The sequence below is a fragment of the Callorhinchus milii genome, unplaced genomic scaffold, assembly GCF_018977255.1.
Source record: "Callorhinchus milii isolate IMCB2004 unplaced genomic scaffold, IMCB_Cmil_1.0 Scaffold7, whole genome shotgun sequence".
NCBI classification, from domain to species: domain Eukaryota; kingdom Metazoa; phylum Chordata; class Chondrichthyes; order Chimaeriformes; family Callorhinchidae; genus Callorhinchus; species Callorhinchus milii.
The window spans coordinates 3,457,064-3,518,011 of record NW_024704748.1 but is presented as its reverse complement, the minus strand read 5'-3'; the positions used below and the strand labels follow the sequence as shown (position 1 = coordinate 3,518,011).

Sequence of the window (60,948 nt, the reverse complement as noted above, 5' to 3'; positions counted from 1 at the left end):
AGACGTCTGAAAGGCGTGATAAGGGGCTGTATCAAATGCAAGAATTATTATTAGGATTATTATTATTTAATAATATTATTATTTAAGGTACATTATATTGTACTAAATAATATAATATGTTCAAATGATTAAATATTCCTAAATAAAATATATTTAATATATAATATACACTCTCTCTCCCCTTTCCCCCCCCCACCACCACCCTCCGCACCACCCATTTCCAGGGTTAATAATACCTTAAAAATAATAATAATAATAATAATTAAGTTAAGTCAATGCAATGGGGACGCAGCTGCCGAGTTTCGCCCACAAAATACACAGTCACTACACTTTACAGTATGTTGTGCGAAGCGCTTTGAGACGTCCCGAAGACGGGACGAGGCGCTGGTATCAAATGCGAGGATTATTATTATATTATTATAATGACTGATATATCTCTATATATATCTTATTCATTAGACATTGAGTTGGAGAGAGAGAGAGAGAGGGAGTGACGTAGAGCCTGGGGTCCAAGCCCCGCCCCTCTCGCCCCAGCCCCGCCCACCCCTCGCCCCAGCCCCGCCCACCCCTCGCCCCGCCCCCTCCCCCCGCACAATGGGCCGCCGTCTCCCTTGGTTACCGTTGCCGAGGGCACGCGGGAGCGCGCGGGGAAGGAGAGGGGGGGGCGTCGGCGCGCGGGAGCGGGAACTGACGCAAAGTGTCGCAAAGAGCGGCGGGGGCAGGGCGAGTGGCAGGGAAGCGGCGGGAGGAGGGGCTGCCGTCGCTCGACGGCCGCCGCCGTAAAGCGAAACTGAAAGCGGGCGCGACTGAGGCGATGGTGGTGTGAAGAGGAAGGTAATGGCTGTCATCCACCGGGATAGGACCTAAAGCCGCCGGGCGGCGGCGGTGGGGGTCGGCGGAGGCGGTGACCCCCCCCACCCCCCACCCCCTGTAATAATCTGTCCGCAAAATCAAATTTAGAGATTTTTTTAAAAAAAAGAAGTATTGATCGATAAGCGGCGGTTGGTGCGCGCGCGCGCGTGTGTGTGTGTGTGTGTGTGAGTGAGCGTGCGGCCCGCGGGCCTCCTTCCCTCTCTCCCTCCCTCCCGCCGCGACGCGAGCGCCACCCACCCATGGAGGAGAACATGGAGGAGGACTCGGAGGCCGTCAGCTACCAGCAGCTGATGGCGGACGATCACAACCACAACAACTGGGGGGAGGCCAACGCGGCAGCCTTCCCTCACCGCCCGCGCCCGCGCCCGCACCCGCTCGGCGCCGAGGAGCCGGGCCTACCCGAGGCCCCCGGGGGTGAGGACGGCGGAGGAAGAGGAGGAACAGTCCAGCGGCCGCAGCCGCCGCCCCCGCCCCCCCCGCCGCCCCCACCGCCGCTGCTCCACGACCCGAAGGAGTTCCTCCAGCACTTGGCCGTCAACGGAGACGGGGCGGCGCATCGAGAGCCCGAGCCCATCCTCGCCAACAAAGTGACCCTGAACATTAACAGCTCGGCTTCCAAGTTCTGTAAGTTCTCTACCTCCCCCCCTCACCCCTCCACCCCCACCCCTCCACCCCCACCCCCTCCCCCCTCACTCCTACCCATTCCGTCTATCTTCACCCACAAAACCTAATATCACCCCCTACGGTAACAATCCTCGCATTTGATAGAGCGTCTTATCACGTCTTCGAGACGTCTCAAAGCGCGTGGCAAGGATACACTGCGAGGCGAACGGGCTGTATATGTTGCGGCCGAACGACACTTCACGGTATATCGGGGCGAAACCTTAAGGCAGTTTCCTAACCGCACGCACCCACCCGCCTCTGTTTACCCAGCAGTAAGTAGGAACCCGGTTGTTAGTCGTTTGGAGGATCACGTTTCCGGGGGTAATAATCCTTTCCGGAAAAAAAAGGGGGGTCACTCAATCCACGACTGTTTGTGGGAGACTGCTACCGACAACAACACAGTTACATTGATAGAGCGCCTTTCACGTCAGGAGAACATCCCAAGGCCCTGGAATGTAAGGCCCTATGAGCAATCGTCTGTCGAGTTTCACCCACAAAATACACAGTCACTGCAGTTTACAATATATTCTGTGAAGTGCTTTGACACATCTTGAAGATGTGATCAGGCCTTTCATCAAATGCAAGAATTATTATTAGTATTATTATTAGTATATTCTGTGAAGAAACTCCTCAATCATCGAAGAGGTGGATTATCCGTTCCCTCCGCTTGGCGGGCACTGGTCTGCTCCATCATCAGCAATCTGGCCTTCTGCCTTTCGGCCTCCACCCACTAAAACTCCATCCCAGAGCCCCTTTCCCTCACCCCCTCCCTTGCTTCCTTCAAGGCCCATCTCAAGACCTTTCTATTTAACTGTGCCTTCGGTCATTCTCCCACTTCCACCCCTTCGCCCTCCACCCCTGGGCCCATGGTATCTGTGCTACTGTTATATGTGTTATCCATTCCCCCGATGTGGACCAGAGGTACTCATTCCACTGACAATAATAATAAGAATATTCATTGCAATTGATATAATGCTTTACACGTCTTCTAGACGTCTCAGAGTGCTTCACAGAAAATACTGTAAAGTGACTTGACTGTGTATTTGTGGGCGAAATGTGGCAGCCAAATTGCGCCTACAATATCCCACAAACAGTTGTAGATTGAAGTGACCAATTTATTACTGATTTTTTTCTTGAGGGATTATTATTAGGGTGTGGAGTAAGGAAACTTGCCCAAGGTTTCACCCTGCTGGGAATCAAACCCAGGTATTTTGCTTGAGAGACAAATAATGGCAAATCTGGGATAATAATCATTCATGATAATTGGGTCAGTCGTAGCACTCTTGCCTTTGAGTCAGAGGGGTGTGGGCTCATATGGTAGTGAAATGGGAGTGCATTGATAGGGTTAGATTGACTAATTTCAATAGGTTTAAAGATGCAGTGCCTGGTAGCTGCTCTGTTGTGACTCCTTTCCCACATAAATCTAGATGCTAATAATACCTGCCTCAGATTCTTTATCTACCCATGCTTATCTTGCCAAAATATCTTTTGCAGTTGAGAACGGGTCAGTACCATGTGATTATTATGCTTGTGCTTCTTCTAATCCTCCTCATCTCTGTATGGATATCCAGAGGTTAGGATACCCACATCTCATCACTGAATGCAATCTCCACTGGAAAACTTTTAAAGTGAACATGCTGCAGTGCACAATGATTTCAGTGGTAGCTGTGTTTATCTTGCACTTCTGTGCAAAGAAACATTGATAGCTGGTTTACAGGGAGAGGCAGGTTTTTGCTAATTTGAAGAATATAAGGTTTTTCAAGCTCAGCGCCTTGGGACGTCCTCCCGACGTGAAAGGCGCTATATAAATGTAATCTTGTTGTTGTTCTACTGGAAGGAAATATATGCTTTTTTTAATTTTATCTTTTTAGTTGAAGTTCCTGTGTAGGTTTTTACATTTTTCGCAAACTGGAAGCTGTGTGTAATGTTTCTAAAAAGTGATTGATCTTTTCATTTAGTGAAGGCTTGAAATGTAACTGAGTCAGGAAGGTTACATTTGTTTTCCTAAGTCTCTGAACAACAACAGCAACAACAAAATTACATTTTTATAGCGCCTTTCACGTTGGGAGGACATCCCAAGGCACTGGACAGACAGAGTTACGGACCCGAGCTGGGGGTCGGAGTGGGGGAGGGTGGAGGGCAGGGGGGGAAGCAGGGAGAAACTATGAAACTCTGTAGTGAAAGTTTCCATTATGTGCCATTTGAGATGAGGGTCCTGCGAGGGTTATTTGGTAGCTGGCCTCCAGTACAGATGCAGTGTGCTGGGAGAGTAACTGTGTTCACAAGAGTCAAGACAAGCAAGGCTTGGATGAAGAAACCTTTGAGTCTGTTTGATCTCATCCTTCCAGCATACCGACTGCAACATTTTCCCACTACATCTTCCACCTGTTTCTTCGGTGATTCCAGTATCCTGCCCCCTATCACCCTTCTTGGTAACTTGTTCCATCTGTCTGCTGTAAATAAATACTTCCAGGGGTTTGTCCTGAAATTGCCCATAACAATCCTGAACCTCTGAGATGCTGGGTTGACATTTCTGACATTGTTCTGGGTTTATGTTTTCTATGATATGTAGCATCTTGTGTACCTGTTAGAGCTTGTATAAACTCTTTACTTTTATCACTGTGGAGAATTACTGAGTAGCAGTGTCAAGATGAGAGTTGGCTGAAGGGGTATCTGGGTAAGACCTAAAATCTGTAGGCTAAAATTAGCAATATGAAGATTGCAGTACTATTGTTAGAGGCAGAAAATGTGGTTCACTGCCAAACAGACTGTAATATGCAGCTGAGAAACAGATGAATGAATGTGTTCCCCTCCCACCCCCACCTGGACTTTCTGAAATGTGGGAAAGGTAAAGGATCTGAGGTGTAAACAAGAATGAGTAGAAACAGAATAACCGCTGTACATTTCTAATGCCAATCTTTACTATTGCCTAATATTTGTCTTGTTTAGATATCAGAAATCACAATCTAGTTCTTTTTCTCTACCTCCGCCCCGAACTGCCCTAAGAATTGTAGAATTAGGACAACAGAAAATTGATTTCGCCAATCATGGCTGGGCCTGTTCTCTGGAAGAGCTATGTAGTTGCACTCTTCTATCCCTTCCCAACACTTTCTTATATATTTATCAAATATTTGTTATATTTAATGTTGTTCTGCTCACCAGGAAGCTCCTACGCAAGGAGTTCTGGTACCCACTATCCACCTTGTGAGGGCTCAAGCCTACGTTTGGAACGATGGCTCAGGACAGAGATTCGTTTTACTCCTTTAAATCCTGAAAGCCAAAGCTTGAGGGTTAATTGGCATTCAAAAGGCATAAACCAAGACTGTAGCCCCAGCTTCGTGGATATTGCCATTCGGATAATATCTGTCAGGGAGAGAGAGAGAGTCCATCACCAATGCATTCAGTTACATAATAATAAGAATACTTGCATTTGGTATAGCGCCTTATCATGACGTTGAGATTTCTCAAAGCGCTTCATGGAATATACTGTAAAGTGAATTGACTGTATTTTATGAGTGAAACATAGCAGCAAATTGCGCACAGTAGTATCCCACAAACGTCATGGATTGAGTAACCATGTTTTTAAAAAAAATTCTACAGAAGAAAAAAATGTTAGGCTAAATGAATCCCATTCTCATTATATGCTAAAAATCTGCCAGGTGGAAATATTTTTAAGAAAACAACTGCAACAAGAAAACTAAATGCACTCTTTTGCACTCTCTCTCTCCCCCCTCTCTCTCTCTCTCTCTCTCTCTCTCTCTATCTTTCTGTTTCTGATCTGTTGATTTGCTGCCTTTCCCCAGTGTCCTAGGCTTCTCTGAGTTAAATCCCTCTTGATTTAATTCCCATTTCCCCAGATTCCCTTCTCCGGTAGGTTAATAATGTTTCAGGTACTGTAGCTTTTACTTCTGAATGTAATGGATCAATTTAAGCTTTTTAGCACAGAACAATTTGGATTAAAACAATTCAGATGTCCCACATTATTACAGAAACGGCTTTGGGATGTTGAGTGAGGTGGGAAGAAATATTGTATCATTAGTACGCCATGTACAGTTGCAGCGGAGAGAAGGGCCGTGTCAGTGACTATGCAGATTTGTATAGATTCTTGTGCGCAGAGGAATCCTCTGAATGTTTTTTAAAATGAGTTATTATTCTCACTAATAAATGTTTGTCGGAGCTATAAGATATAGCCCTTGTATATAAATTGTATGATGCAATGCTAACTTTAAACTTGGGTCATTTCAAGTTGCACAATAATTTGAGGGCAAAAGTATTTCTCTGGATCCTTCAAAGGCTATCTGTCTCTTGATCCCATGTTAAATATGGGTTGTTGGGGAGTGAGTTACAAGACTGTATCTGAATAATGTGTTTCAGATTACTTTAAGATTTGAGACTGAAGCCCTTATGCCTTTTAAGGAGAAAGCTCTGCCCCAAGCAAGGCTTTAAAATACAGGAAGAATTTTAATTACAGGTTTGAACACCCTCTTCTGACATGGTTTCAAAAATATGCAGGGACACTGGTTTAAAGTTGCTGAATTAACAACTGGCATTAAAATGGCAAAGTGAACAATGGGTTTTATGTGGAGACTATAGCTGGAGCACTGTTCACTTTTTATGTGGCCCGTTGTAGAATGTATATCGGAGGCATGGCGAGAATGCAGTGTAGATTTAATAGGACAATGCATGTTTTGAGAGGATATAATTCGGGGTGAAAGCCTTGAAAAAAGAGATAGGGCTGGTCTTCGAGAACTTGGGGATATGATAAAGTGTTTAAGATTCTGAAAGGGTTTGTGTGGGTGAATAGGAAAATATTATTTCCGCTGTTTGTGAACAGATGACACGTGGCAGAAATTCAAGGCTAATACTTTGCTAAGCAAATGGTGAGTTTACAGAACAGTTGTTAGAACGTGAACCACAATGTATCAACAACAACAAGATTACATTTATAGAGTGCCTTTCACGTCGGGAGGGAGTCCCAAGGCACTGGACAGTGTACAGCATTTCAGACCCAAGCTGGGATTGGGGGGGAGAAGGGAGGGGAGGGGAAGTGGGGTGGCCGATGGCATCTTCGAAGAGGAGGGTCTTGAGGCGGGACTTGAAGGAGGCTATGGAGGGGGTGAGGCAGAATGATTGGGGGATAGAATTCCAGAGATTGGGGGCAGAGTGGCTGAAGGCTCTTCTGCCAATGGTGGGGCTATTGATGCTAATTAAAGGGAATTAGATAAACACTTGAGCAATAAGAGTACCGAACAGTAAGGAGAAACTCAGTTTTAGTCGATTGGCAGAATAATCCCTCCAACAAAACAAAAATGTGGTCACTCAATCCATCAATGTGTGTGGAACACTGCTGTGCGCAATTGGCTGTTGGTTCGCCTGCAAAATACACAAGTCACTACACTTTACAATATATTCTGTGAAGCACTTTGAGACGTCTCGACGACGTGATAAGACGCTATATCAAAGGCAAGGATTACTGTGAAAGGATTCAAGGAAATGGGATTAGAGTAGATGGCTCCATTGGGAACGAGCATGGCACAGACGCAATGGGCTGAATGGTTTCTTTCTGATTTGAAATTTCTTGAATTTATCACTGTGTGCTTGATCCTGGTTACACTCACAAGCTCAATTACTCTTCTGAGCTAGTTACCCATGCAGTTAAAATTACACTTGTGAAATGTTCTTTATGTATGAAAGAAAATGACTCAGATAGAGCTTTAATTGAGGTTAAATGAGTACGCCAGCAAAGGTCCATATATTGTTAATTATGAACCCTTGTGTATAAATTGTAAGATGCTAGCTTTCTACATCTGGAGTCATGCAAGCATTTCCCATTGTTTTTCCGAGGCATGGAAAAGCTTGTGTTTTTTAATGCAATTTCTCTCAGCAAAAACATTTCAGAATGTTTTTTTTTTGGTGAGCCGAGCGCTTGATGTATCCGGCACCATCACCCTACTTTAAGAATATCCAAACCAGGCTGAGAGAATCATGTACTTCCTCGTTTGTGTGTTTGGGGTTTCAGTGTGGTCTTTTGAATAGATTCACCAAGTGTTACCTTCTTTCTGTGTAATAATTCGCCTCCAAAGCCCTCTACGACCTTGCCCCTTCCTACCTCTGTGACGTGATAACCCCTTATCAATCTGTCTACTCCCTCCGCCCGGCAGGCTCAGGCCTGCTCCATGTCAACCGCCCGGCCCGCCCCACCAGTCGCTCCGCCCCCACATTTGGCACTCCATCCCACATTCCCTCTGTGTCGCTCCTTCCCTTGCCTTTTTCAAGGCACATCTCAAGACCCTCCTCTTTGACCGTGTCTTCACCTACCTTTACCCTTCCTGCCCTCCACGCGCCCCCTGATCCCAGCCCCCCTTCCCCACCCCCTGCTCTGGTCCAAATCCCTGACTGTGGAGAGCTTTGGGATGTCCTCCCGGCGTGAAATGTCATTTTGTATAATAAACAGCTGAGATAAGTATGAAGAAGTGGAGTTAAAGTTTGTGGGTTAAAGATTCTTTTTGGGGGATAGAATTCATAATCTAAATTATGAATTTAATCTGAATGCCATCTAGTATTATTATTGGGAAAAACTGGTATACCAAGAGTTTTTGTGGCAAACGATGTGTTTATATGATCATCTGTTTTGGTGATTTTTTTGTTTGGTTTATGTGTCGACTCTCAAGCCATATGCAATGTTTTATCAGTGATCAAAGGAAATCAGCATGTAGCATAATAGTGAATGACCTTGTGTAATTTGTCTTGCCCAACTGGAATAACCCTACTTATGAACAGTACTCTGCTTCACGCCTGGTGCTGACTCTGTTTATTGTAACTGTAAAATGGCTTACACAACAGGCTGTTTAATTTCCTATATTAGCTTTTTTTTCCTCTTTGTATAGTGATGAATGTTATAACGACAGAAGACTACCAGAATACATATTGGCCGAAGCTGAACAGTGCCATCGATCAGCTTCTGACGCAGACTCCTGGAGACTGCATCCCTATTTCCTATGAACAGATCTACAGGTGAGAACATTAAAATCAGGCCAGTCCAGGAGATGGATGACGGAAAGCTCCTCTTTTGGAAGTTCACATGGAAGTTTTAAACAAGTACTGTTTCAAAACATGGGGCAGAAGCGGTTCCCTGTTCTGGAAAAAGTAACACCCTAACACTGTAATGTGTCTTTTGCAAACCATGTTTGTCTCCACAGACTTGCTTCACTGGATTTACTATACATAACAAGTATAATAATTATATATTTTGAAACCTGCGATCATCCATTTAATATGCAGTAACTCGAGTCCCAGAGGATAACCCTCTAGGCCTAGGGGGATCCAGGAATTGTCCCCACACGCACTGCTGCTGTGTGTCACGAGGGGAGGGTGTCGCGCAGTAGGGGTGAGGGAGGGGGGTGTCGCACAGGTTGGGGGTGTCACGTTGGTGTTTGTGTGGGGGAGTGATATCTACCGCATCATCATTTCTTTAAGACTTATTAAACATTGTAATGGTATCACGACTTCTTGGTCATCCTGTAGTACTGTATTTCTGTGAAACATATTAAGCGCTCCGGGACTCTACCCCGTGTGAAGGGCGCTATATAAATGCAAGTTGTTGTCGAGGCAAACCGAATGAAAGTGTTGTAGATTTTGATGTGTTTTTCTTTCCTTTGTACTTTTAGCTGTGTTTACAAGTGTGTGTGCCAGCAACACTCAGAGCAGATGTACTGTGACCTTATCACAAAGATAACCAGTCATTTAAGGCGAGTCTCAGAGGAGCTGCAGGTACATTTTGTTCCAAATGCCTTTATTATCCTTTAATTCCTGAAAGTTAATGCAAGTAGAATAAACCTTGTGTAGTGAAAACAGTATTCTGATGGTAATTATTATTAATATTATTACATAATGTTTATTACGTAAGCCAGTGGAACCGCTTCCCTTTTTTTGAACGTGAGGAAGGAAATGTTTGTCTGTGGAGTGCCTCTTCAAACCTCAGTGTCCACCTTGGTTTCAGCTTAGTATCGTGAGTGATGAACCAAAGCAATGTTTCCATTTCCCGTACCCCTAAAGTGAGATTGGTAACAGGTTATGCTGGGCCTAGCATCTGACAATTTCAGCACTGCTTGAAAGGGTGATGGGTTATGATTAATCTATATAAAACACTGGTTAGGCTCAGTTAGAATACGCGCCTAGTTCTGGGCACCACACTACAGGAAGGATGTTAAGGCATTGGAAAGGGTGTAGAGGAGATTTACGAGGATGGTACCAGGAATGAGGGACCTTGATTATGAGGAAAGGCTAGAAAGGCGAGGATTATTCTCATTGGAGCAGAGAAGGTTACGAGGAGACCTAATAAGGGTCTTCAAAATCATGAGGGGATTTGATAGGTTAGACACGGAAAAACTGTTTCCACTGGTGGGTGTGTCGATGACTTGAGATCACAGATTCAAAATAGTCTCTAAAAGAAGCAGAAGTGAGAAGAATTTTTTTCACGCAGCGAGTTGTTCGAATCTGGAACCCATTGCCTGAAAGGGCTGTCGAGGCCGATTCGATAACAACTTATAAAACGCAGTGGACGGGTATTTGAGGAGGACGGTTTTGCAGGGTTATGGGGAAAGGGCTGGGGAGTGGGGTTGACATTACATTGCTCTATTCAAAGAGCCGACACAAACTCGATGGGCCGAATGGCCTCTTTTTGTGCTGTGCGATTCTAAGATTGTATGATGCTATGAAACGGATTCAAAAGGAAATTGGAGAAGTAGTTGAAAAGATTAAAAACTTCACAGGGATTTAGGGAAAGAGCAGGGGAGTGGGATTGATTGGGTAGCTCTTCCAAGGAGCCGGCACCAGCACTTTAGTCCGAATGGCACGATTCTGATGTGACCCTTTGTTGTGGAATCTGTGATTTTTGGATTCTGCCCTTCAAATTAGTTCTGGAATTACGTTGCATCCAAAATGGAGGATGTGATGTTACATGCATTTATATTCTTCTGCTTTTCCCCACCCCTCATGCAACCTTCATATTGAAACAAAGAATATCTTGGTAGACTCACACTATTATTTACAGTGTACACCTGTAGATACACAATTGCACTGAGGAGCTGAGAATTCGAGCAATCGGGCATTACGTGGCTGTTACATAGTTTGTGAGATTTCATCATCAAGATCATATTTTGTCACTGTATCTAAAGTAACCGTGTCGTATTTTATGAGCTGTTGAATATTATCTTCTAATAACTGGGGAGAAGTTCTCCCAAGACAATTCGCGTATGGTCTTCGTAGCTGTTCAGAGAAGCGACTTTAATCTCTCGGTTTGGTCAGTTGTTGAACCCAAGTCAAGGGATTCCATCATGTTGTTTCAGCTCTATTCTCTAGACTGAGGTGGGTAGATATTTATTAGGTCAGAGTATTAAGGGATGCGAGGTAAGAGCGGGTAATTGGAGTTGAGGTACAGATCAGCCATGATCTTATAGAAAGGCGAAACAGGCTCGAGGGCTGAATGGCCTACTCCTGTTTCTATGAGAAAGGAAAGTGAGTCCATGTTTTGGGTCCACGACCCTTCGTAGATGCTTCCTGACCTGCTGAGTGTTCCCAGCAACTTCTGTTTTTGTTTCAGATATCCAGCATCTGCAGTATCTTGCGTTTTGTTTACTACTGTTTCTACGTTTCTTTGACTTGCTACTTCAAAGATCCCATAGGGAGGCAGAAGTGTGGTAATTGCTTGGAACAACTATTGCTTCCAGAGCCTTGTTGATGTTTGCCATTAATGTGTTGGAGATGGAGCTGTATCACTGTGTGTGCTAGGGAATGGGATTCCTCCTGATAACTTTTGAAGTCAATGTTCCATTGAATACAGTGGTTCTAACTGTACGAGTGGTTGGAAGCTTATCATGGGCTGGTGTTGCTAATTTATGCTGCGTCAGTTGCTTCAATCCCACCAGTGGGCACATGCAATGAATGCATGTTTTGTTTTATAGCAGAGACAATTGTGCAGTGGAAAGGACTTCATGTTGTGTTTGACTTCTCGCTGTGCAATTTTAGTAGGATTATTCATGACATTGAAAAGAAGATTAACTACAGAGAACCTGTTCACAAAACTCAGAGTCTGATTTCAGATAGTGCTGATGTTGACACCGTTTTGTGTGGACTGTAGTTTTTAATGACATGACTTTTGCATTTAGCCAGTTCCAGCAGCATTCATAGAATTTGAAGTCTCACACTTACAATAATAATAATAATTATCCTTGCATTTGATACAGCGCCTTATCACATCTTTGAGGCGTCTCAAAGCGCTTCACCGAATATGCCGTAACGTGAATTGACTGTATTTTGTGGGCGAAGCACTTGACAGATAAAGAATAAGGTGAGAAATGCATTGTGCATTAGATCACTGGTGAACGACTGCAAACAAGAATCATTAAATCCTTAGCACACTCACTGTCACTATGGTGAATGCTAACTTTGGATGTTAACTTTTGCCATTTTTCTCTGTATGGAACAGTTAGCATCGTAGGGACATTATTACAATGGGAAGTCAAGTCTGACCGCACAGATGAATTTTTAGAGAATCAGATTCCCTATTGTGTTCATAGGTTTGAAAGCTTTTTTTGTACAATATGGTTATCGTATTATTGTGCTCTGCATATTATCCTGTTGCGAGATATCTTAATAATAATAATTCGGTCACTCAATTCACGACTATGTGTGTGATACTGCTGTGCGCAATTGGCTGCCTCATTTCGCCCTCAAAACAGTCAATTTACTTTTCACACAGTATAGTCTGTGAAACGCTTTGAGACGTCTCGAAGACGTGATAAGTCGCTATATCAAATGCAGGATTATTTTTATTAAATCTTGATAAGTAGCATTTTATTGTGAAATTCTGCTTGAATTCTTGCTGTAGATCTGCATAAACTCTAGATTGTAGTCTGGCAAATGCCATCTTTCAGATCAGATTTCCTGCTCTGGTGATTCAGGTGACGGTTCAAAGGTTCCACATCTTTCATTCGAAGACCAGGAGGGAGTTTCTCTCAAGCATCCTGGCCAATATTCATTCCACGTCCAAATTCTCTCCCAGTTTAATAGGTCCTTCAGCTCATTGTGTTAAGTATTTTGCTGGCACACATGAGCTGCTGCAGTTGCCTACACTAACTGTTATTACACTTCAATAAAATTTATTGTGTGGCTTGCTTTGGAACACATTGACTTGATAAGGCATATTCAAGTATTACTACCCCTTGCAGATGTTTTCTTCCTGATTAAGAGAGTCATAAAACATCCCAAGATAGAAAAACAAGCTGCGTGTGATGTTCTGTATATTAATCAACAGCATCTAATAAGCAGCCCATAAACTCTGCTAATAGGACAAACCTGACTCGATACGTGCTATTGGTGAAAGTCAGGAAAGCAGTCTGGGGAAAATGGTGATAGCAATGTCTGTCACCAAGGGGTTTAAGGCAATGTGAGATGTGAGCCAGCAGGTGTCAGCATAGCACAGAGTAAAGAGTAATAATCTTGGGCTAGGACTGGTTTAATAATAATCCCTTGAGAGGATATTGCATTATTTTTCCTCTACAAATTCTCCCCAATTTCTCTGACATAGTAATTCATACCAGGATGAATGAAATGACCAGACGTGACTATCCATTTCTGACCCAAGTGGTAATTTAAGTGCCCTGAGATGTCGTACTGACCTGAAAGGCACTATATAAATGTAAATTGTACTGTATTCCTCATGCAAAGACGGAATCTGAATTTTGATAGCGCCTTACCACATTGAAACAGCATGAAGCATTTCACGAGCAATTACTTTCAAACTTAGTGACTGGTAGTGTAAGTGAATGCGGCAGCCATTTACACCGTGAGGTGAATGACCAATTAATCTGGAGGATTGTTGGCCTGGTCATGAAGAGGAACTCTTTTTTTCCCCCACCGCAAAGAATGTAATAGGATTTTTAACCTCCACCTGAACAGGAAGGTGGAGATCAGTCTTGAATTTCATCCAAAAGATGACATCTGTGACAATGCATTAGCCTCAGGTATTGCCGTGGTGCTTCAGCCTATACCGTGAGTTCAAAGTCCTGATGTAGTGCTTGAACCTTCTGACCCAGTGGTGATTGATGCAAAGTGACGTGCAATATTGAAATGCCACCACAGGCAAATCTGTTCTCGCTCAGTGTTGTACAGGCCAATGCATCCACTACAGTTCACAAAAGGGAGTGCAAATTCTCTGGGGATCTTGACCCTCTCAACTTCATTGACACCAATACAGGCCCATCTAATACCCAGGCTGTAATGCCTCTGTGTCGTGTGTTTCTTTGTAGTGTTTTTAGCCTACAGACTTTCTAACGTATTAATAAATAGTATGCTTGTACTGGTGTTGAATAATAATTATAATCCTTGATATGCTTATATGGTCTCAAAGCATTTTACAGCAATTTGCTGCCAAGTGTAGTGGACAGATGCAGCAACCAATTTACAGATATCAAGGCTGTACAACTAACTATGTTGTGAATGATCAATTTACCTGGAGGATTGTTGTCCAGGACACTTGAACAGATAGTAATCCCTACAATAATAATCCTTGAATTTGTTATAGAGCCTTATAACGTCTACGAGACATCATGGACTTTGGACAGATGGACACAGCCTTGGTTTAAGGTCTCACCCAAAGGCCATTTTGTTGGAATTAATGGAAATATTGAAGCCCTCAGACTCATTTGTCCTAACAGCAGCTTTTCTTTGTTCCCAAAGCATTGATGAGTCATCCTGAAAAGAATTATCATTGTTCTATTTTTCCATCTGGGCAGCTTGTACTAATCTTTTTTTCCCCCCTGAAGCTGTTCTTTCAGTTCAGTGGAAGCCAGTGACTGTACCAAGCCTTTCTTTGTAGAGGCTGTTTTGGTACATGACGGTCTCTTGCCTGACAATGTGGAAATTGAGTTTAGCAATGTCTCCTTGCAGCTAAAGCAAGATATTAAAAGGAAAGGGAACTCGTGGGAGTAAAGAGGATTTCAAATATTATTGTAGTCTTTGTCCTGCAGCTTCAGTCTGAAATTTACTCTTGTCTTTAGCGTATAATCCTCAAAGGCAGTTCAAGCATGATCTGGAATGATCGGATCAAGGTCACCAATATCATGGAACCGTGTTGTGGAATGCCTCTAAGGGCACTTTCTTTGTGGGAATAATGCAAACCCAGAGTTTAAACAGCTTCAGCCAATGTGTAGTACAATCCTCTCATTTCTGGTTCATTTGGGTTCTGTGGAAGCTAATGTTCGTCTGTGTTGGTCAACCAGGTTGATTCCAATATTGCTGCTTGTCAAAATTGAGTGGCTAATTTCATGCCTTGTACAAGTGATTGGACGGATAGGAATTCTTACAGAATGTGTTCGTAGGAATGAATTGGCTGGAAGTAATGTAAATCGAGACTGGTCATTCATCCACAAGACCTTCAAGTAACTTCATCTGCAAAATGGAAAAGTAAAATGAATGCACATCTTAGAACCTATTAATTTTAATCCATTAGCCTGAAATGAATTGATGATCTGCCGCACTCGTTTTAATTTGTCTCTTAAGGCAGTTGAGCGATCACTGTCGCTAATCTGTTCCTCCTTCAAATGCAGGCTGGGAGAATCTGGGTTAACCCTTTGGCCCTTGCCTTTGATGGGATGGCAGGAGTCACTACCCTTGCGGGCAATTGTAATTATGAGTCACTATGAAGTGCTTTGAGGCATTTTCTAGATTTAGATGCTACATCAAATGCTACATTATTATTATTAATTGGTTACTCATGACTAATTGAAATGATGGTTGAGAGTGGGATTCTAATTTGAGGCTTCAAGGTTGGGTGGTAATCTGTCCCTGGAGGTATCTGGCCTTCTGAGTGCTCACACAACGGACACTAGAATTTTCATCTCTGGCTGTGGATGTTATTTTAAGCGCTCTGAGACACTACCCTGCGTGGAGGGCGCTATACAAGTGCAAGTTGTTGGTATCATTTCATTGAAAAGCCAACATGGACTCAGGACTGCGAGGCACAAATAATTTCAAATTGAAAGCAGCAAACGTTTTGATAGCTCGCATCCAGTTATTGTTTGTTCCATCACGGAATGAAATCTTCTGGGTGTATTTCTTATAAAAGATTATTTTTAAAAAAAAGATCTGAGCAACACCATTTGTTAGAAGCAGGAGGAATCCAGTCAATCTATCGAGCCTGTTACACCAGTTTATTAAGCTCTTTGTTGGTTGAATTACAGGTAGAGGAAATCAATAGTTTTCAATAATCTTTATACCACTACCTTATAAACTTCCTGCTGGTGGCCTGAGGTTTGAACATCAGAACCACAAGAGCTAAATAATTGCATTTATTCTGCTTTCTTTTGTGTGACAGGGAATAAGTCCTAGAATTTTCTCCCAGCGGTATCTTCATATATCAATATTGTGATAAGATGTGAACAATTGCAAAATGTGATTGTTCCCAGTTTGTGGCAATGAATCGTATCCAGTGATACAGCTGTCCAGGTAATTTTAAAATGTGACATTATACAAAAGATCTGAGCAACACCATTTGTTAGAAGCAGGAGGAATCCTTGAGGGCAGGTTGTCAGTCAGAAATGCAGGGCTGAATCACTTGAATATTTTGATCTTAAGAGCCACTGAATGCTGATTCCTCAGTCAAATGATCCTCAGTGCAGTACACTATGTACTCTTTTCTATGACAAAAGATTGGTCCTTTGATGGCTCAAGGATATCTGCTGTTTTTTTAATTCTATTTTAGCACAGAACAACTGTGGGATAATGAAAGGAAAAGGTTGAAGAGAATGGGTTTGTGGGGGGCAGGTGGGAGATGAGAGAAGAGAACATGTTTTAAAGCATCCCAGTTTTCCTTAGTTTTCTTTTAAAAATAAATGCTTTGAAAGAAGGAGTAAGAGTTTGTACTTTTTGCACAAATCCATAAAGCCCATGCAAATTGTCAATTGCAAATGGCCCCCTGCTGCCTCCATCCCAGACAGCGCGCCCCTTATACCCCTGCAACTCTGCCCCTTGTATGCGGAAGTTGTATCCACCCCACTCAAAACTGTTTCCCTTTCCTCCCCTCCTCTCCTGAAGGCGGTGTGGTCCAGCGCGCGCGCAGGACCTGCGACGTCATCGCGTTTCCCCACGGGAATGTCAGCCAGGAGCAGAGGGCGGTGAAGGAGGAAGAGGCACCTGGTGGCAGAACAGGTACAGTGAGTGGTAGGCGACTCAATCCAGGCCGGGTTTTTGTTTGCAGTGGGACCCACATCCTAAACCGGGCGTGAGAACCCTCAGGCAGACTTTTCCACAACAACTTGTGTTGATACAGCGCTCCTCGGGCAGAGTAATGTCCCAAGAATGTCAATGTGCTCTTTCATGAAGAGGTCACAACCAAAACCCAACTGACTGTTTTAGACGTGTTCTGCTAACATTAGGGTATATAGTCAGTCCATTTACCGAAGAGTCTTTGGTAACCACAAGGTGGTTTCTAAATACGCTCTCCTCCCTTGATCTTAACCTTTACAAACTGTAAACTTTGATACTCTCAGCCCCAAACCAAAATATTGTGTTTTTATTAAATAGTTTGCTCAGGAGGTTTCCCTCTAATCCCAAATACTATTGTATTAGCTGCTGCCTTTAACAACAGGATATCAGAAGGACCATGGCATATCCCCTTTATCCTGTGTATAAGCCTTTTTAAATTATTTTATGCTGTAAGGTAGGAATCTGCATTTTATGGAGCCTGTTGGGTTGAATGTAGAATTGCAGCGGGTAGTTTCCTGGGAGTGGTGCTTAATTTAAATTTAACATTAGAATTTCTCCTGACTGGACTTGCAGAAATCGGAGTTGAAGGCAGATATTCTTTTGTTTCTCAGACACTGTAGCACTTTGGGTCACTTCCAATGACCTGGAAAACTTGATTCTGCGTGACTGTGCCAAGCCTGTGTCGCTCGCTCTAGCATTGAATTGGATGGGAGCAATAAACTTTTCTTTACCAAATAGAAGAATTGTATCTAAAAGTCAACACAAACCTGTATTTTCCGCTTTGAGATACTTTTAAAATGCCTAGTGATAAAGTGCCAACAAAATGTGTCAGGTACTTAAAGGGACTTTTGATTGCTGACTGATCGTCCAAGACGGTTACATATTTGATCTGTTTACCCTCTTGTTTTTGCTCTAGGCTCTCTTGATTTGTATCTGTGTTCTGTGGAGTGTTGTCGAAGCTCAAAATGCTTCTATGTGACTACAGAAATGGAGGCAGCAGAGCAACTACATGATATTCTTGAAGTATATTTTGTTCAACCTAAATATAGACTCCTGCGGGAGAGCGGATAGGATATTTGAACACGATCGAATTTACAGCGAGGCTGTTTGTTCAGAAGATGGTAGCTAGCGGCAGGGGTTTTAAAAAGATTTGAAATCAATGAACCCCACTGAAAATCGTTTGTCCATGCCAGCAGGAAGCATAGTGTTGCTTTGTGTTCATGCTATTCTGCCATAACTCTTTGTACACAGTAATAGCGTGTCTCCATCTCCACCATTAGCTATTTTTTTTTAAGTGAGTGTTACACTGGAGATAAGAACATAAGAATTTGCTAGGCAAAAGAAGACCGAGGTTCATCTAGATCTCCTTCCACCATCCTGGCAGTCGCTCGACATGTTGTGTCCCAAACTGAATACTGTATCCTGAGATACTATTTTATAGCAGAAGTGTATCTAATTTGTTCTTGAAACAAACAATATTTTCTGCTTCCACCATCTCCCTGTACTGAAGGCACCAATTCCTTGTTCGCTTCAATGCGATGGCTTTATCGTAATTCCTGCATGTCTAACATCTCTCTTGTTGCAGGGAGCAGGTAATCTATATAGGAAAACTATCTGAACTGAATTCAGCAGGCCGGATTCCAAGAAATAGCCTGGCATTGTCTCATGTGACATCTTCACTGTCAATCAGATCATAACAACAGTTATGGCTGATTTCTGAATCATTCAGTGTACACTTTGTTATACCATTGATTGAAGCAGAATACTGTACTTACTGAAGGTAGCAGAGACCCAAAATGTGTTGAGTAAAATGAGTTTTCCATTTGGAACACTACTGGTTACCGTTTCTCCATTATATTGCCAAACTGAACACAAGGCATTGCCTGTCCTTCAGTCAATAACCCATTTGGTTACAAATCCATAGCTGCTGTGCTTTACATTAATCCTAGAAGCTCCTGCTTTATAATCTGCAGCTCTATGCACTACATTGGGCCGGCTAATGTGTTTTATTTTTAAGACCAAACAAAACTAACGTCAGTAGAATTGCAGAAATCAGAATGGAGTGCTCCAAACAACATGCTTTCACCTCAGGGACATGACTTGGAGACTGATGGGATGAAAGTCTTCACTCTTGTTTGCTGTGCAAGACCTATGTGAAAAATGACTTTGGGCAGACTACTTAGTTTGCATTTGATATCAATCCACAGCAGTTTAGACCCAAGCATTACTTGTTACTCTTACTTGGGTGAGTTATTATGGGGCTGGTGTGGGAAATAAAATGTCTTGTTGGTGTAGAAAGGGATGCAATGGTGTTTTGAGGTTAGCACTGTGGTGCACTGTTAGGAAAGAGAGCTTATACACTCCCTATCACAACAACAACAAGAATAAATTTGTATAGCGCCTTTCACATCGGGAGGACGTCCCAAGGTTTTATCCAACTTGTAAATGCCTAATGTTAACCCGGGATAACAAAAGTATGCTTTATTAAGCATTGTTGCAACAAAAATTGAATTGTGAAGATAAATCACGAGGTGTGCAGATTAGGAAATGGTATTTTTATTGGTTTGGCAGATCCTATTTAAGTTGTTTTGTTTTTTTGGTCAGTCAGGTGTCTGACCCATGCAGAAACCATGAATAAGCCCGTCAAAACAAGACTGAGAGTTCCATGTATGTCTGCTACCAGCACATGGAAATTTCCCTGTGTCTAGAATGAAACGCACACTATCTTCCTGGAGGAACCACCCTGCTTACCAATTCCAGAGAGTACTTGGTGCACGTTGCCGAGAGCAAAGGCTTGACAGGTGTGTGTCGGGGTAACTGCTGGAGTTTAACCAGTTAAAACCGCACAGTTAGACATTGAGCATGGCCTGGCAAGCTTTCCGCTGCTCACTCAGCTAGGCCCATCCTACCTATTACTGCTTTGGCTTGCAGGGTTAACACAAACTGAGTGGGATGAATTCCTACCCCCAGTGACTGGTCTGCCCCTCCACGTTCCTGCTGAAGAGCTAGGGTGGTTGGCCTTTCGCCACCAATGCATTGGAGTACTGCAGACCAGCCTGACTCAGGAACTGGACTTCTGAGACTGCCACAGAGGGTTGAACTCTATCCTGATTTTCCATTGCCAGCTCAATTCCAAGGAGACTCCACTTACCTCCCCCTCAAGGAGAATGGATAGTCAACTCATATTACAAATGTGGCTTTACCGGTGGCTTTTATAAGGTTATAACAATTCTTTTGACTTGCATTCAGATACATCCTAGTATTTGATCAGCTTTGTTCATACTTGCCTCAAATCAATGGGGAACATTTGAATTATCAATACTTGCAACCAAGGTCATTTTTTCTTTTCTCAATGCAGGCTCTTTCATAGTTTAGATATGTTTCTTGCCACAATAGGCATTGCCTTGTCTTTTAGCGATGTTAAAATTAATGCGTCACTCCATTATTCATTCATCTACTTCTTGTCCATATTTTTTGTGATGCTTTTATTCTCATATTCTTGTCCTCTGTAGTTTGGATGTTAACCACAAATGTTATAATAATAAAAGTCTTAAATTACCCCATGGAATTCTAGTAGTCACTGCCTTGGGCACAGTTTTTCCATTTATCATACATCTTCTGCGTCCTATTGGTAATCCAACAAGACTGTTTCCCATTAATAATAATAATCCTTGCAATTGCTTTAGCGCTTTTCACGTCGGGAGGACGTCCCAAAGCGCTTCACAGAACACACTGTAAAGTGAATTGACTGTATATTTGTGGGCGAACGCGGCAGCCAATTATGCACAGCAATGTCCCACAAACAGTCGTGGATTGAAAATGACCAATTTATTATTGTTTTTGGTTTTGGAGGGATTATTATTAGGCTCTGTGTGGAGTAAGGAAACTTGCCCAAGGTTTCGCCCTCAGGTCAGGTCAACTCAGGTCTCTCGCTTGCAAATTAATTTCCACATCTAAAAGTTCCACATGTGAATCTGTCACTGGGGGCAGGGAGTCATCCCACTCAGTTCCTGTGAGCCCTGCAAGCCAAAGCCCTAATGAATAGAGTGGTCCTAGCTGTACAAGCAGCGGGAAAGCTTGCCAGACAGCAATATCAGTGGTAAGCTACACAATTTTAGCTGGTTAGACTCCAGCAGTTACCCCAACCCACACTCTTGGGTCTCTAAGTCTTGGCTCTTGTCAACCTGTACCTAGTGCTTTCCGTAATTAGGTAAGCAGGATGCATCCATCCCGGGAGAGAGTGTGTATTCCATTCCAACAATCTATCTCTGGGATTTCCATGTGTAGTTGGCGTCCATGGAAATCTCAGCTTGGTTTGGATACTCTTAAGCAGATGGGTTTCCGCATTTGTCAGATACCCGCATGTGGCCGACAGTAAAAAAAAAGGAGAAAATCTGTTATGCCTCCTGATAATCCAAGCAAATACAGTGTTAGCCACTAGTTATTGCTTCAAAGAATTTCAGTCAATTTGTGAGTCCGACCTATTGCTTTTTCTACTTGTGACTCTTGTGTTTTCTTTTTAGGATGTGTACTTGTAGTATCCCGGCCTTTATCTCTCCACCTCACTTCCCTCTGCTTTTACTTCCCGCCTGAAGGACTACTTACCTCTTCGACTGTGCTTTTAGCCACCTCCCCTCAATCTGTCAGCTCCTTTCCCTTGGGTTCCTACTCAGCCTTTAATGCATTCTATAAGTGTAAAAAGTGTAATCTTTCCAAGCGATTTCCCCACTGAAGATGTTAAGCAATTTCCCCACTTCCCAGATTCATTTCCCACTCCTTTTGAATTTTGAGAATGTTTGCAAATGTCCATGTTTGCAATTGCAATCGCTCCCTCCATTATTTCCTCAGGGTTTATGAAGCTCTTAAGACCTTAACTTCGCCATTCACACTAATTAATGTTTGACTTGTAGAATTTGAAACTTGGCTTTTATAACCTGTTTTTGCATTTTGTCAATATCTGGGTAGCAAAATATATTTGTGGTTCATACCATATATGTTGCACATTATAGGACTCCATTTATAGACTTTGAAAATTTTATGCTGTTGCTTTGTAACGTTATTTTTGTCTAATGGTGGATTCCAATGATTACTTGGACACTTGGGTTATTTACTGAATTGCTATTCCGCATTCTGTCGGCAGGTCAGCCCTCCAGATGTATACATTGAGAGGTTTAATGCAGCACTCAGCCAGTACATGGGAGCTCTGCAGAGTATTGTGCCTCTATTCATTTACATGGTGAGTAGCTGCTTGTACAGTAGCATTTTATGATTGAATGCAATGATTCGTGTAAGTGTTACTCACTAACGGTTCCTCAGGGGCCACAATCCTTGGTCGAGGGGAATGTTGGAAGTCACTGTACTATGGAGTGACTGGAAACGTGTCTGCATTCACCATCAAGTGACCTGCTGATATTAATCCTGCCACTACAGGTGGTGGTTGCCTAGTGGAGGAAAGGCACTTCCCCACAGGCAGAGGGATAAATGGTTCTATTCCTTTGCCTCCTTTTCCCAAAGTTCAGGAACAGTTCAGTCAATGTTCCACTGCCGGTCAGGCCCTGAAGAGAGGAACCAAAACCTGGAAGAGCAAGTCTGCTGAAGGTTGCTGGTGCAAATAAACCCCAAACCGTAAGAGTCCCACAGATTAATGTGCTCATATATACACTGGGCCCAGTTTTACTTGTTTTCCTTAGCTTTTGTTGTAAGTGGACATTGTATTAAATGAAAGGACCTTCCTTCATTGTTCCTTTGCAGGTTAAATCTGAATTGCAAATTCCAGTGACTCAAAAATCTTCATGTTCTTAGTTGTAATATCATGATCAGATGAAATTTTGGAACCAAAATGAAATTGAGTCTTAATTTTAAAAACAATTTTCCATTTTTTTNCCACAAAGACTTAACGGAAAGCTGTGTTCCAAATTAAGACTTCTCCAAATTCTACACAACCTTAAATTGGAGACTAAGGTTTCTGTGGCCTCCACTCTGAAACGAGAGTTGTGTTTAATATCCAGTAATTTATTTTGACGTAAATGGAATTAGATTTGACAGCACATCACAATGCCTGAATCTGCTGATTTTGGTTTTTAAAGCTGCGTTTCCAAAGTCGTCATTCTATGTTTCAGACTAATTTTGTTCATCCTCAGTGAGATTTTTATCCGCTCACCTTTTAATAGAACCTTGGATTAGAACCTTTGATAATTTCAGTGAACAAAATATTGTTAATTGGAGTTTCGGAAGCACTCAGGTTCACTTAGTTTTGGTTGACTCCAATGCTCTTAATAGAAACAGGAGTAGGCCATTCAGCCCCTTGACCCTAATCCGCCATTCGTTCTGATCTGTACCTCAACTCCAATTACCTCCCCTTGCCCTTATATCCCTCAATACCCTGACCTAACAAATATATAGCGGAGTAGTTTTGCCCCCATAGTTAGCTGATACTTTGTGACAATTATTAAAGCGCGTTATATTTGTCAAGTCCTAAACAAAAAAAAGTACAACTGTTTTTCATGGAATCATCCAAGAATTAAGATATAATCAAGTTTCCTTACTCCACATGCCTCTGTTTACCTGGCAGTAAGTAGGAACCCGCTGTTAGTCAATTGGCGGATTGCTTCTCCGGTGTAATAATCCCTTAAAAAAAATAATTATTTGGTCACTCAATGCATGTCTGTTTGTGGGACGCTGCTGTACCCAATTGGCTGCCATGTTTCGCCCACAAAATATACAGTCAATTCACTTTGCAGTATAATCTATGAAGCGCTTTGAGACGTCTGGAATACATGATAAGGCGCTATATTAAATGCAAGGATTATTATTCTAATCATGACCGCCTGGCTGATGGGCAGGCAGATAGTCCAATGGGACTGTAAACTCACTGTCAAAAGTTGCGGTTTCCACGCCGTGATTTTCTTGCAGTCTTATCCACAGAAGGAATTAATTATGTATTTGATAAATGTCATGTTTACACATGAGTTGTAAATCTTTGGACACCTTGCCAAATGCTATTACTAGATAATAGCATTGATTAGAATGATAATCAGTTGTAGTTTTATGTTGCAAAAGGGTTGGGTAAAAATAGTTCCTGATCGTGTGCAGCAAGGGGACAGTTTGCTCACTGGCTTGTTTTGACTGACTTATTTCTATTGTAAGTCTGAATCAATGAATGAACTGCTGTTCCATGTTTTCATTGCCTCAGACATGCCTGCTACTGCTCTTTTCACAGCTTAGGAACATTTCGATCTACATCTACATCGAGCAGTTCCCTTTCTTTCCAATTCCTGTGCCTCTTCTACAGCAAGAGCTCGAGAGCCATCACCTCTTCGTCTTTTTCGGCTTATGTTGCCATCGTCTGTAAAAATTTGTGCACCCGCTTCTGGTCTTCCACTAGTTACTCCTGTGATGTGTGTTGTGGGAGGTGTTTGTCCTGCTTCTGATCCTTTACGAGTGCTTCTCTGATCCAGATACGGGAGGCAGCTGTGCTGCCCACTCACCTACTTCCACTCCTTTGCCAATCCATTCAGTGATGTGCCAGGAGAGGTACAAACAGATCCCCTTTCCAGTCCTCTTTCAATTCAGTCAACAACAACTTGCGTTTATATAGCACCCCTCATGCTGGGTAGCGTCCCTCAGTGCTTGATAGTGGTGGAGACCTATCCCGAGCCAGTGGGGGAGGGAAGGGGGAGGAGGCCATAAGCACGATCAGAAGGGAAGGTTTTTAGGTGAGATTTGAAAGTGGGGAGAGATGTGGCAAGGCGGAGGGATTAAGGGAGGGAGTTTCGAGGAGTAATGGCTGAAGGCACGGCCACCGATGGAAGACTGGAGGGGACGAGGGACGAACTGGAGGCCGGAGCCAGCCGAGCGGAGGCAGCAGGTGGTGGAGTGAGGGGTCAGCAAATCTGATAGGTAGGGAGGTGCCTACCTACCTATTTGTCTTTGAAAACAGATACTGAAGTGAGTCGAAGTAATCTCTGGGCGCTTTTTCCCTTTGATTTAAAACTCTTTCCTATGTCATGTTGGAAAACATCTGGGTTGGGTTAGTGGTCTCTGGCTGGCTATGATTGGAAGCTTAGTGGTGTTGGGTTTAGATGCATATAATTACCATGTGCTAGTATTATGAGCTGGTATTTGAGTGTGCTGTGCCACCTGCAATGTGCATCTGCCCTCCTTTTCAATTTGTCAGTGTTTTTGTTTTATTCACCCATTTCCTTCCCATGTTTCCTGTCACTTTTACCTACTCCAATGTGCCAGGGTAGAGGGCTTCTTTGCTTATTCTGACCTTAAACATGTCCTGATTCCACTGCAAACTATTCTTCTCATACCGGTAGGGAATTTGCTCATGTGCAGCATTCTGCTTGTACAGAATGAGTCTTATCACTCGTTGCTTATTATATTTCTGCTTCTGGAGCTGTCTTACACGTTTAGGTTTGTGACAGAAACCGCCCTGTTTATATTCCATTTTGCTAGTGTTTTGTTTGCTGACGAACAATGTAACTGCAATTCAGTGGTGTCCAGTGGGAGCTCTGCTCATTGTGTACAATCACAGGACCATGTAATAATAAAAATAATCCTTGCATTTGATATAGCGCCTTATCATGTCTTTCAGACATCTCAAAGCGCTTCACAGAATAGACTGTAAAGTGAGTTGACTAACAGCCGGGTTCCTACTTACTGCTAGGTAAACAGAGGCTTCTGGAGTAAGGAAACTTGTCCAAAGTTTCGCCCTGCCCAGGAATCGAACTCGGGTCCTCTCGCTTGCGAGGCGAGTGCTCTAACCACTGAACTACAGGACTCCATGATAAACATCCAACACTCATTTGCAAGACACAATTCCTGGCTTTGTAGCTGGCTGCTACATCTCTGCACTAGCTGGTGGGAGATTTGTACTCACTGCCTTGTGTGACTAGGATCAGATGCTCAGAATAGAAGACCCTCTTTTTCCCTGAGGAGAAGCCAGTGTTCTTTATCTTCACTTCAGAGGAGCAGAGTGACCTTGCCCAGAAAGCGTTAGCAGTTGAACAAGTTTCAATCCATCATGTTGGAACCCAAATTACTGTAACAGCGTAACTCTATAACATCTCTACAGAGATGGCTTATTTTTTTTAAGCAATGGTTGCTGTGAGTAAACACTTTACAGTGACTGCGAGCCAGTTCCTTCAGTCACTAATTGGAGGGGGGTGTGGGGAGGAGCTGAAAATGAGCGTTATAATCACAATCTCAGAGCATATTGTGACTTTCCATTTCTCTCCTCATTTGATTCTCCAATTTAAGGGTCTTTTATCGATCTGATCCTGTAATAATCTGAGCATTGCTTCATCTCCCGAGTTTTAGCCACCTCTGCTCCCCATCACTGGGAGCTGCAAGCTGCCTCCAGTCTGGAACGCAAAAGAATGCTGTCAAGGTCTGGCATCTGTGATCGTGGCAAGCAGTTCATCTTGTAAATGCTGCAGAGAGGAAATAATAACTGGATGATTTGTGGACACTGCCTCCTATTGAATTGTGCTGCTCCTGTTGCCCTTGTTAATAATGTCTTATTAACCCCTATGGCTCTTTCCCTTTGTTAATCTGGGGAACGCATTTTATGTTTTTTTCTCTTTCCTTCCCCTCCACACACACACACATACACACACATATTTAAAGTGGTAGATTTGCAAAAGTCGAGTGTTTCAGTACAGAAAAAAGGAAAGCTTGCACAACAACTTGTGTGTGTGTGTATATAGGTGTATACATATATGCATATATATATATACACCTATATACACATACATATATTTATATATACACACACATATATATCTATATATATTTAGCACCCTTCATGCAGGAGCTTGAACAAAGCGGTGAGGGTTTTCATTTTGAAGATTTTATTTAAAGTTGAGAAAGTAACGGAGTAGCCTGATAGAAATCTTTAACATAATGAGTTACAAGAGGGTGAATAGAGCGAAGTTCTGTATTTTGGAGATGGTAGAGGAACAGTGCATTTATACTATAATACTTGTAGTTCTTTACAAGTGTGTGAGTGCGAGGGGGGGGCGTGGGGCGAGACACAGAGAGAAGATAAGAGAATATGTAGAAATGTTTTTGTAGCACAGAATGTTCCGTCAATTTGTAATCTTTAAGTGACAGTCCAAGTGCATTCACACAATTTGTGGTTAGCACATTCGCCTCGCAAGCCGAGGTTCAATTCCCATGAGGTGTGAAACCTTAGGCAAGTTTCCTTACTCCACATGCCTCAGTTTACCTAGCAATAAGTTGGAACCTATTTGTTAGTTGATTGGCAGATTGCTTTCCAAGGATAATGATCCCTTCTTAGGAAAAAAAGGTCACTCAATCCGCCAATGTTTGTGGAACGCTGCTGTGCCCAGTTGACTGCCATGTTTCCCCCATAAAATACACAGTCAATCCACTTTACAATATATTCTGTGAAGCGCTTTGAGACGTCTCAACAACGTGATAAGGTGCTATATCAAATGCAAGGATTATTATTATAATTTCAATCACGTTTGCTGGGGAAAATAAATAACAATTCTGAATTGTTTCGACAGATTCATGCAATCATTTCAGTCCAGAGTTCAACACATATTGTGTGGCTGTTCCAGCTCTCCCAGATTGTTGGTGTTAGATTCACATTTCTAGTGAATAGCAACAATAATAATGCTTGAGTTTGATACAGGATTTTATCACGATGTTGAAACTTCTCAAAGCACTTCACAGGATTTTACTGTAAAGTATAGGCAAACACTAGCAGCCAAATTATGCACAGGAATGTCCCACAAACTGCCATGAAGTGAATGATTAATTTTGCCTGGGAAATTGTAAGAAGAAACTCTTTTTGAACAGTGTATTGCTGAATCAATTACTGAAGCTGATTTAAGGATTAGGGCACCTTTACGTATGTCTCTTTGAATTCAGTGCTTAAGTTCAGTGCTGTTCTGAAGGGTTTTTTGTGTTTTCATATTTTGCAGAACAAATTTTACATAGAAACCAAACTTAACCGAGACTTGAAAGATGACCTCATAAAGTTGTTTACAGAACAGGTTGCAGAAAAGCACGTTTCCACCTTGATGCGTAAGTATGGCCAGATTTACGTCATCTCATGTTGTGTGCGAGAGCTGATTTGATTAAAAAGGAAGCCAAGCTCGAAAATCCTGTGTAGTTTAAAGCTTCATTGTGCCAGTGATGAAGAGAAACCATTTTTGCCAATTGCTACTCTTCCATAATTCTTTCCAGAATATAATCTCCTTTCTTTTGGCACCTACATATGCAAGGATTATTACATAACAATATACACTAGGTGGCATTGTTTCTTCTGGACACGGTCATCAATATCTAAGATTGAGTCTTAAACTCGCTTTTCAAAGCAAGAGCAATAACAACAACAGATTGCATTTATACAGCGCCTTTCACATCAGGAGGATATCCCAAGGCGAGGGACAATGAGGGGTTTACATCCGAGCTGCGGGTTGGGATCAGAGGGTCGGAGGGAAGATGTCCGAAGCTGTGGTCGAAAAGGAGGGTCTTAAGAGGGGCCTTGAAGGAGGCAAGGGAGGGCGAGAGATGGAGGGGCTCCCGGATGGACTGGGGACAGAAAGGCTAAAGGCTTGACTGCACTCAAACCAGTGCTGCTTCTACCTTGGCTGCTGTGCTTTCTTTGTAATTGATGGTTGCTCCGAGATTGAGACAGATCTGCGTGGACAGCATATACGTTGCTGGTCAACGGCTCTGGAAGTGGCTGAGATTGTTTCAGTATTTCTGCCAATGCTTTGGGTGTAACAGGCAGAGAAGTAGCACCAGAGGGCGTCAGTTATTTTCGGGTCAAGTCCCTGAAATCCCTTGTAACGTAATGGTAAATGCAGCAAAGAAAAGTTGAAACTCTTATTGCGTTCCTTCACATGACTTAACTAAGGTTCACAGCAATTGAATGTCAAATACAAGGACAGTCAATGAATGTCATCCACAAGGACACCAAATATTGTTATCAGTCATACATCAGATTCATCTCACTCTCTGACTGAACAGGTCTTCAAATTGCTACTCATTTGGGGGAGCGGAGTGATGAAAGGAGCTCTAGAAATAATGCTAGTACGTGCTGTGCGTGCGTTTAACAAGCAACAGAGAGTGTTTTTCAGTCTAGTTTGCCCTCCTGCCGCCAGTGGTAGTGTTGAAAAGTATCTGGATAGAGCACGATGTCTCGCTGTTGCCAATGGTAACAAGACCACCTCTGCCCAGCTAAATATGCATTAACTTCGGCAAGAACACACGTTTTAACATGCCATTGTGCATGTGAAGCCGTAGGAACAAGGAGAGACTATTCAGACGAGTTTGCTCCATTATTTGATTTGATTATGCTGGATCTTTTAATAATAATAATAATCCTTGCATTACTCTCCCATTCCCTGCCTTTTCTCCAATTTTCTTTGTATCCTTACTTTCCCCTTTTATCCATCTTACGCTTCAACGTTCTAGTTGATTCCATCTATGGAATCTTTTTTGAGCCGTGTCTGTCTTCACATTCCAAGTGTGTAGCAAGGCCCGCAATAGACGTCCAGAGGGTGGAGAAAACTGAAAAGGTAAAGGGAAATAAGAGACTGGTTGTGTGATGCCAGAGGAATGCACAACTTGTTGCAAGGACACTACAGTGTCCTCGGATTGCTTGTGCATTCATATTGCAGTGTGCAAATCACAGGTCTGTAACACAAACGGTGCATTGCGCCTTTGTTCCCCAGAAGCAAATTGCGATCTTCGTGCCTGCCCGGCAGCCTTCTCTAGTTTCCCCTCGAGTTGGGTTCCTTCATTAATGCTCTTAATTGAACCGCTCCCTGCTTCATAATTCAGTGATATATTAATAAGTCTATGTAGAATTTGAATGAATCATTTTGGAATTAATTGGGGCGGGGGGGAGTTGTTGAAATTTTCTAACTTTTTGTCTTACATTTCCATTTTTTTTCAGCTTTACTAATAGAAGCTCAGTCAACTCCATTTAAGATTACGCCTTCAACGATGGCAAACATTGTTAAAGGCTTGTACACTCTTAGACCTGGTAAGTAAATAAAGGATGAAAGTTTTCAAACAGTGCAGGCATTGCCAGTCAAAGGAAATTCATTAACCTTCCACTGGGCGTCCTCTTTTGAAAAGATGTTCCCAAGGTTAACTAAAATATATCTTTTTAAATAAGCTTAAGCCTTTGCAAGTTTGTATGTGGTTTGTATAACCGTTCTCTAGAAAGGTTAGCCTATGTTCTTTATACAAAGATGGAGTTCAACCAATATTTCAAAAATATGCTTTGGAGCAAACACCATGAAGCAATGGGTCATTCAACAAGAAGATGTATCATTTGTTATTTCTCAAGAACTGTTTTGGCTCTTGCTTTGGGCAGTTAAGTGCCTTGCACCAATTAGACTGCATACTTTGTGGCTAGATGCACATCTTGGCTTCTTTCTTGATTCACATTGTTTCACAGACAGAAGGTGGAGTCGATTCTCTTATTAAGCCACAAGTGCTTTGCTCAGCTCGGACCAAGATTGCTGAATTTTATGGATTGACTGAGTAAATTGAGTTTGTTGCCTCAAACTTTCTTAAAACTAGCTTAACGTTGAGTCCTGGCAGCAATTTGTTTACCAGGGTCAGTGGAATGGTGAACATTGGTTCAAAATAGATGGAGGAGCGAGGTGGGAGAGGGAGTTTGACTGTGTCTAGCGTCCTCAGAAAGCATTTCAACACCGAGGGTTGAGAAATGATGAATGACTGGCCTGAGAAAACTGCAGAGGCAGAATCCAATTGGAATGTTAAAAGGGAAATTAGATTTCCTGCAGGTAGATACGCGTGAAGCAAAAGTATTAAAGGGTGAGGGGAAAAAAATGGTAGAATGGGATTAAAAGATGTGCCAACTTCACCGTGTTTGTCGTTTGCACTGATGTAGTGTGGAATAATTAGCAAACACACTATAGCTGTTATCATAACTGTTGCTGATTCTATAGGTTTAACAACTGTACACTGTTGTGTGAATTTTTATAGTGGTTTATCACAATGGTAAGTTTCGTAGCACTTTGCGCAATTGATGTCAGATGTAATTTTTGTGAGTTGCATTCCTCAGCCTTAAGGTGAAAGACCCAATTCTTCTGGGGGTTCTTGGCTTGGACATCAGAGAAAAAAGTACCATCACAACGCAGGTTATTAGAAGCTTTATTGAATGCCACTATTTTAAAGTGCATCAGAGTTCCATTATTAGGTGGAGACAAGTGTATGGAGAATGAACTTTTGACCAGAATGCGATTTACTTAGGCAATTTTGATGACATTCATGGTGCACTAACAGCAGGCTCCTCAGTTACCCGGTGCAGAGAGAAAACTGTGAAGCAAAGGATGGAGCGAACATTCTGTTCCCCAGCAGCCTGACAGCTTTGCATTTTTTTAAAAGTAATATACCAACCTAGCTGCATCATTAATTAGTAGTGCCATTTCTAATTTCACTGGTCTTTTTTTCAGTGATTCCTTTCAGGTTGTGAATATGATTAGGCTGTCATTTCATCGAGAAGATGCACAACAAATGCCATTGAAATGAACAAATTGGAGATTTGATCCAGCTTTTACAAAGTAGTAAAAAGGATGGGAAACGACAACAACTTACGTTATATACAGCATTCGTCATAGAGGGTAGCATCTCGGAGAGCTTAACAGTGCCAGAGCCTGACGCGAGCCGTGGGAGGTGAATGTAAGGACGGTCGAAGAGACGTGATCTGAAAATGTGATTAGGGGGGAAGGGGGCAAGTCGGAGGGATTGAGGGAGCGAGTTCCAAAGTTTCGGAGCGTAGGGCTGAAGGCACGGCTGCCCATGGTGGAGAGGAAGGGACGAGGGACAAGCAGGAGCCCGGAGCCAACCGAGGTTACTTCGGTGACTTCGATAAGATGCTGCTAGGCGTTTTGCATATCTGCCAAATTAAATGATCACAATTAGCGTTTCACACCCGTTTTGAAAATATGGCAAATTAGTCTCAGCTGAATTGATGTATTGATTGGTTTCGACAGTGTTTGCTCTGAAAGGGACTTAAATGTTGTGGCTAATTTTCTTGCTGTCGCAAATTGAATGGATGACGCTTCCAAATCCACCTGTCCAGGGATATAATCAGCGAATTTCAAATGGAGTCTCGTTTCAAAGTCTGGCCTTTTCTGTATCTGTTAGTGTGCTAGTCGTCTCCTTCTGTGCAAATGACTGCTGCCTTGCCCATTCCTAATGGCAATATGTGTCCGAGTCTCCAGTGTGTGACGTGATACTATTTGTTAAAGAAAGAGAAATTGTGTTTTTGTAGCACCTACAAATGCGTCTCAAAGAGTGTCACAGTAATTACTGTTGCAGATGATTGGCTGTAGGCAAACAAGACTGACATGCAAAATTGTACAAATGAACAAAAAGCACATGATGACTGGGAGAAACTCTTCTTTTCAAATTGAGCCATACTCCACCTGAAGAACCTGGTTTAATGTCTGGTCAGTTGTCAGCCTGGCTCATTTGGTAGCACTCTCACTGCTGAGAGACGGTTGTGCGTTCAAGCCCACGTTGGCATTTTAAGATAAGAGCTGTTGTGGTTTGGTCCCATCTGCCTGTTCCAGGTGGACGTTGAAGCTGTAATGGAATATATTATTCAAAAAGAGAACTTGAGTTTCTCCTGGTATCCTGGCAAACAATTCTTCAAAGGGGAAAATGAACTGTATGTGGGACATTGCTGTGTGCAAATTGGCTGACAAATTTCCCAACAATTACTGTCACCAAATTATAGAAATGTTCTGTGAAGCACTGAGAACTTTCAGTGTGCTAACTCACCATATCAAAGTGAAGGGCGATTATTATTTTACTCAAAGGATGGCACCTCTGACAATGCAGTGCCTTCCCAGTACTGTACCAGGGTGCCAGCCTTGATTGAGCTTCAGTGAGGATTGAACTCTCACCATTCCTGCCCAAGGTGAGTGTGCTATCAATTGAGTCAAGCTTAATCATCAAGTTCGAAACAGTGTAAAATAAAAATAATCCTTGCATTTGATATCGCGGCTTATCACGTCGTCGAGACGTCTCAAAATGCTTCACAGGATATACTGTTCTTTTGAGTTTAATTACTTTGAGACTGTTCTGTAAACCAGTGATGTCTTGAACTTTTTTTAAAATTAACGTTTTGAATCTATTTGGTATACCTCCTGTCAAAACCAAAATCGTTAATATTAACTTGCTACTTAAATAAAAAGTTTGTGTTCTTATCTATGTGAACACAGTATTAAAATAGAGTGGCAAATTCACCCTACTTTATGCCGTAATAAATCATGGGTTTCGGGACTGTGCCTTGTTTGTCTGCATGTGAGAGGAACAAAAAGAAGTTGGTTACCTTTGCAGTGATGATTTGCACCGCAGGAAGGGTTTCAATTTCCAAGCTTGAAGAATGCTGGTGTTTTATTATAAGGACTTTGAATCAGACTTTCTTATCAACTTGCTCTTCGAATAAAGCCAGGCTGTCTGTAGTCAAATAAACTTGCCATTTTCAAATAGACGGAAATACATATATTGATATTTGTTCTATCCAGTGCTATTAATGTCTGCTTAGAGTTTGACTTAGAGTAGATCTGAGGTTAGGTAAAACTCAGTCAGGGTTGTTATTGGGTTAGTGTTTTATTCTCTTTTCTTTGTAACTAACGTTTGTTTCCAGTAAATTTATGGCATATTTGTCAAAATTTCCTTTCTATAATATGGCTATAATATGGCTATAATGGTTGTGACAAATCTGTATAGAAATCTTGTCTTTCCTTCCCGGAAATTTAGATATTCTCTGAAACACGAGTGATGTAGTATTGGTCATCTGAGTTTATTGATTAACAGGAAAGAGGTCAATTTACGAGTTTACTGCATGCTTTTGCCAGCGTTTTCCGGATCGAGATTAGGATAGAACACAAACTGACTCATTGCTTGTCTCTGCTTTATAACCTCTCGAGTCATAAAATACTCAGCATGAGAGGTGCAGAGCCAGGCTGCACAAGATATGGAAGTGTTGGAACAAACATCTCCTCCACTGCTTTTTTATTATTCGTGTCTGACTATGAACGTATGTATGTTCCTGAAATAACTTCTGTCAGCTCTGAACTCTAGCAGTTTATTACCCGTTTTCTACAGGGAGATGGGAGACTAAGTGAGGGGTCAGCCCAGGTTTAATAGTCTCTCTCTCTCAGTGCTTTGCACCCCCCCAAAGAAAAAAGATCACACGTACCTTCTTTTTTTAAAAAAGTGACAGATGAGCTGCTGAAAGATAAGCATTCTCTCTCTTTGAAGTTTGATTTTCTCAACCTTTACCTCTGGGTCTATCTTTCTCTTTAGTGAAAGAACTGGGATTGATATTCACGTGAGTTGCAACTGAGGGCAATATATTAACCCGGGTGCTAGAATGTTTCTTCGTATCGATGAGTAAGAGTTTTCCTTTCATTTCCCTCTACTGCTCTATTCTCAAACAATTTTTTCTAGGTTGTCGCAGCGCTTCTATAGAATGTGCTGTTAGATTTTTAGCAGCTGAGGAACTTAAGTGCAAAGACTTTAGTGGTGGGTGGGACGAGGAGGAAGGAGAAGGGAATATAGGGCTGGATGAGAGGAATAGGGCGAGTGTGGATTTGTGTGTAGCATAAACCCTGGCACGGAGTACTTGGGCTAATTGGTTAATTTTTATGCCGAATCATTCTATGTAACTAGTTTTCAGCGCTGAGAGATCTATTGCCTCTTGAGATGCTGAAAGGCACAGATGATGATGTACACAGATTATTTAACTTGAGACTGTAAGAAGATTACCAGCATCACAATAGATTTTCTTTCTTTTTTCCCCATCCCCAATTCTTCCCACCACCTTTCTTTCCCCTCCCACTAACGCGCATGATGTGTGCACAGACTCATACACACAGACACAAACAACCTCCCCTAAGGGAAATGACAAATTCCCAGCAAAACCAGTTGTTGCGATATTGATTAACATCTATTCACAAATTTGCTGGAAAAAATCTTGTTAGCAGTGGAATTGAAAATTATAAGGAAATGTGATGGTTCCGATGGAAATATCATCTGAGAAGCAGCGAGCTGGAGATGGAGGAACAGGTTTTGTTCAATTACCTTTGAGAAAAGGGATAACATTTCCCAAACTCACCCACACACCACACACATACACTCTCTTGTTTAAATGTGGAGACAGGCTGACAAGGTAAACATTCATTTAAATTAATGAGCAACTGCTTTAATGAGAAGGTGGTGTCAATGTGCACAACATTAGATGAGACAAAAAAATGAGTAGTTCCTGAACAGTAACTCCTACAGCCAAGCAGATTCAAACCTGTCGCAATACAGTCAATTCACTTCACAGTATATTCCGTGAAGCTCTTTGCGACGTCTCAACAACGTGATTAGGTCCTATATCAAGTGCAAGGATCATTATAATAAACAACCACATTAATAAGTTTGCCAGAGAACATATTATTTCGAACTAGTGGCAACCCAAAACTATTTTCTGGTGTCCAAGACTGCACATTGTAACAAACGTAACTTCATCTCATTATTTTGTTTTTTTGTTAAACTAGCTCGCTGGCAGATGAGTCTGGAATCTGGTTTTCTGTAGTTTAATGGAGCTAATTGAGATGTGAACAAATTATTTGAATTTCAAGCATTCGGAGAAAGCAAGGTGTTTAAATTGGGCCTACGGATTGAGAATAAAAGGGGAATGCGTATTTATTAGGACAGACTGTCGTGGATCTTTATTAAAGAAAATGCTGCTCAATTCAATATTGGGAAGGGGAGAGTGCAAATTTACTGTACGGTTAATTAGCTCGTGAGGATTCTGTCACGTTCTGGATTTAGAATAAAAAGAGTAATTCCAAATAAGTTCACTAGCCTACCCAATTTGTGTGTAGTAATACATTAATTGGCTTTTAAGAATTGAACGTGTTAAGAATTTAGCTCATCCAGAAATGGATTTTAAGCAGTCTCGTCACCAGGTGTCAGCCTGGCTCAGTCGGTAGCACTCTCACCTCCGAGTCAGAGGGACTTTGAGCTCAGTCTACGCTGACGCTCCAGTGCTAAGCGAGGGCTGCATTATCAAAGATGCCATCCTTCAGTTGAGATGTTAAATCAAGGTCTGCCTTTTCAGGTAGACATTAAAGATCCCATAGGACCAATTGAAAGAAGGGAATTTATGTCTGTGTTCCTAGCCAACAATTTGTCAGATAAAATGGCTCATCTACTTCATGGCTGTTTGTGAAACTTTGCTGTGTGCAAATTGGCTGCCGCTTTCGCCTATAAAATTGTCACTACAGTATATCCGGTGGCACTCTTTGAGACGTCCTGTAATGAAAAACCCTATATCAAATGCAAACATTAGGATTACTATTCTCCAGTTCCCTGTTTGATTCCAAAATTAATCCTTACTCTCAGAAGAATGCACTTTGTTTTGCTTTTTTTAAAAACATTTGCATGTTCATTTATGCAGGAGGATCCTCCTGACAGTGCAATTTGCATCCATTTCATATTCTCTCACAATCTGACTTGTTCTCCAAATGGACATACTCTGTTTGATTTTAATTATTCCTTGGAAGGTACATGGGCAAGTCGTAACGTGGGGAAGTTGTAAGTAATGTGAATGCATGGAAATATCTGTGCTATAATTCTGTGTGGCTGGTTCCCTGAACTTATTTAAGAAACAGCAGGGTGTTCTAATGCAAGCCCTGTAAGCCCTGAGGCTGCCTTCAAACCTCGGTTGTGAATTGCTGTCCGTCTCTCTGAATATAAATTCAGTCAAACTTGTAAATTAATGATTCCTACAGAAAAGGAATCTTGGCAGAATTTTTAGTCTGGAAAAATAAGATTTAGACAAGGTTTTCTGCTACTAGAGATCACTATAAGGAGTTGGTATAGTACCAAACATGTTTTATGTTATTTTCTAATTGCTGTGTTATGAAACACCAATACTAATTTCAGTAAGTTGCCCAGAGGTTTTAACTCGATCATGTTTGCCTCCCAAGCTTTTGCCCCCATCAGTCACCTGTTGGTGCAAAAAGATCTATCACTTCTGCCCCTTATTGACATTTTGGACGTCCTCATTCCAGCAAAGCAAACCTGTGATGTCGTCGTTCTGAAAGTCAATATTCCAGAACACGCTGTGGTCTCACGACTGTTTATAATGAGAAATGTTCGTACCTATCTGGTGACTTTTTTTGCCAGTTGCTTTGCTTTCATCCAGTATATTATATTGAGAAACTGATCTCAGTGGTTTAATTTGTGTGGGACAGATTGTGGGTATGATGATGTTAGTCTGCTCTGTATTCCATTGAGAGGGAGAGTGGCAGGAATGAAGAATTAATGCATTGTGTCGCACATTAATTTTCTCATATCTAATGTATGGCGTTCATTATTTTAAAGCTTTTAGTATTTATCAAGAGGGTGAAATTAATATCTTTCCAGTTTTCACGGCAGCTTGCACCCAGTGTACTGGATAGACACAGAGTCAATTTTCAGATTAGAAAGATGCTTCATTCTTTCCACCCCGGCCAAGCTTGTGTCTTCTGCAAGTGGGATTGCAGAATCAAAGGCAGTTGTGCACTGTGGACATTTGCCAAGCTTTCGGCAGCCTGGCTTGGATTCCAACACAAAGGTGAAAGGGTGTTGTTGTTCTCACCCAACGCGCTCTCTAGCACCTGTCCTGTGCAATGTATCTGATACAAAGGCTTCAATTCTCACTATGGCCCTTCGTGGATTTGTCACTTGTCACAGTTTTTTCAGCCCAAAAAGTGACACACGAGCATGAAAGTAGTGGTGCACTTTGCTGAGCGATGTTAAGATGACCTCTTGCCCAATAAAACAAAATGTATGACAAGTCTGTCAATTTTGCGCTCGACCTTGCTAGATAAAGTGTTGACGGGCGATGCGTTTTCTCTTAAACCAGAGTGGGCACAGATGGCACCAAGTCTCTTTTCCAAATTCATCCCAAATATCCTTCCTCCGGCTTTGGAATGCGAGCTGTCGGAGTATGCCGCTCAGGACCAGAAACTCCAGCGAGAACTGATGCAGAACGGCTTTGCCAGGTAAACCTCCTGCTGTAAATCACAAGCCTTTTCACATCAAATCAAATCAGCCAAAGCCGCCGATAAAAGTACGTATCGTACAATAGCCTTTGGGTTTGTGTTTGGTTGGTACTTAGTATTGTGAATTGAAGGGTAAAGAAGTAAACCTGAAATGTTGCAAACAAGCCATCCTCTTTGCAGATTTTACTAAGCGATCATGAATATTACCATCAATAAATAATTCTAGGTATACAATGTAGACCTTTTTTGGAGGAAGATGCCTAACTCCACGTTCCTTATTGTTCACGGTCGAGCCCTTGTGTAGATTTACCAGTGTGCGTGTATACAGGAATTAACACTTGGGTTTGGTTATGTTTGCCTCAGTTTCCCAGTGTTAGATCTCTAGATCTAAATTGCTCATTATTGGACAGACTGATAAATATCCTCTCCCACTGCAACAAGATGATAACCAGCAACGAATTGCATTTAAAAAGCGCCTTTCATGTCAGGAAGACGTCAATTGCTTTGGTCAAAGGCATGATTGGAATTTTTTAATTCCAATCCCCAATATCTGAGAGAATAGTCCATTTGGGGTAGTCTAACAATTACAGCACAGAAACTGGCCATTCATTCCATCAACGCTGTGTTGGTTCGAAAGCAATAAGTGGTAAGACTTTGTATTGCCCTTTTCCTATTCATGTTGTGTCCCCTTTCATTTAGAGAGTATAAATATTTATTTCACGATGTTGGGTGCAGGAAAGCAAGTGACTGAAATAAATGCAAAATGGCATCCTGTTAATTTTAGTGCCGTATAGTCTAAATGTTACAATTTGAAGATCAGTGGGAACGCTAATGATTTGTATTCCACCATTAAAACCGCAATCTGTCATTGCAAAGGTACTGTGGATGCAGGTGCCTGTATATTGAAGGCTTATTGAAGGAAACTTGCCAGTAGCTGCTTTACTGAGATTTCAGTTACAAACCTTCCATGTGGAAGGCATCAATCAGCGGAATGTGTTTTTCAAAGGCGATCTATCACCTTGCTGTTCAACTGGATTCTAGGTTCTAAAAGTATTAAAGGAATTAATGCTCTTTTATTGGCTGTGGGAGCTACCACAAGTTTAGTTAGGTCACTGAATTAAAGGCTAGGAACTAAAGAGGTCTGTATGTCTACATTTCAGACAAGATTTTACTTAAATCTATCATTGCTTTCTGTGGGATGACAAAAAGCTATTTCCGTCTCTCTTTTATATACTGAAAAGTAACATGTATTTCATTGGTAACTTCCAGGTGTTGATTTTAATTTCACCGCACAGATTGTAAACTTAAATGCATCACGGGTCTCAACATATACCCTTAACATGATTCCTTTCTCAATAAAGAAAGCCACATTATCAATGCTCTGATCTTAGCATTATTAAAATTGTCCAAAGACCCAGTCTTGCTCTGCAGTATAAGAGTAATTTTTAAAACATTTTTATGACAATAATGCTTGCATTTGATATAGCACCTTATCATGTCTTTGAGATGTCTCATAAAGCGCTTCACAGAATATACTGTGAAGTGAATTGACTGGATATTTTGTGGGCGAAACATGGCAGTTAATTGCTCACAGCAGTGTCCCACAAACAGTCGTGGATTGAATAACCAAATTATTATTTTGATTTTTTTTGAAGGGATCATTACCCCCGGAAAAGTGATCTGACAATCAATTAACAATCGGGGGTCCTACTTACTGTTAGGTAAACAGAGGTGTGTGGAGTAAGGAAACTTGCCCAACATTTCGCCCTGCCCGGGAATCAAACCCGGGTCCTCTCGCTTGCGAGGCGAGTGCTCTAACCACTGAACTACAGTACTTGCTATTTAGTAACACTTTGCCTTTAACTCTGATTTCCAAGAAGTAAAACCTTTTTTTCTCTCTTCCCCCACCCCCCGCCACCCTCTCTTTTTATTAGAGGTGATCAGTCACGTAAAAGAGCTGGAGAGGAGCTAATGTATAGTAAGTACATTTTAAATTCAGTACCGTATTGCAAATCTTAATGTTACTTATCAGGCAGTGCAGAGTGCTGTTTAGATAAAAATGTGAGCAATCATTTTCTTTATGACTTGAGCTGGTTGAAGCTAGAGAAATATAAGTATTCGGTGGTTTGCTATTCCATTTTCTGTCTTTCCAAATGTTCTTATCCTGATCCTCTTGTGTTTCAGATGGGTCAACTTCATGTGCAAGCGCAAGGGGATTCAGATAGTGAAAACAATTGACATTTCCTTGACAGAAAGACTGACCTACGAGGAGCATGCCACATACATGAGACTTGTGCAGAGATGGGGACCTACTGAAGATCAGCCCATATTGCGTCCCCTTTCTCTTTTTTCCCCCCGCCACCCCCACCCCCTCAAAAAAAAAGACTTAACTCAATTTTATCTGATGATCATGCTGCTAACTGACTTGGGATTATTCTTCCCAGTGGCTCTTAATATGGCTTCCTTCCTGGATGTGAATTGTATAAGGTTTACCATGAGTGAGCTTCAGGGATCCCATTGATGGGATTCTGAATGGGACGCTTGCGAGAAGCACAGCTTCCAATGACCCATCTCCACCCACGCCTGACGTTTTATCATGGCTTTTAGTTTTACACTCAGACAGCTTGTAAAAGTTCATCTATTTTTCTTCCATGTGTTTACCGCGACCATCAGGAGGCTGCTTCTCCGGTTTTGACCTCTGAACGTTTACTTTCGGACATGCAGGAAACTGAACTCTGCGACTGTTTACTGCGACTTACACGCTCATCCCTTCACTAGCCAATCGTGGTGTTTTAAGGCGTTCATCTTCCGCCACTGTTTTCCTGAAGTCGTTATTAAACCGAATGTTTTTGTTTCACACGCGCTTCATTTACAGAAGTGAGTGTACCGCGATGGGGAAGATGGTTTACGTGGCCCGGAAATATTTTGCTTTAACCCATGTCGAGTTTTCACCGTTGAAAGGATAAACCAAAAGTCAAACCTATAGATCTCATCACCTGGTAAAAATGCATTAATCCCCAGCTGCATTGTTTTTTCATTGAATGTACTTCCTGTTGAATACAATACAACCCAAAGTTTCTGTTACTCAGCACTAAATACTTGTCATTGCACAATAATGAATCCACGCTGCCTCTTCAAAGATGTGCAGCAAGTGCCATTATACTGAAGTGACTCGCTTCATTTTGACAGCATGAGGTCTATTGCCGTTTGATTTAGATTCTGTTATTTCCTTTATCTTTATTGGCCTGCAATCCTCAATCTGATTTAATCAGATGGCAGTCATGGACATGATTTGTTTTGGAAAAGGTGGGTGGGTGGGCCTGGCGGGGGAGGGGAGAAGATCACCTTACTTGGATCTGAGTAGCCAAAGTTGAATCGCACAATTTGATCTTGCTTTCAATATCGGCTGTTGTTTCACTGGGGAAAACAGCAATCTTCAGGAGAGGGCAGACCGGCACCTAATCAATTGGTGGTTGAGCCAATGAGTTTACTTCTGAGCCGTCTCCATATGATGGCAATGCTTGTAGGAAGTTTCTCGGCAAACATTTCTAAGAACCCAAATAGTGACTGGAATTTGGGAGGCTGTAAACCTCCGTTGTGCAATAACATTCTTTATGAGACTTGGGGGTCATTGTAACAAAACCTTTTTTTGATCATTTCTGTAACCATTGTAACAAATAGTTTACACTTCCAACCCCTGTCTGCAGTCTGTCTGTATGTTTTTTGCCTAATGATTCTTTGTGGAGGGAGTGTGGGTGTTATACAGCACAAAAGATTAATGTATAACATCATGTCTGATTGGATAAAATTGACTTGTGGAACCACGCTAACCAGTAGCTGTCTGAGGGACCAAAACGATAAGTACAACTGCTATTAACCACAACTAGGATACAATGAATAAGCAGCAGTTTTTATCTGCAATTACTGAATTGGTTTCTCAATGCAATAATGGATTCAGCTTTCTGCTGTCACTTTTGTAAATTACGGAACATTAATTTAGCGCTACAGAGGGTGCGAGGGACAAGCAGGAGCCAGTGCCAATTGAGCGGAGGTGCCGAGTGGTGGATTGGCGTGAGATCGGAGAGGTAGGGAGGTGCCAGGGAGTGAATGGATTTGAACACGAGTGTGAAGATCTTGAAGTCGATCCGTTTGGTGATGGGGAGCCAGTGGAGCCTGTGCCAGACCTGGCAAGATATAGGTACGGAGTTGGTTCGGGTAAGTATGCGGGCGGCAGAGTTCTGAATGAGCTGGATCTTTGAATAGTGGGGCTGGGGAGACCGGCGAGGAGTGTGTTTGAGCAATCTATACGGGAGGTGACAAACGCATGCATGAGGGATTCAGATGTGGGCAAGGTTTCGTTTTTTTAAATAACTCAAATCGTCAATCAGAAATCTAGGGAGTTACAGGACTGGGTGTCACAATGTACTAGAATAATATCCTTTTGCCTTTGGGACATAATAAAAGATGATCTTTGCATTTGCTGTAATACCTTCCACGTTGCTGAGCTGTGTCTTCAATATCCTGGCACCCGTTCATGATTTACTTTTGAAGTTTAGTGACTGAATCTTTTGAAGGTGAACGCAGTACATGAGAGAACCTTTCGAACATCTCTGTCTGCTTTGTGAAAGAATGTTGCACAGAATGGATTTGGGCAAAGTTGACCTGGAGAGTGGCTTACTCACAGCACAAACAGTCATCATTTAGCAAACAAGGCAATAAATAGATATTGTATAAGTATCGCTACATAAATATCACTGAGTTCTTAATGAATAGGTGACAATCTGTGATGTTTCACAGCACATTCGCTCTTCGTCAAGACAGAGTAGAACTTCATCCCTGTCAGCTCCCCTAAGTGGCTCATCATGCTTCAACTCTGCTGTCGCTCACTTTTTCCTCCACTTTCTTCTCCCCACCACAAAGAAGGGTTCCAAAATTTCATGATCCGACAATATGAAAGAAGTGAGCAACAGGAATTCCTTTCCATGAATCTATTTTTGCTAAATGTCTTTTGGGTGAGGAGAAGACTTCAAGTAGTGCCAATCTCCTAAGATTCCTGTCGAATTGGAGAAATCTGATTTTAATTTCTTCCATCTTCAGCCTGTAGAGCACAAAAGCACACGTGATATTATCAATTTTTTTAATAATATCCCACCGGCCGACTCCTTGTACGAATACCCCTCTACAACCTGGTAGTGGATTATAATATAGAGCCTTTACATTGAAATGTCTTATCCAGTAATGCAATTGACTTAGTTACTCACATACATCAGTACCAATGCAGATATTGAACATTTTGGCTGGATGTTTCTACCCTCTCATCACGGCTGAACGTATTGGGAACATTTATTTGAACTATAAAGGTACATTCCAGACACGATTGACACTTTTACTTAAAATAGAGAAATGCAAAGGGACTTTCTGAACGAGCTGAGCTATCGATTAGTGACCATTAATCTTGGCCTTTGATGGCTGGGGTTATCCTGACACTGAATTGAACATTTAAATGCAAATTCCTTGGGATTTGTAGTTTTTAATGAGCAAGCCACTTTAAATCAAAAACTCCTTTGTATTTCAGCAGTGCGATGGATTTCGGTGTAAAAAGAACAATTCTCTAAACTGCTAAACAAGACGAGATTAAAATCCTGGTGAGGTTAGACCACAGAAAGTAAGAGTGACCTTCAAATTTTCTGTCTCCCCATCTTGCAATGCACCATAATTCAGAGCTTTTACATTAAAAACAAAGGCCTCTTTGCACCATACGTTTTTAAAATGCTTCAATCTCTAGTCATTACAGTTTGAGTGCCAAAGTAGGAATGTTCGTACATCTCGCATCGCAAATCTGCTGTCAAAGTGATCGTTTTAAACTACTTAAAATTGACAATAAGCAAAGCTCTGCCGTACACAGAACAATGGTGTAAAGTTTGAACACAGTATTTTATGCCAAGACAAAGGAAGGAGTTAACAGTTGAAAAATTCAGATGAAAGTAATTAGCCTACTATTTGCACTAAAACAAACTTGTACTGTTTTGGTAAACTGCTAAAAAAAACAGTATATTGTTAATACAGAGTAATTTAGTATTGGGTATGTGGATTGTGGAGTCTTGTAATTTAGTGGTTAGAGCTATTTCGAACACTGCTGTGCGCAATTGGCTGCCGCGTTTCACCCACATAATATACAGTCAATTCACTTTACAGTGTATTCTGTAGAGCACTTTGAGACATCTTGAAGATGTGATAAGGCTCTGTATTTAATGCCTCGTTGCTCTAATACCCGATACCTAATAGACTTATCAAATGCAACAAGATTACATTTGTATAGCAATGCAATATTATTATAATATTTGTATTATTTATATAAAATGCAAGGATTATTATTATAATATTTACTCATCCATAGCTCTGAGGCAAATGTTCAAGAAGTTAAAACAATAATCCTTGAGTTTGATATAGCACCTTATCACACGTAGTGACTTACTGTTATGTTTAATGATTGTGTATTTGTAGGGGAACGTACAGCTCATTTGTACACAGCAATGTCTCACAAACAGTTGTGGATTGAGTGACCAAGATTAACATTGAAAGAGAAAAGGAGGGAGTGGGGGCAAGACACTGGATTTTTTTTTAGGATTGTTAGAAAACAATGCGTTGCCACTGATATCTCCTAACAACTAGTTAATAATTCATTAAAAAAAATGCTTGAAAAATAAGATGTTAAATGGTATGGACTTAAGAGGAGGTTAATAAGAGAGTAGATTGTTCCTGCTGGTCAGTGAGCACCAGCACATACAGTGACCTCCTTCTGTGCTGCAAACAACCTGTGATGTCCTAAAATTACTCAGAGGAAGTGATGTGTGTAGGATGCATAATCCTACTACATTAGTTGTGTGTTTAATGAGATTAAAAACAAATGAAAACAATTCCCTGAATTTATTTTTTTACTGCAAATTGGCCCGTTCAAGCCACTGCAATTCTAAATGTCAAACTAAATGCTTAATGCAGCAGTCTGAAGCCCGGGCATCCAGTAGTGTTACTTGTCGAGAGAGATGGCAATGAGAAACAAAATGAGACACAAATGTGCTTTCGTATTTCAGAACATAAAAGAAAATCTGCACAAAAAAAAGCAGAAGGTGACATCATTTTGCAGTTTTTATGGTTTTCTGTCTTAAAATAAATTAACAATTAAAAAGAAATCCTTGGCACAAATGGTTTTATTCTTTTCAAACTGAACATTGTGATGAATAATATATAGATCGCTGTAACCTCCCGTGTTCATGATTTAGGCTCGGAAGAAGCCAAGTGTTTTCAATAACAGAATGCAAAAGGCGAAACTGCAGATGCTGGAAATCCGAAATAAAAACACAAGTGGCTGTCAACACGCAGCAGGTCAGGCAGCATATATGGAGAGAGGAAAGTGAGTTAACATTTCAGCTCGATGACCTTTTGTCAGAACAAAATGCAGCGGGCTGTTTTTTTAAATAGATTTAATTCTCTTTTTCATACAGGCAATATCCCTACTATTGGTCAGTCTTCCTTTTCCCCCTCAGCCTTCTGCTGTTGAATAATTAATTCTATAAGACACTGTGTCAAATGCTAGGATTATTGTAACAATAAATAATAACAGTCCTTGCTGATTGATATACGGCAGTTCCTTTCACTTTGGGAGGATGTCTCAAAATGCTTCAGAGGCTTCATTGTAAAGTGAGGTGACTTGTAGGCGAAAGCGACAACCAATTTTGCTTGCAGCCGTGACCCACAAATCCCCTGAAACCCTGACAAATTAGGGTTGGGTGGCGAGGGAGGTTGTTTGAACACATAAGGAGAAATTCCTTTCTCTTCAATGGGATCAGGCAGATGTGACCTCGATTTAACATCTCACCAACACTGCAGCATAACCCCAGCACTGCATTGGAGCATCAGCCACGACTGCTGAAGTTCAAAGTGCTGACTTGGGGCTCGAACCCACGACCCTTTGTGGAGTCCTGTAGCTCAGTGGTTAGAGCACTCGCCTTGCAAGCGAGACACCTGGGTTCAATTCCAGGCAGAGGGCGAAACCTTGGGCAAGTTTCCTTACTCCACTCAGAGCCTAATAATAATCCCTCCAAAACAATAATACATTGGTCATTTTCAATCCACGACTGTTTGTGGGACATTGCTGTGCGCAATTGGCTGCTGCGTTTCGCCCACAAATATACAGTCAATGCACTTTACAGCATATTCTGTGAAGCGCTTTGGGACGTCCTCCCGACGTGAGAAGCGCTATATCAAATGCAAGGATTATTATTATTAAGAGCTTTGAGACGTCTAGAAGACGTGAAAAGCACTATATCAAATGCTATGATTATCATTACTATAACTGGGCAGCTGCACTTTACAGTGAATCCTGTGAAGTGCTTCTGATATGAAAAGCATATCGAATGGAAGGATTATTATTATAGGAGAGAGATGCAAAACAACTTTAACAAGTCTCACACAGTAGTTGGCTTTGCGTCCACATTTTGCAGAACAAATATTCTGCGGAAGAAATAATGTGAAGGTTTGAAAGGGTTCTTTATCTCCATTACTATTGCAAGGAAATAATTGCTTGAAAGAAATACCCTATTATCCTGTCAGCATCAAGGGTGTTTTTTTTGAGACGGGGAGGGTGGTTTAGTAATCATAATGAGATGAAAATTGCAACTGCAAAGTTGCTCATTTATAGAGGTAAGTGGAACCGCCTTTTTATGAAATGGATTCAGATGAGACCTAATTGCGAGAGCTTGGTATTGTACTCCTGCTGTTTCCCTGTTTAGCAGGTGCGGTACAAAGGATTCTTGGCTGAGAGCAAGTCAAACTTCTTGTCAGCGGTAGTCACGTCACCAGAGAACAAAGATTACACTGAAGTGTTTGAAATTCACTCGCAATTATTGTCAACAGTTGTTTTTCTTCCTGCGATCGCATTGAAAAAGGGCTCAGGAATTGGGGTGACAAAGTATAAGACAGGAACTCAGCCAGTCCAATTTTAAAAGAACTCCACTTGACGGGGAAATGTAAATTAGCCTGAAAATGGTATTTCAAGCAGAGAGAGCATCTTAATGTTGGACCCGTGGATCAAGAGAAGGATTATTTCCTTTAGCACTATACCTGTAATGGCTGGTGCTTTACCGAATGATTGATGGATGATATTCATGTTCAGTAAACAATATTATGGTTGAGAGATGTGTCATAGAGAAACAGCTTCGCACGGTCTTTCTCCATTTATGGACCAGCAATAAGCAGTGCTGTGTAGCAATTCCTGGCAGGAGTATAAAATGGGCCCATGTACCGTATCATTCCAATTTTGCACAAGATTCCTTTGATGTATCCGTAAATAGGTGTCAGCTGGGCTCATTTGGTAGTACTCTCGCCTCTGTCGTAGGTTCAACAATAATAATCCTTGCATTTGATATCGCGCCTTATCACGTATTCGAGACGTCTCAATGTGCTTCACAGAATATACTGTAAAGTGAGTTGACAGTATATTTTGTGGCCGAAATGCGGCAGCTAATTGTGCACAACAGCGTCCCCACAAACAGCCGTGGATTGAGCAGACAAGGATTTGCAGGTTGACAGTCATTGGTAAGTGGAAACATTTTGAAATGGGATTTTTATTGTGCTTATGATTGAAAGCCAGAGCAGCCGAAGTTTGAGTCTTAGTCAGTAGGCGTGAATGTAACAAATAGGTTTAGCTGTGCCTCGACAGCAATTGACTTATTTATATATATATATATTATATATTTATGTATAATAATAACCCTTGGATTTGATATAGCCCCTTAGTCAATCGTTGAGACGTCTCAAAGTGCTTCACAGAATATATTGTAAAGTGGATTGACTGCATTTTGTTGATGAAACGTAGCAGCCAATTGCGCACAGCAGTGTCCCACAAACAGTTGTGGATTAAATGATTTTTAGGGGCGAGGGATTATTGCCTCCAAAAAGCGATCCGGCAATCGGCTGACAGCCGGGTTCCTACTTACTGCAACGTAAACAGAGGTGTGTGGGCTAAGGAAACTTGCGTAAGGTTTCTCCCTGCCCGGGAATCGAACCCAGGTCCTCTCCCTTGTGAGGCGAGTGTGCTATCTATCCACTGAGCTACAACACTCCACTGGACTTCAATAGAGAGAACTCACACTTTTATAGCTTCTATAGCTGTGAAGTTTCAAAGCGCTTCCATGAGGACGCTGTGGTATAGGTGTAGTGACTGCTTTTACAGCCAAACCAGTAGGTGCCATCTTAATGCCCAGGTATTATCAGAATTACTATCAAAGTGCTGTAGGTTTACACATCTCACACACCAGGAGGCACTGTATTTTGTCAGCTTAGCCCAGTCGATAGCTTTGCCGCCTGGGAACAGGCAGGTATTAAGATGGCAGCAACAACAATATAGCGCCCTTCACGCAGGTAGCATCCCGGAACGCTTGAAATTTCATGGCAATTTGACTTGTGGGCACCACATTACGCACCCAGCAAAATTCCATTAATAACCATGATATGAATGACCAAATGTATCCCGTTGGCCATATCATCGGGAGAAACTCTCTTCCCTTTTCTAATATTGTCATGGAAGTTTAGTTTTACATCCACCTGAAAGGGCAAACAGGACCTCACTTTAATATCTCATCTGAAGGAGTGTTAGCCAGACTAGTGTCAGTCTGTCTAGATGAGGAGTTTTATCCTGGATATAGGGGGACTTGAATGCAGAAATACACAGTCACTATACTTCACAGTGAAATCCTGTGAGGTGCTTTGAAGCATCTTGACGACGTGATAAGGCGCTGTATCAAATGCAAAGATTATTATTTTTAATATTTTTATTAGTAAGCCAGAGTGCTACTGCTGAAGAAAGCTAATGATGGTCTGAATTTACATCCCGGTTTATGCTGTGTGTGTATTTGTAGCAACATAGAACTGTTAGTCTCATAACCTAGGACAAACAGATATTAAGTTGGTAATTTCACAAGTGAGGTGAGCTGCTTTGGGAAATGGAAGGTCATCTCCCACTCTGAATTAATTGCATACGTGGGACGTAATGTTTTAAATTCATCAAGCCGCTTAATACATAAGTCATAAAACAAGGCAATATTCATTGCTAGGTGACCTGAGAATAGAACTTTTAAGTTAATTTCCCCTTAGGATTATATTAGCAGGTCTCAAAAGAGCTCATAACTCAATACTGAATTCATGCATTTGCAATCAGGTTGCATTCACATTCTCCTTCTTCCGAAGCCTTTTAATTAAAATTCTGCTGAACTTTTGGTGGGACGATGAAATTAATTGTTATATTTACAATGGCTATCGGATTAGAAAGTGGAGTCATTGATTTAATGCGTCGGATAAATATTGCAAGGGGCATAATGTGCAGGGAACATCATCTGTGGAAAACAACTCATTGTGGAAGAGTATTATGGCTATTCTACTTTGTATTAATTTGCAAGACCATTTTGTTTCAAATAATAATAACTTGGATTTGATATAGTGTTTTTTCACCACGTTGAATGCCTCAAAGCGCTTCACAGGATTAATTATACAGCGATGTCCCATAAACAGCCATGAAGTGAATGACTAATTTTATGTGGAGGGGGATTGTTGGCCAGGACACCGGGAGAAACTCATTTTTTTTTCAAGTATCGTCATGGGTTTTTAACATCTGACTGAACAGGTAGACGACATCTCTTCGTGACTTAGTGCAGCTCACTGGTTAGAGTGCTCGCCTCGCAAGCAACAGGATCTGGGTTCGATTCCCTCAGGGCAAAAGGTTGAGCAAGTTTCCTGACTTATTACACTTGTCTCTTGTTTACCTAACAGTAAGTAGGAACCCAGTTGTTAGTCAATTGACGGATGGCTTTTCCGGGAGTAATAATTCCTTCAAAATAAATAAAAATAATTTGGTCACTTAATCCCAGACTGTGTGTGGGACACTGCTGTACCCAATTGGTTGCCGCATTTCACCCACAAAAATATACAGTCAATTCACTTTACAGTATATTTTGGGAAGCGCTTTGCAACAATAAAGATTACTGTGTTATAAGGTGCTATATCAAATGCCAGGATTATTATTATATTATTATCTCCGTTTAACATCCCCGAAAAATGGCACCTTTAAGAATCCAGGCTCCCCCAGGATTGCATTGGAATGATGGCCTAATTTATGAGCTCAAAGTACTGACAGGGAGCTTGAACCCACAATCTCTGACTCAGGGGCAACAGTGCTACTAAGATCACACAAATGTTGAAAAATTCTTAAAATCACGGTGTGATAAGGCACTGTATCAAATGCAATTGGGAAATCAAATCAAATATTAAGTTGGACGATAATTTTCCATTGCGTTCAAAAGGCAACTTGGATTCTACATGAAAAGAATTTCCAGTCAGAACAACATCAGTTTTGCATCCCGTTCTATCAAATAGCTTTTCACTCAGTAATAATAAGCACCATATCTGACTGCAGAAAGAGCTTTGATAATCTCCTATGGCACCCAGGAGAGCAAGATGCCAGATTATTCACTTCAATAATGAAAAGCAATTTCAGAACATCTCTGTAAATAGTAAAGCTTAATGTCGCACTACGTGAAAGTGCATTTGAAGTAAAAGCTTAATTCCGGATTGGGTAAAAAAATCCTCGACAATATAACGCATTAATTAACCATTGATAGCCTACTAGTCAGAGCATTTGCCTGGCAAGTGAGAGGATCTGGGTTTGATTCCCGGGCAGGGCAAAACCTTAGGCAAGTTTCCTTACTCCACCCGCCTCTGTTTACCTAACAGTAAGTAGACCCTGGTTGTTAATCGATTGGCGGATCGTTTTCCGGAGTTAATAATCCTTCCCCCAAAACATTTGGTCACTCAATTCACAACTATTTGTGGGATACTGCAGTGTGCAATTGGCTGCCATATTTCGCCTGCAAAACACACACTTTACAATATATTCTATGAAGCGCTTTGAGACACCTAACAACATGATAAGGCGCTATAGCAAATGCAAGGATTATTATATTATATTAACATCTCACACCTAAGAGTGGTCAGATATTGGCTAAACTTCATGACTTGTTATTTGTCCTGTGCCCTTGTTATACTGTGGTTCACATAAATTGTGCCATTGATTTGGTGTAAAGATGCTTACTCAGATCAGCCAAATTGGACTTTGGTTCAGCCCAACCACCTGCTCTGATACCACTGCAGGAAGACTGTCTGGTGTAACCTAAATGCAAGGTCTACAACCAGAAATGTGCTTGAAACCAATATAAGTTGTGTTAATAATCCTTGCATTTGGTACAGATCCTTTCATGTCAGGAGGACGTTCCACAAGCCTGCATTTCAGCGCCTTGGGATGCCCTCCCGACTTAAAAAGCACTATATAAATCTAATTTGTTGTTATATTTGTAGGACGTGTGACTATCTGGGCAAAACTATAGTCAGTAGTTACAGTGAATTAATTGTATGTGTTGACATGAAATGCAAAATTCATCATTGAGATCGAGAGCTTGCTCTGGGAGCAGGGACAGACTCGATGGGCTGAATGGCCTCTTCCTGCGCTTTTGCGTCATTTAACGGAAAATGCTGCAGAGTGTCATGATGTTCGTTTTGTGGGACTTTCAAACATTTTTTCATTAGGATTATATCAGCAAGTCTCAAAAGGGTTAACTTCACTGAATTTGTGCATTTGCAATTAATTCACATTTGCACGCCATCTGGAAAGATTAACATTTACAGCACAGAAGAAGGCCATTCGGCCAATTGTGTAATATTACTATTAATATAATTAATAATATCATAATATAATATTATTATTATTAATCGGACCTGTACCAGTGACCTGAAGAGTAACTCTTACCTGCTCTTGCCCCATACTCCTGTAACTGTACCTCTTCAATCTGAAGCCTTTAATTACAACCTGCTTGACTTTCAGGGGTGCAACATAAATAAAACATTAACAAAGGGATGTATTTGAACAGAATATAAAATCACTAATTTAATTATTGATGTAAATGTTAAATAGGTTCCTGTGGCTTAGTGGTTCGTGCACTCGCCTGGCAAGTGAGAGAACCTGGGTTTGATTCCTGGTCAGGATGAAACATTGGGCAAGTTTCCTTACTCCACACGCCTCAGTTCACCTAGCAGTCAGTCAGAACCCGGTTGTTAGTCGATTAGCGGATTGCTATTCCAAGGCTAATAACCCTTCAAAAAAAAATTATAATATGGTCATTCAATCCACGACTATTTCGAACACTGCTGTGCGCAATTGGCTGCTGCGTTTCGCCCACAAAATATACAGTCAATTCACTTTGCAGTATATTCTGTGAAGCGCTTTGAGATGCCTCGCAGACGTGATAAGGAGCTATATCAAATGCTACATCGAATGCAAGGATTATTATCTCAAAGATACGCAGTGGAGGTGAGCATGAAAGTGCTTAGAGCAGCTTTATAAAAGCTATCACTGAGCTGATTACAATTTGCTTTCAACAGGAAATAACCAAATGAATCGAGGCATGATACTGCGAGACAATAAATGTCATATTGTGTTGAGCAGCAACTCATTATCAAACACTGAGCAGATTTTTCATTTATGTTCTTAGTGGATCATTACTATTTGGAAGATATGGGTTCTTCCATTACACAATGTGTGTGAAACCCTGCAATGAAGGAATGCCTGGAGTGGCCTTTTAGTAGCTAACAATAATAATTCTCACAAGGTAAAATACTGCAGTTGCTGAAGATCTGAAATAAAGTGGCTGGGAACACTCAGCAGGTCAGGCAGCATCTATGAAGAGAGGAAAGTGGGTTAACGTTTCAAGTCAATGACCTTTCATTCGAACTGGAAAATTAAACCCAGAAAAATACTTTGGGATGGGTCAAGAGGGTAGAGAAAGAAGACCACAGGTTTAGAGTTGTGAAGGGCAATTTCAGGACAGACACCAGAAAGGCTTTCTTTACGTAGAGGGTAATTAACGACTGGAAGAGGTTGCCAGGAAAGGAGGTCGAGGCCAGGACACTAGACTCATTTAACAAGCAGCTTGATGCTGTGATGGGGGAATGGTGGGGTGGATGTTTTGGAAGGATGAAATCGGATGGGCCGAAAGGACCTTTTGCATTCAGACGGATCTTGTGAAAGCTTGGGTTGCCGAAAGAGGTCTCAGAGATTCAATTCACTTAAGCCTGCTGATAGAACTTACAGTGAATATAAATGCCCTCGCAATGTTGTAAAATCTCTGCAGGGCTGCTTGTCTAGCAAAACACATAACGATGTCAGATTGCACAGTGCCCTGGGGTGGGGGGATGGGGGAGCTTGTTGTAGATTTATTGATTTATTGAGCGTAGATAATTGGCTTTCACTTTTCTTGCGAAGGATCCAGTGGACAGGCAGCTATGAATAAATGATTTGTCAATTTTAGTTAGGTTTATGGTTAATGGGGTTATAGAAACCCCTGCAGCAGGATTAATACATTAATTTAGAATGGTAGTTTAGTTGCCTCCCTGGCTTCCCAAGCAACTGTGGGCCACAGTTTATGGGCTTCTGGACAATGGGAAGTCAGAGAGGACTGCCATCGCTTGCAGTTGACTTCTGTGGATGGATAGGATTGAATCGGAGACTGGTGAGGATGTTGAATTGTATCTCTACGTCTGTTTGCTTTTGTTATGGAGCAGCTAAGGATTCAAACATCCAGCTGCTCCTCATTGTTCAAAGGCTGAACCAGATAGTCCGCACAGGAGCTTTGCGCAGAAAAAATTACGCTCACGATAGCAAAGCCACCTTATCTTTCCGACAGTGTTTTCAAAACGGTTTGAACTACAGCGCAGTGACGGGGAGGGGGGAGCGCTGTACTGTCAGAGGTGAGGCATTAATCCCAGCCTCCACCTGCCTGTTCAGGTGGAAAATAAACAAATAAACTATTTGGAAAGTGAAAGCAGTTAATGTTTCCTGAAGCGCCTTCAACAACCCTTAAGTAGTGCTTTAATGAATTGGTTTTGTTCACCTCATGGCTGCGAGGGAGCTTGCTGGCACAAATAATGAAGTAACGGAGAGGGTGGATGAAGGTAGTGCAGTTGATGTAGTTTATATGGATTTTCGAAAGGCGTTTGATAAAGTGCCACATAAGAGACTTGTAAGTAAAATAGTCCCACGGTATTAAAGGGACAGTGACAGCATGGATACAGAACTGGCTGGGAGACAGAAAGCAGAGAGTGAATGATAGTAGCAGACGGCAAGAGGGCATAGACAGACTGGTAAAATGGGCAGACAAATGGCAGATGAAGTTTAATGTGGAGAAATGCGAAATGATGCATTTTAGGAGGAAAAATGAGGAGAAGCAATATAAGCTGATGGTACAATCTTAAAGGGGGTGAAAGAATAGAGAGTCCTGGGGGTTCACATAAGTAAATCTTTGAAGGTGGCAGGACAGATAGATAAAGGTGTTAAAAACGCATACGGGAATACTAGGCTTTATAAATAGGGGCGTAGAATACAAAAGTCAGGAAGTTATGATGAATCTTTATAAAACGCTGCTTAGGCCTCAGATAGAGACTGTGTTCACTTCTGGGCATCACACTTTAGGAAGGATGTCAAGGCATTGGAGAGGGTGCAAAGGAGATTTACCAGGATGGTACCAGGAATGAGGGATTTTAGTTAGCAGGCGAGGCGAGAGAAGCTGGGATTATTCTTCTTGGAGCAGAGAAGGTTAAGAGGAGACTTAATAAGTGGAGTCCTGTAGCTCAGTGGTTAGAGCACTCGCTTTGCAAGCGAGAGACCTGAGTTCAATTCCAGGCAGAGGGCGAAACCTTGGGCAAGTTTCCTTACTCCACACAGAGCCTAATAATAATCCCTCCATAACCAAAAACAATAATAAATTGGTCATTTTCAATCTACGACTGTTAGTGGGACATTGCTGTGCGCAATTGGCTGCCGCGTTTGCCCACAAATATCCAGTCAATTCACTTTACAGTGTGTTCTGTGAAGCGCTTTGGGACGTCCTCCCGACGTGAAAAGCGCTATATCAAATGCAAGGATTATTATTATTATTAATAGAAGTTTTCAAAATAATGAGGTGATTTGATAGGGTGAAGAAGGGGCAATTATTTCCACTGGCGGGTGGGTCGGTAACCCGAGGACACCGATTTAAAATAGTTGTTAAAAGAAACGGAGGGGAGGAGAAATGTTTTCACGCAGCAAGTTGTTCGGATCTGGAATGCATTGCCTGAAAGGGTAATGGAAGCCAATTCGATAATAACTTTTAAGAGAGAAGTAGATAATTATTTGGGGAGGACAAGCTTGCAGGGCTATGGGGAGAGAGTGGGGAGTGGGATTGAATTGGATAGAAAGAGCCTAAATACATAAGAATTTGCTAGACGAAAGAAGACCAAGGTCTATGTAGTTCGTCTTCCACCATCCTGGCAATCGCTTGACATGTTGTGACCCAAATTATAAACTGTATCTCAAGATATTATTTTCTAGCAGAAATCTCTCTAATTTGTTCTTGAAACAAACAACACTTTTTGCTTCCACCATCTCCCTAGGGAGCCTGTTCCATAAGTTTATTACTCGCTCATTGAAGTAGTGTTTTCCCAGATTTGTTCTGAATTTCCACCCCCCGCCATTCCATCACATGTCGTGTCCTCTCGTTCCACTGTTCAGTACAAGATAAAACAGCTTATCATGGTCTACATTATCTTGTCCCTTTATAATCTTAACGACCGTAATCATATCGCCCCTCAAACTTCTCTTCTCCAGCATGAACTTGCCCAATTTACATTATCGGTAAACTGGGCATTTAACAGTAATTTGACAGTAATTACTTGTGAAGCGCATTTCAACACACAGTGTAAAATCGTTGCCTCTAGTTGAAAGTTCTGGCCTCGAGCGATAGACCATGCACTTGAAACACTGTTATCAGTATTCATTGCAGACCTAAGGAATAACTAATATGTCCTCTGTCAAGTGCTGCTCCCCTTGGCGTCCCATTGAGTAGACATCACTCAGTTCATTCATTTACAGTCATTTAACACAATCCGCACTGCTGTCACAAACTCCATCATGTCTGGCCACTGATCTGCAGCTTATGTTTGGCTGCTTTCATCCATTTACCCCTTTTCTAGGTAACCTAAGGTTCCACAGTTCACATGTTGGGCCAAAGGGCTCTCAGCCTCTAGGTCTTTAAAGTGAAGCATTGACGGAAACGTTGCGGTAAAGCCAAAGGAACATTCAACAAGTCCCACCTTTCACTCCCTGTCGCCACACTAGCAGAACATTTACTGTGATCCAGCATCTTGGGACATCTTTCCGACATGAAAGACGCTACATAAGTGTAATTTGTTGTTATGTTTGAGACCCTACAGGTTAGACACAGTATTTCTTTCATCCGAAGTGCATTAATTCACTCAGAAATCTTTGAAAGCTGAGAAAGCTTTCGGTCATCTTTCCTTTCCTCAACCTCCGCCCCTCTCACCTCTGGTGCACAGCCATGAAAGGTGTCAATTACAATTGCTCCTCCCGACATGAAAGGTGTCAATTGCATTGTGTTGTATTTGACCACCCAGAAGAGTGTTCACTCAGAATTGATCGGGATAATAATATTAATAAAATCTCATCCTTGCTTTTGATAAAGCACCTTTTAATTCAGGGGGAATGTAACAAAGCACTTCACAGAATTTACTGCAAAGTATAGTGCAATGGCCCTATATTTAGATATCTAGATATTTACCAAACGCAAAAAAAAGCAGATGCTGGAAAAATCTGTATCTGAAAAATCAGAAAAATCTGATACAAAACCAGAAGTCGCTGGGAACACTCAGCAGGTCAAGCAGCATCTATGGAGAAAGGAAAGTGAATCAACGTTTCAAGCCCCTGGGGCATGTTGGGAGGGAGAGTCATTTAAGGGCTAACAGAAGTGGTGGGAGGCAGGGCAAGGAAGACAGGAGAAATGGGGTAGAGGACAGAGGATGATGGGTTAAAGAGGTGTTAATGATGCAAAACAAAGTGGGGAGTGGTTGCAACAAAGTGGATAGGTATTTGTTAGGTCAGGGGATACAGGGCAAAGGCAGGTAATTAGAGTTGCGTTACAGATCAGAGATGATCGTACAGAATGGCGGAACAGGCTCGAAGTCCTGAATGGCCTACTCCTGTTCCTATAAATCCAGGACACCAGGAGAAACTCCCTTTTCTTTTCTAGTGGTGCCACAAGAGCTTTAACGTCCAATTCAGCAGGTAGACGGGACCTTGGTTTAACATCTCACCAAAGGACAGCACCTCCAACACTGCAGCCCTCTGACCATCGCTACGATGGAGGGTCAGCCTAGACTGTGAGATCCAAATCCCAACTTGGGGCTTGAACCCACACCCTTCGTAACTCAGAGGTGAGAGTGCTACCAACTGAGCCAGGCTGACATCTAAAATCCTATGTTGAATGTGTTTTTGTTAAAGTCCGAGTATTAGGGTATGAATATTAAGGGGTATGGAGAAAAGATGAGGAAATAATCGAACGAACGACAACAACAACAATAATAATCCTTGCATTTGATATAACACCTTATTACGTCTTCGGGCTTGATCAGCTGACTGGCTTCATGTTGCTGCAGAGTTGGGCGGTCACTGTTGTCTAAATAATAGTAATTAGCCCATGTAGGGTGGTCTCACGTCACTTTGCTGAGCAGCAATCTGCTGTGTTACCTAAGGGCATTTTCGTGAATCATATTGCTTTTTGAATCCACTGACCTTCCAAGGAGAGTATAAAACAGATATCAAAACACAGCCCTTACCTTTTACTGTGGGTATGAAGCTCTCTCTCTCTCTCTATCTATATATATATAATTTGCATATATATATAAAATGCAAATACAATGCAACAACAACTTGCATTTATATGTCTATATGCAATATATACTTATAGTTGTTGTTGCATTTTATTTTTCTGCCTTTTTCATTCCAGGGATGCGTTTGAGCGTCTGATTAGAATTGTTACTATCCTCGCTTTTCAAGCGATAACAATAATAATCCTTGCATTTGATATAGCCCTTTATCACGTCATTGAGACGTCTCAAAGCGCTTCACAGAATATATTGTAAAGTGGAGCGACTGTGTACTTTGTGGGCGAAACGTGGCAGCCAGCAGCCTCCTACAAACTGTCGTGGATTGATTATTTTTTGGAAGGGATTAATTCAACAACAACAACAAGATTCCATTTATAGAGCGCCTTTCACGTCGGGAGGACGTCCCAAGGCGCTGTACAGTTGGGTCAGGACCCGAGCAGGGGGGAAATGGTCAGGGGAGGGGAGGCAAGGGAGGGAGCGAGGAGGGGGTAGAGAGTCAAGAGGGGAGCTGAAGGCTCGGTCAAAGAGAAAGGTCTTGAGACCGACCTTGAAGGAGGAGAGGGAGGAGGCGGCGAAGGCAGTAGGGGATGGAGTTCCAGAGCCTCGGGGCTGAGAGGCTGAAGGCCCGGCCACCGATGGTAGGGTGGTTGGGGCGGGGGATGTGGAGCAGACCGGAGCCAGAGGAACGGAGGGTACGGGCAGGTAGGTAGGGGGATAGTAGGTCGGAGAGGTAGGAAGGAGCGAGGCCGTGAATGGCCTTGTAGGTGAGGATGAGGATCTTGAATTCGATCCTCTGGGGGATGGGGAGCCAGTGGAGGCGAGCGAGGGCGAGGGTGGGAGTGATGTGGTCGCGGTGTCTGGTGCGGGACAGTACACGAGCTGCAGAGTTCTGAATGACCTGCAGTGTGGAGGGAGGTGGCGGGAAGGCCGGCGAGGAGAGCGTTCCCATAGTCCAGCCTTGAGGTGATAAAGGCGTGGACCAGAGTTTCAGCCGTGTGAGGGGTGAGGTAGTGCCGTAGTCTGGCGATATTCTGGAGGTGATGGAAGGCGGTGCCAGTTGTGGCGCAGAGATGAGGAAGAAAGGACAGCTCAGGGTCGAACAGAACCCCGAGGTTCCTGACTGGCTTTGAGAGGTGGGGAGTGCAGCCAGGACTAACAACCAGGTTCCTACTTACTGCCAGGTCACCAGAGGCGTGTGGAATAAGGAAACTTGCTCAACGTTTCGTCCTGCTGGGGAATCAAACCCAGGTCCAATCGTTTGCGAGGCGAGTGCCCTAACCACTAAGCTTCAGCGTAGTCATCCCTCAGAGGCGAGAATGTTTGAGCCAGACTGACCTAAAATTATAAAAATGACACTTCCATAATAATACTTTCAAATTGCAGGGGATGTGAATCTGTCAGGTAAAATTACCACCTTGGCACTACTTGGCGACAGAGTGGAACTCTGAAGGTCTTAACCTCACTCAAACCACTTTGTTTGAATGGGAGATTTAATAATCGCCCTCAATCCATCAGCTCGGTCGTCAATTCTTCAGCAATCTTCCTTTGCAAATGGGCTTCTTGCTTGACGGATAGCTCCATCGATTGCATTCCGCCTTCCATTTTGCCAAGGTGGGCAAATGTCTAGCAAAAGGTGGGCTCGGTCCTCGGTCCCCTCCTCTTCACCCTCTACATGCTCCCCCTCGGTGACATCATCCGCAGACATGGGGTTAACTTCCACATGTATGCGGATGACACCCAACTCTACCTTTCCTCCTCTACCCTCAACTCCACGACCCCCGATGTCCTGACAGCTGCCTGTCCGACATCGAGTCCTGGACGAGAGACAACGTTCTTCAGCTCAACGTGGGTAAAACTGAGGCCCTCCTGATTGGCTCACGTCAGCGCCTCCGCACCTCAGGCGCTGAGAGCATCAACATCCAAGGCTGCACTCTCCACCTCTCAAAGCCATCAGGAACCTCGGTGTTCTGTTCGACCCTGAGCTGTCCTTTCTCCCTCATATCCGCGCCACAACTGGCACCGCCTTCCATCACCTCCGGAACATCGCCAGACTACGGCACTACCTCACCCCTCACGTTGCTGAAACTCTGGTCCACGCCTTTATCACCTCAAGGCTGGACTACGGAAACTCTCTCCTCGCCGGCCTTCCCGCCACCTCCCTCCACACTGCAGGTCATTCAGAACTCTGCAGCTCGTGTACTGTCCCGCACTAGACACCGCGACCACATCACTCCCACCCTCGCCCTCGCTCGCCTCCACTGGCTCCCCATCCCCCAGAGGATCGAATTCAAGATCCTCATCCTCACCTACAAGGCCATTCACGGCCTCGCTCACACCTACCTCTCCGACCTACTATCCCCCTACCTACCTGCCCGTACCCTCCGTTCCTCTGGCTCCGGTCTGCTCCACATCCCCCGCCCCAACCGCCCTACCATCGGTGGCCGGGCCTTCAGCCTCTCAGCCCCGAGGCTCTGGAACTCTATCCCCAGTGCCTTCGCCGCCTCCTCCCTTTCCTCCTTCAAGGCCGGTCTCAAGACCTTTCTCTTTGACCGGCCTTCAGCTCCCCTTTCGACTCTCTACCCCCTCCTCGCTCCCTCCCTTGCCTCCCCTCACCCTGACCATTTCCCCCCTGCTCGGGTCCTGACCCAACTGTACAGCGCCTTGGGACGTCCTCCCGACGTGAAAGGCGCTCAATAAATGGAATCTTGTTGTTGTTGTCTAATATTTCTTTCATGCGGCAACGATTCAATGTTTTGTATTCCCCGGAAAGACCTTAAGATTTTTATTATTGGAGTTTTTTTTTAATATTCAGTGAATTGTTTCCCATGTAAGGCAGGGCGAAATGTAAGGTAAGTTTCCTTACTCCACACGCCTCTGTTTACCCAGCAATAAGTAGGAACCTGGTTGTTAGTCGATTGGCGGATCGCTTTCTGGGGGTAATAATCCCTTGAAAACAAAAATACATTAAAAAAAACAATAATTGCTTGGTCGCTCACTCCATGCCTATTTTTGAGGCACTGCGGTGCGCAATTGGCTGCTGTGTTTCGCCCACAAAATACACAGTCAATTCACTTTACAGTATATTTTGTGAAGCGTTTTGCGACGTCTCGAAGACTTGATGAGGCGCTAATAGATTATAATAATCTATTCAATTCGAGGTTGAGAAAAAGCCAACCAGCTTCTGTGTGGAGATGTATTATTCTGATGTCACTCTGATGTACTCTATTGCCTACCACGGCATTCCTTGGGAATG

General features: G+C 42.3%; 1 protein-coding gene across 1 annotated transcript; it reads left to right on the top strand.

Annotated features, from left to right (window-relative positions):
• The first annotated feature begins 1,067 nt into the window (after window positions 1-1,067).
• cacul1 (CDK2 associated cullin domain 1) lies at window positions 1,068-42,363 on the top strand. The gene is made up of 9 exons (XM_042336797.1): window positions 1,068-1,497; window positions 8,424-8,550; window positions 9,204-9,306; window positions 21,941-22,036; window positions 27,759-27,861; window positions 29,744-29,833; window positions 37,739-37,877; window positions 39,812-39,855; window positions 40,062-42,363. The coding sequence occupies exons 1-9, from the start codon at window positions 1,113-1,115 to the stop codon at window positions 40,100-40,102; spliced, it is 1,128 nt and encodes a 375-aa protein (XP_042192731.1). The 5' UTR covers window positions 1,068-1,112; the 3' UTR covers window positions 40,103-42,363.
• Window positions 42,364-60,948: the final 18,585 nt, after the last annotated feature.

What these genes read in the sequence shown, in the direction of transcription:
- cacul1 (XM_042336797.1), top strand. Translation starts at nt 1,113, where the DNA reads ATGGAGGAGAACATGGAGGAGGACTCGGAGGCCGTCAGCTACCAGCAG. An exon ending in TCCTATGAACAGATCTACAG is followed by an intron (nt 8,551 to 9,203) that starts GTGAGAACATTA and finishes TTGTACTTTTAG; the next exon opens with CTGTGTTTACAAGTGTGTGT. An exon ending in GCACGTTTCCACCTTGATGC is followed by an intron (nt 27,862 to 29,743) that starts GTAAGTATGGCC and finishes ATTTTTTTTCAG; the next exon opens with CTTTACTAATAGAAGCTCAG.